General features: G+C 34.7%; 5 protein-coding genes across 7 annotated transcripts; 3 read left to right on the top strand and 2 right to left on the bottom strand.

The window, feature by feature from the left end:
- Positions 1 to 1,887: 1,887 nt before the first annotated feature.
- LOC147292241 (uncharacterized) lies at positions 1,888 to 3,672 on the top strand. The gene is made up of 2 exons (XM_086238389.1): positions 1,888 to 2,255; positions 3,334 to 3,672. Exons 1-2 carry the CDS (start codon positions 2,116 to 2,118, stop codon positions 3,557 to 3,559), a joined length of 366 nt encoding a protein of 121 aa, XP_086094515.1. The 5' UTR covers positions 1,888 to 2,115; the 3' UTR covers positions 3,560 to 3,672.
- Positions 3,673 to 4,267: 595 nt separating this feature from the next.
- LOC147292240 (ecotropic viral integration site protein) lies at positions 4,268 to 7,558 on the bottom strand. Of its 2 annotated transcripts, XM_086237247.1 has the most exons (4): positions 7,359 to 7,558; positions 6,635 to 6,739; positions 4,727 to 4,834; positions 4,268 to 4,575 (listed from the first exon to the last, which is right to left on the bottom strand). In XM_086237247.1, exons 1-4 carry the CDS (start codon positions 7,419 to 7,421, stop codon positions 4,351 to 4,353), a joined length of 501 nt encoding a protein of 166 aa, XP_086093373.1. In that variant the 5' UTR covers positions 7,422 to 7,558; the 3' UTR covers positions 4,268 to 4,350. The 2 variants fall into 2 exon arrangements, with proteins under 2 accessions (XP_086093373.1, XP_086093374.1); XM_086237248.1 differs by lacking the exon at positions 6,635 to 6,739.
- A 14,890-nt stretch (positions 7,559 to 22,448) lies between these two features.
- Positions 22,449 to 27,143, top strand: LOC147292239 (transcription initiation factor IIE subunit beta-like). Its single transcript, XM_086237004.1, has 5 exons — positions 22,449 to 22,967; positions 23,646 to 23,906; positions 25,309 to 25,440; positions 25,581 to 25,697; positions 26,424 to 27,143. Exons 1-5 carry the CDS (start codon positions 22,914 to 22,916, stop codon positions 26,766 to 26,768), a joined length of 909 nt encoding a protein of 302 aa, XP_086093130.1. The 5' UTR covers positions 22,449 to 22,913; the 3' UTR covers positions 26,769 to 27,143.
- A 2,890-nt stretch (positions 27,144 to 30,033) lies between these two features.
- LOC147292238 (callose synthase 1-like) lies at positions 30,034 to 54,435 on the top strand. 2 transcript variants are annotated; one of them, XM_086234868.1, is made up of 43 exons: positions 30,034 to 30,265; positions 30,966 to 31,165; positions 32,255 to 32,355; positions 32,730 to 32,851; positions 32,949 to 33,042; positions 33,163 to 33,273; positions 33,366 to 33,482; positions 33,565 to 33,657; positions 33,761 to 33,852; positions 34,077 to 34,203; positions 34,975 to 35,112; positions 35,205 to 35,281; positions 35,363 to 35,456; positions 37,861 to 37,983; positions 38,081 to 38,198; positions 38,948 to 39,282; positions 39,469 to 39,521; positions 39,622 to 39,682; positions 40,247 to 40,328; positions 40,403 to 40,452; positions 40,551 to 40,637; positions 43,674 to 43,808; positions 43,938 to 44,032; positions 44,153 to 44,237; positions 44,318 to 44,478; positions 44,577 to 44,700; positions 44,791 to 44,888; positions 44,977 to 45,103; positions 45,397 to 45,548; positions 45,975 to 46,084; positions 46,185 to 46,310; positions 46,417 to 46,485; positions 46,576 to 46,765; positions 47,272 to 47,431; positions 47,754 to 47,873; positions 48,741 to 48,859; positions 48,953 to 49,036; positions 51,226 to 51,338; positions 51,421 to 51,650; positions 51,735 to 52,532; positions 52,639 to 52,689; positions 53,521 to 53,706; positions 53,907 to 54,435. In XM_086234868.1, exons 2-43 carry the CDS (start codon positions 30,982 to 30,984, stop codon positions 54,165 to 54,167), a joined length of 5,853 nt encoding a protein of 1,950 aa, XP_086090994.1. In that variant the 5' UTR covers positions 30,034 to 30,265; positions 30,966 to 30,981; the 3' UTR covers positions 54,168 to 54,435. The 2 variants fall into 2 exon arrangements, with proteins under 2 accessions (XP_086090994.1, XP_086090993.1); XM_086234867.1 differs by having other exon boundaries at positions 30,947 to 31,165.
- Positions 54,436 to 54,873: 438 nt separating this feature from the next.
- Positions 54,874 to 55,533, bottom strand: LOC147292237 (protein VACUOLELESS GAMETOPHYTES-like). Its single transcript, XM_086238554.1, has one exon. The coding sequence runs from the start codon at positions 55,479 to 55,481 to the stop codon at positions 54,927 to 54,929; it is 555 nt and encodes a 184-aa protein (XP_086094680.1). The 5' UTR covers positions 55,482 to 55,533; the 3' UTR covers positions 54,874 to 54,926.
- Positions 55,534 to 65,044: the final 9,511 nt, after the last annotated feature.

The raw sequence follows: 65,044 nt of genomic DNA, 5'->3' as shown, positions 1-65,044 counted from the left end.
ATTTTGGGTTTCGAAGAAATTTTTAAATTTTTAAATTTCGATAAAAATTAGACGGAAACGACGGAAATTATTATTAACATACGAAAATTTTGAATAAAATATGACTATATGTTTATTTAATATATAATTTACTAAATTGATAAAAAATATTAAAAAAATTAAATTATATAGTAGGTTTCATGTGATATTATTTAGGATATGGTATATGATATTAGAGTTTAGGCCCTTTAAGGTATTTTTAATTATTTTTTATATAGAAATATATTAGATTTTATTGGTTTAGGGTTTAAAAACAACTAAACGAAACTCCAAAACGGCCAAACGAAACCCCAAACTATTTTTTTTCTTTACAATTGCCCAAAGATACCAAACTTCAATCAACCCTAAACCTTTTAATTTTTTTTATTTCTTTTTTATTTTTTTTCTTCTTTTTTTTTTCCTCCTTTTTCCCCGTGCGTCTCCACTCTCCAATTCTTTTTTTTTCTTCTTCTTCATCTTTGTGCTTTTCTCTCTCTCTCTCTCTCTCTCTCTCTCTCTCTCTCTCTCTCATTCATCTATCTCTCTCTCTTTCTGCATCTCCATCACCAACACACCCTCACCCTTACCTTCACCTCTTTCTCCCTCCTCTCTTTCTCTCACATCTCCCCCCTGTCGCCGGCCTCTTTCTCTCTCGATCTCCCCCCTGCCGCTGCCCCCTCTTTCACTTGCCGAAAATTTTGATAATTTCGACGAAATTATCACGAAAAATTAACAAATATGGGTTTCAATTTCGATACTCCAAAAAATTAAAATTTTCACCGAAACATTCGAAATTTAACACCTTGATACACACCTCTTGTCTTCTCTTTACACACCCATTTTGCTTATTTTGTAAAATGACAAAACTGACCCAAAGTTAAAGTACCATAAAGGACAAAAAAATTTAAAAAAAAATGGCAAAACAACCAAAAATAATGGACCACTCTAGCCGGCCTCCTCCCACCCCCCACCGTGGCTGGCGGTCGGATCCTTCTCCGCCGGCGCATCACCTCCTTCCTCTCTTTCTCTTTCTCCTCTTCAATCTCCTTTTCTTTCTCACTTTCACAGCCCCCTTGCCTGATAGAAAGCGAGGCTGGTGAGGTCATCAGCCTCTAGATCGGAGGTCAAAAGCTTCTGATATAGAGCTGGCCTCCCTTGTCGTCCAACCAGGGGGGCTGTGAGAGTGAGAGAGAAAGTGAGAAGGAAGAGAAAGGGAGAAGGAGAGGGAGGATGAGATTTGTTGGTGACAAATTCGACGACGTCCGACAGCTGTGTGTAGGGTGGGTCGGGTACCGGGTGTTTTTAATTTTTTTTTTTTTCTGTGTGAGGGAGGTTATTTGGGAATTTTGGGGTGTGTAATGAAAAATTTAAAAAATAAAAAAGTAAATTAAGGTGTGTATGAGTAAATGGTGTGTATTAAAAGGAAAAAAAGTGTATAAATAATAGTTCTCTAAAAAAAATACACCAGACATCCACTCACCACTTGTCGGTTGTCACCCCCAGAAACCATAATTTTGAATTTATTTATTGTATTGGCATGGCCATGAGGGAGCATCCCTTACAAGCGGCGCTGCCCCATGGTGGGGCCGATGGGGAAAGGGAAATGCAATGTGTGAGAAGGGATAATAAGTTAATAATTTTAACAAAGTTACCGTGCGGGGAGAACCGGGAGTAGCAAGAACTTGGCTCTCAACTTTAGATTATGATTTGTAGATGTTTCAAATTTGAATATCTTATTTCAAATAGAAAAAATAAAACTTAGAAAACTTATTTGAAAAGAAAAAAAAAATAAAAGGATGATTTCTGCAGAACAAATATTACCAGTTTGTTATGAGTTTGGTGGTATCTTTCCATATTATTAGATAAATTTTCAAGTTCGAATACTCCTTTTCAAATTTTCTTTTTTTAAAAAAGAGTAGATTACATTTACATTGCATATGGTTGCCCACACGCGTAGGGCGTGTGGGTATGGAATCTAGATAATTAAAAGCTTTCCAAAGTCGTGTGAAGTGGTGAAAATTGGAGAAGAGGAGAATCCGAAATGTTATAGAGGCTTTTGGGATTGTGTTGCTGGTTCCGCATTTTGGTTGAAACTCAATGAAAATGGCATCTTTGTTTTCTCCGCAAGCACCACCCTCCCAATCCCAACTGCTTCGTCCAAGCGCCACGCCTCGAGTTCCCATCACTCACAATCACACCCTCAAACATAGCGCTTACAAATCGCCTGTCAATTTCAGGTACTTCAATTTCTTTTCACCTCTAAATGCCCATTGAGTCTAATGATTTGATATTAGTTTCTTAATGGGTTTCTGAGCTCATTCTGTTTTTGGTTATGGATGAGAATCGCTAGTTCCTTCAGGGCATTAAGGCTTGAGTTATCTTGTATATTTGGTGCATAATCTTTTGTGAGTAATTGGGTGTTTCTTCTCTGCAAATGGGCATTTAGTTTAACAGCAGTCATTACTCATTACTGTTATGCTAGAGAAATTTGCTATGATGGAGTTGGGTGATATGGGTTGGTGGGTGCTTTTTTCCCTAAGAACTAAGAAGAAAATGCCGTTCCATTGCCTCAAAATCCCCAACTTCAAATGCTAGTCAGTGGTGCACTGCCGAATTAATATACTCTCAAGTTCCTCATATATAGTTATCAAAACTAGATTGATAAGCCGGTGAAATGAGACATTCAAAAAAAGGACTTGATTACTGGTATAAACTAAGGTATTGCAGTTTGAAGTTTTGAACAAAATAAACATCTTCCATATTTTGTTAATTAATTATGAATTTATAAATATAGCATCACCTAGATATATATGTATATATTAAAAAAGCCAGAAGAAATGGATGGATTAAGATCAAAGCCACAGCGTTAGATCCAATTTGTTCTTAGGTTGTGGTGGTAGGATTTCATCCAAGTCAATAGTTTTTAAGTTGTGTCCGGACTCTGCTCGGATGGTTTTTGATTTAGATAAAAATTTTCTTCTGTAGTGATTGCTGATATAAATAAAGTCTGCTACTTTGGAATAGGAAATGCTTCCTTACCATGGGAATCGTCCTAGCAAGTTGTAAGCCTGTATTCCTATTACCTTGCCAACCTAGCATTGTTTGTCATTGTTCCTATCGGAACAATAGATATGTGGATCATGTTGGGCAGTTCATGCAGTCTACTCCCATTTCTTGTTTTCTTGATTAGTTGACTGAACGAATATACATACATTTTAATTTGATTGTAAATTATAATACTTGCTGTACTGCAAGTTCTACTAGTTAATGTCCAGATGTTGTGAAATGTCCTAAATTTTAGTTTCTTGTTATCAGATTCAAGAAGAATGTTTTGAGTTTGCAAATAAGGGAAAGATGGCATGCTGTGTCTGCATCCAAATCCAACCCTTCAGATGGAGATTCCGTTAAAACGAATGATGCTGCCCAAGGCCCTCCTCTCCTTACCATTTTGGCTGGATTTGTAGTCTTTTTTCTCGTATTTTGGGTCATTGGATCAATTCTAGTGTGGTTGATTAGTCTAGTTGTTAAATTTCCTCCATAAAAATAGGAAAATATTTACACAACTTTGTTTCTATTGTTGGGAAGCATGTACTCATCTCGTATTTTATCATCAATGAACATATTCTATAGTAATGCGGTTCTTTCTTCACTTTTTCCCTTCCTTGTGATGTAATGTAAAACCTGAAATCACATTACCTGCCTACCAGAATATAACGGAACACCTGATAAAAACTGAAGGGGAAAACAAAGGATAAAGATTTCAGAGCCTTCTGGTAACTTGTAAGGGGGCTCATTTATTTATTTATTTTATAATTAAAAATATAATGATCCCCCTTGCAATTTACCAGAAGGCTCTGATTTAATGCAATGTGACTATATCAGATATATAGTCTTGCGTGAAGGATCCAAGTCGGCTTAAAACAAAGAGAGCTCTACTTTATAGCTAGGGTGGTGGCAGATTTTATTGATTGCTGGATTAATACATTCGCCTTGTATTAGGTGTCATCTTTTCCAACACTTTATGAAAGGTAGGCAACCACTGATGAAAGGGTTTATTTTGGTTGGCAAAATAAACATAGCAGTATCTTCCTTTACACGGGAATAGCTGATTGATTGTGCTTATGAAATTCCAAACTCCTCAGCTTTCCCAAGCTAGTTTCATAAACAGAATCAATCAGCTACGTTTACAGTCTCTAATGATGAGCAGTCAAATTAGATTACATCCATTAATGGCTAGACAAGCAAGAGAAAAGAGGAAGAATATACTTTTTTATTGAGAAGAATAGGAAAACATGAAAAGTAATATCCTGAATTCTTATATTAGAATAAAATTCAACTATTCAAACTTTTCCCTTTAGCTTCTGGGACATCATCTGTAATTGATGCTGTAAAATTACGTCGTTCATCAGTGGTAGCAGTAATAACTGGCATCCATATATCAGCGGTATCACTCAACAGTGACTTGACCTGGGGATCTTCAGCCATTGCTGAAGATATCATCTCATCTACATCATCCAACTTTGCTGATAATTTATCCAACTCCTTGGCTATTTCCAGCTGTACAAATATACCAACAGAGTAAAAAGACCTTCAAATGTTTATTTCATATATGCAATACATGACTATTGTTTCTGAAATGTAAAGCTTGGAGAGGAAATTAGGAAAACTTGGTAAATATAAGAATGACCGTCATGGGACTTCAAACTACCTCATCCAGATGCTGAGTTGACTTTGACGGAAGTTTTGTAACCTCTAATCCAAGGGCTTCAATTTTGGTACGCAATTCAACTTCTTCTTGATTTGTCAATGCTTCCACCTGCACCATACAAGTTATTGATAGAACTCTTTTGGGGGAAAGGTCCTTTTGGGGGAAAAACAAAAGGACAACATTCAGACAAGCATCAAACAGTAATACCAAAACTAAGACAATATACATGAGACCCTGTGAACAGGACCTAAGACAAAAGGATAGTTGCCTTCTCATTAAACCCCACAGTGAATCCTCTTCTCCCAATATCAAGTGCACATATCTCTTTCAATTAGGTGGGATGTGATTTAATAATGCTTTTAATACTTGAGAACCAAGATAAAATGGATAAAGGAACCATACAGCAGATGATACATATATATATATATATAAATTTGTGTGTGTGTGTGTATTTAAACCAATTCAAGGCTTTGGTGTAATTGCAATGCTGCACTCACGTATACAAACACAATCTCCAAACAAGTGTCTAAAAGGGTTTGTATGACTGACATTTCCAAATACCACCCCAAAATTTGCCTGCATAGGTCTTGGTTTGTAATTTCTATTATAATTTGACTGTAGAACTTTATTAGCCGTCTTTCATATAATATTATTAACAAGGAATTCCTAAAAGCAAGGGTGTCTTCAGTCCACAAATATAAATATTCCTTTTTCTTGGCTACGCAAAGTTTACAATTTGAAATCTTCCTTGCAGAATACCTAGATTAACATAATAATCCTTCTTCCCTTCATCTTCTCATCGATATCACTGCACTTCATGACCCGCGATTTTCATTGCTAACTGCATGAATTACAAATTATGGATACAATGCAGTGCAAGTGAAGAGGGACTAAGTGAGAAAGTCAATGTTACCATATTATTCAATTTCAAAGCCAATATTTAGGTGACTAAACGAATTACATTTTGAATTCTTTCGACTACAAAATTAATTGGAAAGAGTGAAAGGTAAGAAGGATTTTTACAAGAAAATAAGATTAAAAAATGAAGCATATCTATTAAATAGAGAAAGGATGATTTTTAACAATAAAAGAAAGAGATACACCCTCTATATTAACCCTTAAAACAAGGGATTCTTTGTGGCAATTTTTGCAATTTACTGGAATATTGGAGGAATCCCGCAATTTTCATGACACTTACACTGCTTATGGCTTGCTCTGTTGCCACTTATACCTTTTATGGTTTGCTCACAACACAAAACCATTAATTTTGATTGAAAATGAATCATGTGCATGGCACAAAACACTTTTCTCTCTTTTTTCACGATTTTTGTGGAAAACACATGGTGAAAATACCATTGTGACCCACCCCTTCACATCATCTTCTTCACCTCCAAAAAAGTAAAGGAGAGAGAGTGACAGACAACTAAAGAGAATATAAGTTAGTCATTCTTGCTCTGTCAGATACACCCAATAGCAAAAACATGGGTGTGAAGCGCCACAAAATAAATCACAAGAATATCCAGTATTTTAATGGTTAACCAAGGGGGTGTATAAATAATTTGCACTAAAAGAAAAGGTAAGAGAGTTTTATTGTAGCATTCAGTGATATTACGTACTAGTAAGCCACTCTTAGTAAACATATAATCATAATGCATCTTCTCCACCAGTAGGACTTTTGCAACAGATGACATCATCATATTCACTCTTAGAAGATAAAGCTAGATCAGTCTCTCCTACTTGCTTATTAAAATCCTAAAGAAAAGAAGAAGGCTATTGCATCATTACCAGATAAACAACCAGCAAGAAACCTCAGTTTCAATTTCAAATGCATGACTTTAAAAAGTTTCTTTCAATTTTCTCTATAGAACTTCAAAAAGCCACATATTTTGCAATGAGTTATCACAATACCTTATGTTTGACAAACATAGCACACTCGACATGGTAGAGAACATACTTTCTCTTCCACCACTCACCTCTTAATTGGACATGTTGTAGATGATTTCCCACATATATCTGTGAAAGGAGTCCCTTTAGAAAAATGTCTACCGCATCCCTTATAAGAGATAAGGATCAATTTTAATTACATACATTACACCATCAGATTGTATGGCAGTGTAGACGGGCATGGCTGTCTTAAAAATCATCTTATTTTCCTAAGCATAACAGAAAAGGTTTTAAACAGACATTAGAATCATATTACCTAAGTATTACACAACAAATGGCTAACAAATGACAACTATTACAATATCAAGTGTTTCTCAATAATACCTAAATCAAGCCAAAAAGAAAAGCCCCAATTCACCTCGTAAAACACATACCAAAAGGCAATTTTTATTAAAAAGATCTAAGATGGGAGGATATTCAAACTCAAGGAAGATATTTTATCATCCCAAGCACCTTAGAACACCAAAATCTCAGACACCCAGATCATAAATTTCACCAAAAGAAAATAAAACGGTTTTCTGCCACACGCAGATGATTAATAATCATGCTCCTATTCATAATTATGACAAGTGAGTAACACAAATAGAAATTACAGAACACAGAAAAACAAAGAAAGAAATCAGACCATGTCCAATGGCGAAATTGGATTAAATAATTGGTGGATTTGGAAAGGATAGGACAACAGAACCTGTTGGAGAAGACCGGAGAGAAGCTGAAACAGTTGGGCATCTGGCTTCCCTTCCTCTGCCATGGCTGCATATGTGTTTGTCGGAGGCCTTCTGTGTTCAGTTTGTAAATATCATTGTTCTTTTCTGTCCGTACTGCTATTTAGCCCCCACATTTTACTTAGAGCACTACCGTCTCATACCCCCTAAATTTTTCACCTCACTTCACCGGCTCACCTCACATCCCTGAAACTTTTACGTTTGGCACGTTGGATTGCACTTTCTTATGAGTTTTTTTTTTTTTTTTTTCTTTCATATTTAAGTATCTAAATTTTGACTCTTGTCTTAATGTGGTATTTAAACTTTTATTTGTCCAAATTGAATACCTAAACTATTATTTTGTGTCTAATAGGTACCAAAATGAATTTTTGTTAAAATTGTCAACAAAAGTTAGGGGCAATATAGTCAAAGTATATTTTAATTATTTTCTTTATATGTTTAAAATTATAAAAAAAAAACACACAACAAACAAAAAATTATAATTAAAATATAATTTTTTTGAAGTGACCATATTGTCCCTAACTTCTATTAATAATTTTAACAGAAATTTACATGAGTATCTATTAGACACAAAATAAAAGTTTAGGTATTCATTGGGACAAATAAAAGTTAAGGTACCACATTAAGACAATGGTAAAAGTTTAGGTACTAAATATGAAAAAAAAAAACTCTTCTTATGAATTATGCTAGATAGTGTTGGATTAGAGTAAGTTGAACTAAGTGTTATCCTGTTCTTGGTGCTGTGTTGGACTATGAAGCTGAATAGATTAAATAACATTATTCTGTGTTTGATGCATCATGCATGGTCAGACTGAGATATAATTATATTAATTTATTAAAAAATAAAATTATTAATTATCAAAATAAATTTTATTAATTTAAATGCCTACAAATATTAATTTATTTATGTATTTTATTCAAAAAATATGATTTTGGGATAAAAGTACTTTTTTTTTTAAAGTAAATGATTATAAAATTTAATTTTGGGCTTTCACTACTTTTAACTTTTAAGACCCATGTCTTTTTTTGGTATTTGAAGGAGGCCAGTTTATACTAAACCGGTCCTTTCTTCCGTCTCCCTCTCATTTTCCGTCTTTCACTCCGTCTCTTGCCCTCTCTCTCTCTCTCTCTCTCTTTCTTTGTCTCACAGATCTGAGGGATCGCACCTCTCTCTCCTTTGTCTCCATCTTCGTCTCTCTCCTTCTTCATCAATTCGGCTCATGGCCACACTGCCGCACTTAGGCAGCGCCACCACCTTGGAACCCAACGACGTCATGGTGGCCGACTGCCTCATCATCTACTCCTGTAGAATTGCGTCGACGTTGATTCTGGTGCCGTAGCTTCTGGCAGAGGCGCCTCTGATCAGCTCAAAGAAATCGTTGGTACCGTCGCTAGACCGAGACGACGACCTGACGCTAAAACTTTTGGGCAAGCTTGACGAGAATTGGCCACCTGGTGCCGTAGCTTCTGGCAGAGGCGACTCTGATCGACAAGAATTGGCAAGCTTTTGGACCGAGACGACGACCGTAGAAGTCCTTGGCTTTGCCCAGAGCTCTGATGGGTACAATGAGAATTCTCATTAACTTATTTTGGTTATTTATTCTTGCAGGGTCATATTTAATGTTAGGGTGGCTTAGAGTACTATTGGAATGTTGTTGTTTTGAAATTGGTGGTAATTGTGATGAGTAGTAGGCAATATGGGGTTTGTTTTCGAATTGATTTGCTTGGAATTCATCATATGGGAGCAAGTAATCAGAAATTTTGAAATTGTCGGTGTTTTTGGGATATGAATTGGGTTGGGTCTGTTGTTGTTGGGGGATGTGAAAGGTGCAAAGGTTGAGAGTGGTGATGAAGGTTTCCATGGAGGTGAATTCATTGGCGAGGAGGTGTTGCCTAATCAGATTTAAAGTTGAAGCTTCTTCAGAAACTGTGGCCATTTTCCAGAGAGGAGTGGATATTCAAATTCAATTCAAAGTGAAGAATAGTAGTACAGGTAGTTTTAAGTGGAAAAGAGGAGTGTGAGAATGACTATATATAAAGTTTGGGAAAGGAAGATTAGAAGGAATTTGCAATTGGGTAAGGTGTGCTTCACACTGAGCTCCTGGATAGAGATAGGAAGCAAGCATCATTTTTCATTTGGTGTTGTATAAATCAATGGTGGACTGTGGACTAATCTGGATTCATGTGGAGTGCATATATTACTTTATTGTTTTTCAGGGTCATGTATGTTTCCAATTAACTATTTCCAGGGTACTTCCAGCTGAAGCCTTAGTGGGAGTTCAAAATGGATTAACAAGTGAAACTCCCTTGGACCTTAGTTAAATAAAAAATTTAACTGTAGTGGGAGTTCAAAATAAACCCATAAGTTCGTTTAACTGTTTAAGGCGCAACTCATGGTTTTTCTGGTTTTTTTGGTTTTTCCTCTTGTTGGCTTAGATAAGGAGAAATTATATTTTCCTCTTGTTGGCTTAGATAAACCCATAATTTCTGTTTTAGTTTGTTCTTTGGTTGTTTATGCTTTCACAAGGATTGTACTAGGTTTAAATTATATTTTCTAATTTATTGTTACTATCAAACAATAACAATACTTGATTATCACTGCCGGGCAGTAGCAATAGATGATTTTTACTGCCGGATAGTAACAATAAGTGATTTTTGGATTTGGTTTTGATGTGTTTCTTGCATTTTTGAACTAATTTTTATGTGATTACCATTGCCTGCCTGATAGTGGCAATTGTTAAATAATATTTTTTTGACGGTACGTGGCTATTTTTTTGGCAGTGGCTATTGTTAAAAAAAAAAAAAAAAAACATAAGACACGGCAACTTCAACAAAAAATAAAAAAAGAAGAAGACACATGACAACTTCATAAAAAAAAAAAAAAAAGAAGTACATGCCTGCTTCAACAAAAAGAAAAAAAGAAGAAGACAAAGATTTTTGTTTAAGTTTTTTTTGTTTTTTATGTGTTTATGTTAGAAAAATACATAAGATTTGTATCTGTATGTTGTTTCTGGGTTTTTTTTGGCACAGTGAGAATAGTCATTGTTCGATAGTGGCAATAAATAATAATTGTCACTGTAACAGTAGTAATTAGGTGATTGTTACTATGTGATAGTAGCAAATTAGCAATCACCTTATTTGTTATTGTGTGACAGTAGCAATCAGGTGATTGTTACTCTCTGAATTTTGTGATTTTATATGGTTTGAATTTTGGTGATTATTCTTGTATGGCAGTAACAAGATATATTAGTTATCTCCAATAGGTGATTGTTACTGTCAGACAGTAGCAATAGGTGATTGTTACTATCAAATAATAACAATACCTGATTGTCACTGCCAGGAAGTATCAATAAGTGATTGTTACTATCAAATAATGATAATACTTGATTGTCACTGCCCGGCAGTAGCAATAGTTGATTGTTCCTGTCAGACAGTAGCAATAGTTGATTGTTACTATCAGACAGTAACAATATGTGATTGTTGCTATCAAATAATAACAATACCTGATTGTCACTGCCAGGAAGTATCAATAAGTGATTGTTACTATCAAATAATGATAATACTTGATTGTCACTGCCCGGCAGTAGCAATAGTTGATTGTTACTATCGAATAGTAACAATTATATTTACTATTAAAACGTAAAAGATTATGGATGCCTCATCTTGATTTTTTTAATTTTATATTAGTTATTATTTAACATGTTTATGAAATGAGAAATGTCTAAATTATGATTTTTTTTTTTTTTTTGTAATTTATGTACCAATTGGCACTGAAATGAAAATAAATAAATAAATAAATAAAGGAAAAAATGGCATTTTTAAAAACACTATAGCGCTGATACTATAGCACCGGGTTTTTAAAAGTGGGCTGCTATAGTATTTCATTGTAGCGTGTGGACTGGATGAATAGTAGATTTTAAAAAATGGACTTTCAAAAAAAAAACCTTTTTTATTTTTGGGATAAAGCACCAAATTAATAAAATTAAAATTAAAAAAACAAAAAATCAAATAAAATAGATAAACATCATAAACTCACTCCCAGCCTCCCAGCCCGTCACTCTCATTCCCTCCCTCATTTCTCTCTATTTCTCTATCCCCGATGATGGTGTCATACTACTATACTGCCATCCTTCATTTCCTTCTTCTCTCTCTCAAAAACAAAAACCAAAACCTTCATCTTCTTCTTCTTCTTCTTCTTCTTCTCTCTCTCTCTCTCTCTCTATGCGCCATCTTCTCCCCCTTTGTCCGCCGATGAAGGTGTTTCAAAATCGGAGAAGTCGACGGCCTTTGCTGTTAACCCTTCTTTTCCGACGACGTCGTGAGTCCTCGTTGGTACTAGCTTCTACCTCTTATCGAGCTGGACCCAAAGATGGCTTTTGATCATTTATTGGACCACCATAATCGTTGAATCGAAGCTCCAAAACCGCAACCTCCCTCCGCAGATCTCCGGTGACTCCGACGGCGGATGGTGAAAATCTTCACTGGGCTTTGCTCCTTTCTTTCTACTCTTTTCATTGGTGTAGATGTATGTGGTCAATTGTGCTTGAATAAAAAAGCCCCAAATTGCATGAACCAGTTTTCGTCTTCTGAGTTGCAACCTTGCAGGAACTAGTTAATCAACAAATCAATTGCGTCTGTTTCAATCTTTCTGAGTTGAGGAGCCAGTTCTTAGATAGTGAGGTGTAATCCGGTTCTTAGATAGCGAGGTGTTTTCAACCCTCGCTATTTACCAATCCACAATCTGGTGTTTTAGAAAGAGCAGTGCTAAATAGTCTCATTTAAAATAATACCGGGCCTTAACAAACGTGGGTCTACTGTGTTATTTAACACAATCCTAGCCAGCACTGGCTAGCACGGTGAAACAAACGTAGCCTTTATTTTATAAAAATTTCACTACACACCCACGCACATTTCAAAATTCTTCTTATTACCCTCTAACTTTTTATTTTATAAAATTTCTCACTACACACTCATACACATTTCAAAATTATTCTTATTACACAATTAGGAAAAAAACAGAACATTCAGACCCCAAGGACCCCACCCTTCACCTGCCTCTACAACCAGCATCCACTTGTTGTTATCTTCGTCAACGGTCATACCCCAGACAACTGATGCTCTCATTCCCTATCTCTTTCTCTTTCCCTTTAGGGTTAAAAACAAAAATTGTCCATTAATTTTACATTGATTCTCAATTTGGTCCACTAATTATAAAAAGTATCAATTTGGTCTACGAATTTTTCAAGTTGTACTAAAACAGTACAAACGTTAACTTTCATCTGAAAATTAATAAAATTTGTCACATAAAAATCTAATGAACTTACTGAAATTCCCCTGAAAATGTGGTCACATGACCAGTTTCCATTAAATTTTTCGATAGAAGTTAACATTTGTACTGATTTGATACAACAATTGAAAAGTTTGTGTACCAAATTGACACTTTTTATAATTAGTGGATCAAATTGAGAATCAACGTAAAGTTTATAGACCATTTTTGTATTTAACCCTTCCCTTTATCTTTCCTTCCCCATTTTCTCTCTTTGCAACTCGTTTATGCTGGACAAGAAGGGAGGCCAACGACCTTGCCTGCCTCCAAATTGGAAGTGAGTGACCACTGACAACAATGGTGGCGAGCGGCGACTGTAGAACCCAGGGAGTGGGGTTGGGTCCTTAGGTGGGTGACTATTCTATTTTTTTTTTTGGCTTATTCCCACTAATGCCCCCTAAAAGATACATTTTTTCACTTTGTCTCCTCAAACTTAAAACGTATCACTTTGCCACCCGAACTTCCATTTTTGTTACAGATTTTCCGATATCGTCTAGTCTGTTAACTTTTCGTGAAAAATGTTGATGTGTTGCTCATGATAAGTTAGACACGTAGGCACCACATCAACTTTTTTAACATAAAAGTAAACGGATTAGATGTAATCGAGCAATCTGTAACAAAAATGGCAGTTTAGGTGGCAAAGTGATACAATTTAAGTTTGAGGAGGCAAAGTGAAAAAAAATATATCTTTCATAGAACATTAGTGTGAATAAGCCTTTTTTAAAATGTTGTATTCTTTTTAGTTTTTTGGTGTTGGGATAAAGTTGTAATTTCACAAATTTAGAGAAATAGGTGAGGTGAGAAGGAATGGTGTTTGTATATAGCAACAGTCTTTTACTCTCTAGCCCCGACATGCTTTCTATACCCAACTCTCATATAAAAAGATAAAAATTAGACTTATTTAGTTATTTATACCAATATCACTTGAAAGATAGACTTTCTTACTTTGCCCCTGAAACTTGTAATGTATCACTTTACCACCTGAACTTCACACGTTGTTGCAAAATACCCTATTTCGTCAAGTCCATAATTGGCCATTCCGTTAGAATGGTTGATGTGGAATCTACGTGTCATTAACTGGAACCCATAATCTGCCATGTGGACGAAAAATTAATAAAAACTAGAGAGCAAATTTGCTCACTACCTTATTGTAAGTTTGCCATGTGTCTATGTATTAACCATGATTAACTATAATTAATATATTCAAATGTGATTAAAAAAATAGCCTATCTGCCCGAATTTGATTTGTAGAACTCCATACCCTCCCTCTCCTATATTTCGAGCGTCGTCTTTCCATCAGCATCCGACTTCCCAATGTCGGTGACTCCAAACCCATGACATTTTCATTTTTCCTATTAGATCCTTTAGTCAGCTAGTCCAACAGTCAACAATTTCTATACATGGGCCATCGAGATGACATCAACGTCGCACCACAGCCTCAATTAACAACACCACTCTGGTAGCGAAGTTCATGCCCTATGAGACTCTGGGCAAACATCTTTTTTCACTAGGAGAGTCAGCCCATGAGATTAGCAATGAGGTTGAAAGTTGTTTTTTTAATAGTTTTTTTGAATCAATCCATTTTAGAGCATCTACGGTCATTCCCTAAACATCTCCCAAAATTTAAATTTAGGTAAAATAAAATAAAACTCAACTCCAACATTTTCCTAAAATCTTCCCAAATTTGAGATTTTCCTAAAAATTTTCTCAAATTAAGTTGAATAGATGGGGCTTCAAAAACTCTTTCCAAACCTCCAAAAGTCAAATATTATATGATTTTAGTAAATTTCAACTTTAGCATTAAAGAGTCATTCCCCAAATTTAACTTTTTTCTCAAACTTATCCTCATATTTGAAGGAATTATATGGAAAGGGCTGGAGATGCTTTTACCATATGGTGCAGTACAGTACCTCGGGACAAATACAGTCATCAGAGAAGATATGAGGATTTAGGATTGCTGGCGTTGGAAAACGGTTATCAGAAAGATGGGGAGGGGCCGCTAGAAATATGAGAAAGAAGGGTGTGAGATTCTACCGATCGGATTGTGGCAAATAGGGTCTTTTATTATTTTTAATTTCATTTATATTAATTCTATTTAACTAATTGTAGTTAATCATGGTTAATACATCAACACATGCCAAACTTACAATGAGGTGGTGAGCAAATTTGCTATTTAAAAATATTCTAAATATTTAAACTTTTTTTTTTAAGTTAAAACAAAATTGGAAATTCAAATAAGGAAAAAAAAAAAAAATCAAACCCAGTACCCACCCTCCCATCCTTCACCCCAACCGCACCCCACCCCACCCCACCCCACCCCACCCCACCCTACCCCATCTCATCCCATCCCATCACCTTGTCCTCCTTCGCCGCTGATGACTTCCCCTCTCTCTCTCTCTCTCTCTCTCTTTCCTTTTCTTTCTCTCTCCCTTTCCTCCTTCTTTCTTTCTCCGTTTGATTCAAACTCATATATGAAATTTTAAGTCCTTAAACTCCAATGACACCCTCCCAGTATCAATCACCTCGGATTTGAAGAAACCTAAGAATAAAAAGAACAAGAATATAAATGAATCTCTAATTTATTTGGTTTACTCTTTAAGTTTTAAAGTTTTTAAATTTCTTGTTGGATGCCTTGGCGTTGATTTAGTTGCCATAAGGTTTATGTTTTTTTACCATGAGTTTTTGGATCTCTTCGATCAATTTCTTGTTTGCTATTAGTTACCATGGGTTTAAGTTAATGTGCAACTAGCTAGTTGGTGTTCATGTGCAGTATAGAGAAGGAGAGGTTGCAAGCTTCTAGTTGAAAAATTATTATATGTGACCATAACATTGTCACGTGGTGTTGCTAATCTATGTGTTATAATATGAGTGGACAACAATTTATAAATTTAGGATTTAACGTTTAGATATTAATAATTATACACATGTTATAATTTTAATGGATTAGTCACACCACCACATGTTGTTAGAGTTGCACATAGTAATTTATCCTTGCAGTAGGTGGGGAGGGGTTTGGGTTTTTCTTGTTTTTTATATTTACTTGAATTTTAAATTTGTTTTAAGTTTTTCATATTATCAAAGTTCTAAAATAACTTTTTATTATTCGTCCACATGGCATTGATATGCCAACATAAAATGAGTACACCAATGCCATATAAGTGCCGCATTCCCGATTCTAAAAGAAAACTTGAAGGACTTGACAGCAATTGGGCATTTTGATACATGAGATGAACTTTCAGGGGACATAGTGAGTCATATAAATTTTTAGAGGGCATTGTTGTAAATAAGCCTAAAAAATATTTACGAAAAATTCTATTTATACCCTACAATTTGTCAAAGACCTAGGTTTAGGGTAAAAATTCAAGCACTTTATTCTTCCCAATATGGGGTATATATAGTACATAATGATGCAACCTTATGAGATAAGGAATACAATAAAGAAACATAATACAATGAGGAAAGCTAATACAATAAGTATAAGTAATTGTAATCCGAGAAAAACTAGGACTCACTTAACACTCTCCTTCAAGTTGGAGCATAGACATCACACATGCCTAACTTGAAAAGTGAGTTAAGAAATATCCTGCTTGAGACTGCCTTAGTAAGATTATTTTCCAACTGATCTTGACTTCACAAAGGAAAATTAATTATTCTAGATTCTAAGTTTTCTTTGACAAAATGACGATCCACTTCCACATGTTTAGTACGATCATGTTGAACTGGCTTATGAGCAATCTCAATATCATCAGACTTGTTTTCACAATGTAAATTCATAGCTTTCCCAAGTTTAAAACTCAAATTCTTTAACAAGTTCCTCAACCATAACAACTCACAAACACCTTGAGTCATTCCTTTAATTTAGCGTCGACACTTAACCTAGCAACAACGCCCAATATAAAAGGAACGAGGGGAAGAATTGACAAGGTTGTTGTTTCTTACTTCACCAAGTAACTAGGCATATCAAAAGAAGGAAGAATTGGTGGTGGAGATGCCACAAATTCCCTTTCTTTCTTCATAGTAGAGGAAGAAGATGAATCACGTACACATATTGTAGGATTAAAAACAAGCAGAAGATTAAGAACAAAAAAACCCGAAAACTGGTACATTGCAGCGTCGAGCAATCGGTGATAAATGTTGAGTGCTCGGTGATGAATGCCGAGCAATAAGTGATGAATGTCGAGTTCTCGGTGATCGAAGATCGGAAACTTGCAGCAGAAAGATTGAGTTCTTGTGAAAAACACAAAAAACCCAAAAATCTCTAAATACAGTAAAAAAAAATTTAGGTAAAATTTTGAAAAACCAAGTAGAAATCAAAGGTATATAAGGTAGAGATAAAGTGTTTAAGGTAAACCTAAACCAAGATCAAGCCCCAAGAAGAAACATCAAGGGCTTTGATACCATGTCAAAGACCTAGGTTTAGGGTAAAACTTCATTCACTTTATTCTTCCCAATGGAGTATATATAGAGTCAACAATGATACAACCTTATGAGATAAATAATACAAAAAGGAATTATAATACAATGAGGAATGCTAATACAACAAGTACAAGTAATTGTAGTTCTAGAAAAACTACACTTAACACAATCTGCTATCATTACTCTATATGCTCACTACACTCTACACTTTTATTTTTTTTCATTTCCTCACTGTACCCAATGACACCCTCCCAATTATACCCTCAATGTTTATAAAACTCTGCACCAATATGAATTTTGCTTACAATATCCAACACATTTCATCATCCCCAAACCCAATATGTCTCTTTCTCCCCAAACCCAACATCCAATTATTAATTTGTTGTCGTATACTCACTATCCGTAGAACATTCCAATTATACCCTCAATGTTTGTAAGACTCCACACCAATATGAAATTTACTCACAATGCACAACATATGTCATCATTCCCAAACCCAACATTTCTTTTTCTCCCAAACCCAACATCCATATTGAAGAAAAATAAATATAAGGTCAATGGCTTCAAGATTTTACAAAGCAATACTAGACATGCAAGACCCTAATTATGAAGTAATAAAAACCTAAACATGAAGTATTAAAACCTAAACTCTAAAGGCTAAAATCTTAAAATAATGCTACATTATTAAACAAAGTGTAACTCTATTATATTATAAAATGTATTTCTACAAGAGTTACATACTGCATCATAACAAAATAAAATGCAACTCTATAAGAATTACATATGACGTCAGAAAAAAAAGTTTAGTTTTAGGACCACTTCGTGTGTCTTAAAAATAAATTCATCTTTTATATGAGTTTATGAGTGAATCTTGCAATTTTTTGTGGTCTTTTGCTAAATTACTTAAAAAAATTATGAGACCGTCGTATACTCCCAATATGTTTATCTTTTATCACACTACTTAATTATCACATGATGAGAGAGATACATACATAAACATATAAGACAGTTCCATGAAATTTTTTCTTCCATATGTGACGCATGAGGCATAATTGGGTGTAAAAATGATCAAGTTATTCCGGTGTACGTAGTTTCCTTAAGAATCAAAACACTCCGGCCTATGATTCATTTGGGATTATATGAAGCACTTCAAATTCATTAAGCATAGTTTCAGGCTTACTCCTAGGTAAGGCTATCATCTCTCCACTGTCCAGCCAAGTGAGAGTGACACAATTAATACCAAGTTTGAGATATGTATGCTATAAAGTCATGTTCGATCTTCTTAGTTGCATGTCCTTATCGGTAATAAGATAAGTGATTAGTCATGCATCAAGTCCATATTCATCATAAATGTATGTTAGGCCATTAAGGACCCACAATGACTAAATGCTATGTATTCCAATAGTGTGTGTGTATATATATATATATATATATATATCATGCCATCACTCATGTTGGTCTCATATTTGTCCTTTTCCTAAATTTATTCAATAATTTTCATGCTTTTCTTCTCAAACAAAAAAGAATACATAATAATTTTGATGCTTTTACTATTCATGAGCAGATAGAGTTTATCTTGTTAATGCAACACTTCCCAACTTTTGACAATTTTATCCATTCTTTATATACTTTTTTTAAGCTACCACATCTGCATGAATGAATATTTAAACTAATAAATTAATATGATTACTTTTTGTTATGTAAAGTTTTAGATATCAAGATTCTATTACAAAGATTTATTCTTTTCACATCAATCTCGATGATTTGTTGATTATCAATAAGTAGTAACTTTTTAATGGTGGCATAGTTTTGAGAAGATATGTTTACACATAGTATAAATATATAGATATTGACAAAATATTTAAATAATTAGATAAAAAGTCCTTTTGGTTAATTTTTGTTTTTTTAAGAAGACTGCTCTTTGTTGTATTTCCTTTTTTCTTCCTTTTACAGTCACCATTTTCTCTTAAAAGGCACAAAGTATAGTGGAGGCTTCTATATATGATAAATTGTTATATGTATGTCATCCTCAAGGGATGGGGTCATGGCAGTCTAGCTCTTAGCAATCTTATATTCTTATGTCCGGAGATATAGCTTTATTATTTCTTCATGCCCAAGTAAGCGGTTGCAATACAATATATATATCTTGCGCAAATGACATACTTGTAAAAGAAGTGATTAAAATTCAAGTCAGTAGAAACTATCAAAATTATAAGTTTTGTTAAAAAATAACTCATTTACGTAGGCTTATTAAAACACTAATTATATTTTCTTAAAATAATTTGAAAATAACATGTTTGGGACTAGAAATGAATGGAGATATGGGTCGAAATTTTGTATTTTCCTCTTATAATTCACATATCAATCAAAATAAAATTGTTTTCACACACATTCATGTGATCGATTTTATATCTACCAGTCTAAAAGCAACAAGAATATTATTGTTGTTACTAAAATTATAGGGATGAAAGTGAATAAAGGGTCAAACTACGCAAGACCAAATAAGTAAAATTTGGGGGAAAATAAAAGAAAATATAGAAGAAAATGATAAAAATATAGTTGAAGGGGGGGGACCCCAAGTTGGTTATGCATTATATTATACAAGCTTTCTTTCTCTCATTTTCATGGAAGGTAGCTCATCTGTGATCCAATATTTAAAAGTGGGACTGTGGGAGTTTGGATCCTCTCTCATTTTCTCTCATTATCTTCCCCAAATTTCATCCAATATCCATTAAACTCATTTAAACATAATTTCAAGAAAAAGCTTCTTCAAGTTAAGACTTAAGAGTCCATTTACAAAAAGGATTTGCTCCATCTCATCAAGAAATGTTGCAAATGAATATCAATATCGATATGATTGGATATGTGTCCAAGCCTTTAAGACTTCAAGTCTTCCTTCAATAATAGTAAATTAGTAATAGCGATTAGTGACTGTCTTGCTGGCTTCTATTCAGCTTCCTTTTTTTACTTTTTTTGGCCATCATCTTTGCAGCTCTCTTTTGGGCGGTTTTGCCTTTGGTGTCATGTACTCATGTGCGTAGGAGATGATAGGAAGACCTAGGGCTGCCCATTGGTTTGGTATTTACCGAACCGACCGACTACCGATCGAAATTTTTTGGTTTGGTAAATCGATTTTAACATACCGAAAATCGAATATCCGAAACCAAAAAATTACCGAAAAAATTGGTTTGGTTTTTGTAAAAATCGAAAAATATTGGTAAACCGACCGATTACCGAAAATTATGACCGAAAGCAACCAAATCGATTATTACCGAAAAAACCGAAATATATACCGAAAAATCCGAAACAATTACCGAAATTTAGTTATATATATTTATATGTAATATTATTACATTAATAATTTAATATGGTTAGTATATGATTATATATATTTATATGTATTATTATTACATTAATATGCTTAGTATATAGTTTATATAGTTTATAGTTTATATAGTATATAGTTTATAATGTCATATAGTTTATATAAATATATAGTTTATAACTTTACTAACTTTATATATTATATAATTTATAACTCTATATAGTATATAGTACAAAGTATAAACTACTTATATAATAATGTTTTAATATATAATTTTAGTTATACTTATACCCTATATAATAAAATTACTAATTAGTATATAGTTTTAGACTTTTAGTTATAACTTATAGTTTTAGACACTTTACCTTATATATTATATATTCTCTATAGTCTATACACTTTATCTTATATCATAAACTTAAAAGTTAAAAGTTAAATACACTAAACTCTATTAATATCCCATACACTATAATTAAAAGTTAAAACTTAAAACTTAAAACTTAAAACCCAATTAAGCATACAATTTTAATTTCTAAACACTAAACTCTATACACTAAGTCTATTATTATTTATTAATTACTCTATAATGTTTATATACCTAACATTGTTTATGTATATAATATATAGTTATATATAAAGTTATAAACTAATTAGTTCTTAGTAGTTACTATAATTTGATAGTATATAGTTTATAATACTATAAGACTATAGTTTATATAATTAATAGTATATAATATAGTATATAGTTTATAATACTATAAGACTATAATTTATATATTTGATAGTATATATTTTATAAAGTTTATAATACTATAGGACTATAGTTTATATATTGATAGTATATACTACATAGTTTATAATACTATAATTTATATATGTAACATATATAAGTATATAACATATAACATATAGTATTATAGTCTTATATTAGGGTTTAGTATTATGGTATTATAGTCTTATACTATAGTTTATATTAGGGTTTAAGATATTTTTAATTATTTATTTATATAGAAATGTATTACATGAATTAAAACAACTAAAAAACCCCAAACAAAATCTCAATTGAAACCCCAAACAAAACCGCAATCGAAACCCCAATTGCCCAAACTCCAATTTTTTTTCTTTCCTTTCTTTTTTTTCATTTTTTTCTTTCCTTTCTTTTTTTTTTTTGCGCCCACCCACCCCTATTCCCCCCCCCCCCCGGTGACTCTCTCTTCCTCACTTTCTCAGTTTTTCTTAAGAATACTTAAGAGATTCTTTGTGGAATCCATTCTCCATTGTATTTTAATGATCGAAACCATTCATTTTTTAGGTCTCTCCTTAAAGATTATCATCGCAAAAAATTAGTCAAATCAGTCATTATTGTTCATCTAAACTATGTAGACATGCAAACACAATTCATCAATTAGATTTCAATATTGTTAATACTAATCAAATGGCTAAACAATTTTCGATTTGAATGATTTTTTGCATAGATGATATTTGAATGATTTCCTAAAACATAGACGGTTTCGATCAGAGATGTTCTCATATATATATATGTATATTTATAAACCCCCAATTGGCCAAACCTTAATCTGACTAAACCCCAAAACTAATCAAATTATTATTGGTTGTTCCTACACCATTACTAGCTAGGATATGGTATAGGGTATATATAGAGATACTAGTATAGGGTATATGTATAGGATCTAGGATAGGGTATTGATTATGTTTAGGGTATATGGTATTTAATAGGGTTTATTTTGAATTTTACTGATTTAAGTGAATTATTGAGGAACAATAAATTTTATTAGGATTTATAATTTAATTATAGTCTAGATAGGTAGAGTTCGAGCCTACGATCGTGTAGACGTCAACGGAACCCGAATCAGACTTACGATGGTGAAATTAGGGACGCTCGAAGTTATAAGGGGCAATTTGGTCTTTTCATACAGTAGGGTTTTAGTATAAAAACCTAAACTTAGAATTTTTTTCCTTCTCTCCTTAACCAGCCGCATCCCCCAACTCTCTCTTCTCTCTCCTCTCTCCTCTCTCATCTCTCCTCCCTTCCTGATTTCCCTTTCTCTATGATCGGCCGCCGTCCGACGGTGGCTGGCGACGTGGCCGGGCATTTCATGCTCGTCTTCTCCTCCCTTCTCTCCCTCTAGATTCTGATCATCCAAAATCCCAGCCAAAAACCCAATCGAACACACCAGACCCGAAACCCCCCTTAGCCGGATTTTTTCACTCCGGCGACTTCTCGTCGTCGGGATAGTCCCACAACGTTCCTCTGGGCATGCTTTTTCCTTCGGTGATCACCAACAGCCCCAACGACCGCCGTACATGGTGCTTTGAAGCCGGGAAGTCTGCGGCTTCCCCAGCTCGATTCCGGCGACTCCGACGGCTGATTGCGGCGATTCCGGTCCCATTCTTCTCCTCACTCCGAGCTCTGTCAATTGGTGTAAACGCATGGGTCCAATTTTGATCGAGCTGAAAACTCCCAAATCAAACCCTAGAAACTCTGTGAGTCTGTGAATCGAAGCTGATGTGAATGTTTGATGCTTTATGTTTTGTCTGTTCTCCCTCCCCATGGTTTCTGTGTGTTGTTTCGATCCTGGGTTTTGGTGTGAATCTGTGTGTAGGTATTTGGGAAAATGCATAATAAGGGGAGAGAAATGAGAAGGCCTGCAAATATCTAAGGATCGAAAATACCGAAATATACCGAAATCCGAAGGATCCGAAAAATGCCGAAATCCGAAAAAATCGATTCGGAAATCGGCATCAAAACTGGATTACCGAAATTTTCGGAAATCGAATCGGCAAGGGCATTTACCGATTCGATCCGACCGATGGACAGCCCTATTCTTTTCCTATTAACAGTTTTCTTTGATAATTGTTTGGGGACGTTCTTGATTATGCGTGAATTGATAAATTTTTGTTTTTTTGTTTTTTTTTTTTGTTTTCTTCTTTCCCAGTATTATATAGTTTTTATGTTGCTTGAATGTGGTGAATTTAAGGTTTTATAAAAGTGGTTTGCGGATTGGAGATTTTTCTGACAAATTCACAAAAAAAAAAAAAAAAAAAAAACTTAAAGTCAGAATATTACATTCCCCGAACCCAATTCGAATTTGCACCAATTTTCTTCTTGCTACATATAGTTTGATACATACAGTTGAATTCTCATGGTCAATTGCTTTGCAGATGGCATTGCAAGAAAGATTAGATAGATTCAAGAAGCAGCAAGAGAAGTGCCAGTCAACCCTTTCCAGCATTGCCTCTAGCAGGGCCGTGGCGACTCCGAAAGCCAATCATGCTGCGCCTTCTGCTCCTGCTGCTCCTGCCAGGCCTCCTGCACCAGCTGTCAAATTTTCGAATGATACTGAGAGACTCCAACATATTAATAGCATTCGTAAAGCCCCTGTTGGAGCTCAGATCAAGCGTGTTATAGACCTGCTGCTGGAGGTTCAAATTTCCCTTTCTTTGCTTGATTCAATTGTTTTGTTTACAACCCTCCTAATCAGTTGCAATAATTCATATCCGTGTGCACTTTAAAGCCTAAGGGCGATGACTTTGTGCTTTCCATGTTAGATTATCCTGTTAGCTCATCTGAAATCTAGAACAATTTTTTGTTTTCTTGTTGATATTGTAATGGTATGGAGCAGGATACGTTTAAACTCTTTAAGTGGAAATTTTTTTGTCATGACTTGTGACTTTTGATGGCCATTGGCTAAAGTTCTCTTCTACCTTGTTTTTTCTCTGTCAAACAAATAAAACTTAATCAATTTGGAAATAATATCAACGTTGCTTGCTCTAAAAATGGAAGTAGACTATGATGTGGACTGGATTTGTGGAATAGCCAATGGAAAGTTTACTAAATTTTTAATGGACAAAATTGATACAACAATGCTTAGTTTTGTTTCTCTTAACCAGTACAAGTTGCTTATCAGCCTTATTCCAAGAATTAGAGTCAAAGTAGTTGGTGCTGGATCTTGGCATTTTAGCTTAATGGTGTGCCACTTCTGACTATGGGTTTTGCCATTGGTGACTTGCTGTGTCCTGCACTTTTTATCCTTAGCACCAAAAGAAAAACCAAAGTGGTGGAAATTGTGATATGTAGGCCAAAGTTAGTTTGGTTCATTGTTTTGTTGGAGGTAACAAAGCAAGGAATCCTGTAGATGTAGATATGTTGACAGATTAGTATCAAGAATACGCAGAGTTCAAATAAACAAATTGGTTGGTACATGTATTTCTATGTCTTTTGTAGTCTAATAAACGGACGCAAGTTCATATGTATTTTTTTATAATGATGTTGAACTCTTTGGTTTGGTAGAATATTTGTTGACCCATCTTTTTTTCCTTTTTGATAATGAAGTATTTAGCAGGGGTCTGATATATATCAGCATTTTGTAATCTATATGTGGGCTATGCTCAATACTTAAGATGGGGGATTTGTTTATTTCTTATCCCATGGATGTCAATGATACAGTAATTATTTGTGTGGTAAAATGGGGAAATGCACATTTTTTATGATGTTTAGGTGGAAGCAGTTTTTTGGTTAAGATTTTAGTTTCGTTATAAAGCAAGACAGATTCAGTTACATTAATCAGAAAGCCAATAACATAGATTTGGTAGCAAATATGGGTCATGGAATGATAGCTAGCTGGTTGCCTTTTTTTTTTCCTGAACTGCTAACAACTTTTATGCTCGGTTCCCCTGCTCTTTTTTCCTTTCCATGTTTTATTTCCTGCTTTTGAGCCTTTTCCAGGGCCAGATGTTTAGTGTAGCAAGAGATATGCTAACTTTTCCACGACCAGTTGAGACATATTAATCATCTGATGACTATGGATCTCTATGTTTATTGCAGACAAGACAGGCCTTTACACCTGAGCAAATTAATGAAGCATGTTATGTTGATGCAAAAGCCAATAAAGCTGTCTTTGACAGTCTGAGGAATAACCCAAAAGTTTACTATGATGGGAAGCGCTTCTCTTACAAGGTAACTTTGAGTTGTATCTACCTGCATGCCTCAGTAGACTGGCATATTTATGGTTTTAGTATTTGAAGTATGGATAGCCTTTCCGTTTATCACTTCCAAGAAGGATGACATTTTGACTTGTATTTTTTTTTTATCTGTAGTCCAAGCATGCTCTGAAGGACAAAAGTCAACTTCGTGCCTTAGTTCGGAAATTTGCAGAGGGCATACCTGTCATTGATCTCAAGGATTCATACCCAAATGTGACGGAGGACTTGCAGGTACATACCATCATTTGAATACCATATTACTGTTTAGAGATCTCAGAGATAGAGATAGATATGGATAGATAGATAGATAGATAGATAGATAGATAGACAGACGATCGAGATCCCTGAAAATGATTTTATATGGCACTGAAGCTCACTGTACAAGACCTTTTTTCCCCCCGAAATTATAATGGCTAATGTTGTAACTTGCAAACAACGTGAGTGGAACTGTCAATATTCAGGGGATCCAAGGAGCTATGGCCATGGGGTTTCCATTTCTCCAAGGAACTTCATAGGAATAGTTTCAAGTGCCTTTAGCTTGGTCTTACTGATCCCAAAATAAAATTTTAGCAATTGAAATTTCACAAGGTGCTTTTTGGATGCTTAGGATGCTCATCTCAAAAGCCAATCTCTTAGCAGAAGATGTTTTTATTTTTTTATTTTTTGGGTACATGAAGAGATATATTCATTTAGAGATCTTTTTATTTATGAAGGATAAATTTGGCCTTCAACCAAAAAAAGAGAGGATAAATTTGGCCAAAAAGATTTATTAAGGATAAATTTGGCCATAAAGATTTATGAAGGATGAAGGTTATGCATCTTCATATTTCATCCAAGCATTCTGTTTTTAGTTGAGGTTTCAAACAAGCTACTGTGTGTCTTCGGTGGTATGAATTATTGATATTTTCTTGATCACTTCTCTTGCAATAGAATCTTGAAAAGGTGATTATTTTCTAGGCTTTGAAAGCTGCGGGTGACATCTGGCTGCTTTCAAACTTTGATTCACAAGAGGACATAGCATATCCAAATGACCCCAGGTTGCCGGGCATGAAGGTGGATGATGACCTTAAACTACTCTTTAGGGGGATTGAATTGCCCCGTGATATGATCGACATTGAGAAGGATCTCCAGAAGAATGGGATCAAGCCGGCCACAGACACCGCGAAGAGGAGGGCCATAGAGCAGGGTCTAGGCATTTCTTCCAAGCCCAAGCCCAAGAAGAAGAAGCATGAGATCAGCAAGAGGACCAAGCTAACCAACGCCCATCTTCCAGAGCTTTTCCAGAAGCTAAATGGTTCCTGATTTCTAAGTAATTGAAGCGGTCGTTGGAATGACAATGCATTGATGGTCATTTTGCTAGTTGCATGGATTATTATGTTTATAGGAAGTGTAAATTTTTTATCATCACAATACAATACAGTCATTGCTGTTTCATTTGTCTGTTTTAATATAATTTTCTCAAAACAAAGTCATTTTCATAGGACGGGACCAAAATAGAAGATTGCCTTCACAATCCTGAAGTTCCTTGTGAAAGGTCTCGGAGATGTTATGGCTGTATGCAGTTCTGCACTATGCAGAGGACATATTGGATGATAGCCTAAAAGAATGAATCTAACTTGTGCACTAAGTTTATAATAGTTTTTTATGGTCTGTTTATGGTTGGGGTTACCAACCAGAGCTAGTTTGCCCCTTCTTTTTTTTTTTTTATTTAACTTCTAATTGCACTCAAAGATTTGATCAATATATGTAGATGGCATATAATAATAGGCGATGAACACCTTTGTCGTCAATTTTTATGTGATATGATCCAGCAGTTCCTCTATCTCTCTATATTTAGGGCATCAGAAAGCAATAGAAGAGACAGCACATGATGGCTGCTATTTATTATTACCACAGTTTCCTTCAAAAGAGGTATATAGAAATATAGAATGCCTAGTTCAACTGAACAAGCAACAAAGCAACAAACATTACACAGACATTGTGATGAAAAACCAACACACAAGAGGAAGCAATAGCACTAAGACTAGGGGATCCTCTGCTTTATTTATGATTCACTTATTCATAGAGGCACATTACTATAAATTAAGGTGGTGGTATGATGATGGGAGGTGAAATGTGCGATTCAAGGTCCCAAAGCTCGAAAACTCCATGGACAAAGTCATAGTAACCACCCTTGAGTGCTAGGTTTCTGTTGGAGATCTCCCTTTGAACATAAGGATAAGTTTGTAGGTTTACCAATGACAAATTCACTGCTTCCTGCATAAAATTATATATTATTAATTCAAGATAAAAAAAAAAAGATGTAATTGAGTGATCAGATTTATTTCAAACATGAAAGGTGAACAAAGTGCACAATGCCTTGAAAATAATATTCCATTAACCCAATATGAAAATGTATAACCAAATGAGTTGGGAGTTAATTAATTGAGCTTACCCTTGCACAAGCCTCAGATTGTTCATTGATATCATTACCACCTTGTCCCTCTCCTATAACCTTAGCCTTGGCAGGTAAACCAATTTTAACCCATTCATCTATGAAGTCACTGCAAATTTCATTCAATGAAGTCACTGCCATAAAGTCATGTGCGATCTTCTTAGTTGCATGTCCTTATCGGTAATAAGATAAGTGATTAGTCATGCATCCAGTCCATATTCATCATAAATGTATGTTAGGCCATTAAGGACCCACAATGACTAAATGCTATGTATTCCAATAGTGTGTGTATATATATATATATCATGCCATCACTCATGTTGGTCTCATATTTGTCCTTTTCCTAAATTTATTCAATAATTTTCATGCTTTTCTTCTCAAACAAAAAAGAATACATAATAATTTTGATGCTTTTACTATTCATGAGCAGATAGAGTTTATCTTGTTAATGCAACACTTCCCAACTTTTGACAATTTTATCCATTCTTTATATACTTTTTTTAAGCTACCACATCTGCATGAATGAATATTTAAACTAATAAATTAATATGATTACTTTTTGTTATGTAAAGTTTTAGATATCAAGATTCTATTACAAAGATTTATTCTTTTCACATCAATCTCGATGATTTGTTGATTATCAATAAGTAGTACTTTTTAATGGTGGCATAGTTTTGAGAAGATATGTTTACACATAGTATAAATATATAGATATTGACAAAATATTTAAACAATTAGATAAAAAGTCCTTTTGGTTAATTTTTGTTTTTTTAAGAAGACTGCTCTTTGTTGTATTTCCTTTTTTCTTCCTTTTACAGTCACCATTTTCTCTTAAAAGGCACAAAGTATAGTGGAGGCTTCTATATATGATAAATTGTTATATGTATGTCATCCTCAAGGGATGGGGTCATGGCAGTCTAGCTCTTAGCAATCTTATATTCTTATGTCCGGAGATATAGCTTTATTATTTCTTCATGCCCAAGTAAGCGGTTGCAATACAATATATATATCTTGCGCAAATGACATACTTGTAAAAGAAGTGATTAAAATTCAAGTCAGTAGAAACTATCAAAATTATAAGTTTTGTTAAAAAATAACTTATTTACGTAGGCTTATTAAAACACTAATTATATTTTCTTAAAATAATTTGAAAATAACATGTTTGGGACTAGAAATGATTAAGATTCAAGTCCATATGTGAATGGAGATATGGGTCGAAATTTTGTATTTTTCTCTTATAATTCACATTTCAATCAATATAAAATTGTTTTCACACACATTCATGTGATTTTATATCTACCAGTCTAAAAGCAACAAGAATATTATTGTTGTTACTAAAATTATAGGGATGAAAGTGAATAAAGGGTCAAACTACGCAAGACCAAAGAAGTAAAATTTGGGGGAAAATAAAAGAAAATATAGAAGAAAATGATAAAAATATAGTTGAAGGGGGGGACCCCAAGTTGGTTATGCATTATATTATACAAGCTTTCTTTCTCTCATTTTCATGGAAGGTAGCTCATCTGTGATCCAATATTTAAAAGTGGGACTGTGGGAGTTTGGATCCTCTCTCATTTTCTCTCATTATCTTCCCCAAATTTCATCCAATATCCATTAAACTCATTTAAACATAATTTCAAGAAAAAGCTTCTTCAAGTTAAGACTTAAAGAGTCCATTTACAAAAAGGATCTGCTCCATCTCATCAAGAAATGTTGCAAAATGAATATCAATATCGATATGATTGGATATGTGTCCAAGCCTTTAAGACTTCAAGTCTTCCTTCAATAATAGTAAATTAGTAAATAGCGATTAGTGACTGTCTTGCTGGCTTCTATTCAGCTTCCTTTTTTTACTTTTTTTGGCCATCATCTTTGCGGCTCTCTTTTGGGCGGTTTTGCCTTTGGTGTCGTGTACTCATGTGCGTAGGAGATGATAGGAAGACCCACCAACCTTTATTTTTTTTGTAAAAAAAATTATATTTTCAATGTGAGATTGTCAGTGTCAGAGGAGTGAGGAAGACACTTAAGCGATGACGTGGCGCAGTTTGATTGGGTTATGGTAACCCACAGAAAAGCCTTGACTTTAAGAGAATGAATAGTTGGGCTTTCTTGTGTGTGCATGCTGCCGTTGCTTTCCCCCTTTGGCCCTTCCCTCTCCTTTGTTGGTAGGCTCCTTTAGAGTTGGAGAGGCTTAGAGCAGACGATGCACAAGCACTGAAGCACAAGCACACACATCCTCTCTCTTTCTCACTGTGAAGTTTCACAGACAGTGTGCATGTGTATCATTGCCCATATGTTTAAGTTTCAGTTCTATTGTTTCCTTGTTTTATTGGGTCTTTGATGCTCAACGCATCTCTACCAACTGGTAAGCGTTTACTTGCTTCCTTTTTTTTTCTCTTACTATGTTTCTCTCTTTCTAGTAAACTTCCCTGAACCCAGTTCATATGCGTCTCTCTTTTGCTTCTTTGGTTGCTGAAACAAGGTGGGTTTCTAAGTAATTGAAGCAAACACTAAATGTTAAAAAGCTTAGATTTCAGATCATACTGTTTCTTGGGTTGGCTTTCTGTTTGATCGGGAACAATATGGTGGGTTTGGGCTAAGTCGGAATGAGTTTCTTCCCATTGTGAATTCGATTTCTTTTTTGCCTTCCTTCCACTTTTATTTCTGTACCCTGCTTTGCTTTTCTCTGTTAACGCAAAGTTGTTAATTTTTATCTTTTATATTTCCATTTCATTCTGTTTTGTTGTTAAGAGAGGACTTGGGGAAAAGTAGATAGAATCTGTATCTTTCATATTCTGTTGTTTAAATTTCTTAATGGAAATGTTACACAAACAAAGTCAAATAGTTGAATTAGACCCATTTGAGTGAAGTTCATAGTTTCCATGGATCACAAGTTATGAAATTGTTAAGACCCAATTTCTCTGCTGATCCCATATTACTTGGCATCCAAATTAGGTTCTTTATTCACTTAAGTTAATCATTATGTGAATGAGAATTTGCAAGACTTTCCCCTTTCTCCTTATTCTTGTGTCATTGGGTTCAACAGGTTTATTGGTATTCTTTAGGGCTTAAATAATAGAGATGGCATATAGAAGGAGGTTTGATCAGCAACCGCGGAGGCAGATTCTGCGGACTCAGACTGCCGGAAGTTTTGGAGAGCCATTGTTGGATAGCGAGGTAGTGCCTTCTTCGCTGCAGGATATTGCTCCTATTCTTCGTGTTGCAAATGAAGTCGAGTCTAGGAATCCAAGAGTTGCTTATCTCTGTGAGTTGCATTTTCTTATGTTATATGCTGGTATTATGTTATCTGTTTGTATGTAAATGCCATGCGTGTTTGTTATTAAGTGTTGTTTTGATTAATCAGAGCTCATCAAACCAATTGGATTTATCGTAGTGTAGCTTATATTCCCATAGCTTCTGACTCTCTTATGCGAAAGGTAAATGTGATGGATGCAAATTTTCTCTCTCTCCTTTGATCATTCAACATGATTCAAACATCAGGTCTTGTCCAGTGTGAAAGGAATACATGATGGATTTTGTTTTTCAATGATGATTAATCCCTAACCCCATCAGCTTTGGTGAGGGAAAACCCCAGGTACGCCACCCATTTGGGTGGGGGAATCTTTAGGTACACGCAGATTCCCTTGGAACATGTAAAACATGTGAATCATGGTTATGAGAACCATAACTACTGAGGAGCTGGCCCCAAGGGGTTGAAAAGATTTGAACTCGAAGAATTATGCTTTCTAAGGCATGTTGCCTTGCCAACTAATCCACCCCTTGGGGTTTAATTTACCATTTGTTTCTTTAAGATGCAATTATAAATACAGCTTTTTGTTTTAATTTTGTTTTAATTTTTAAATCTATTTATTTACATTTTTTGAGGCTATGGTATATTATTCCTAGTCAATGGAATGTATGGTTAGTTGATACTGCATCTAACATGCAAGGAGATGATAGTGCTCATTCAATTTGGTTGTATCTTTGCCATTGCACTTTCTTCCATGAAGGTGTTATGTATTTGTTCTAGGCACATTTTTATTTCAATAATTAATTTATTTCTTTCTAAATTGATGTTGTTGAGTTCAAAAGCAGGCTACGTGCAAGACATTTTTTGTCCTTCCTTAAATATATCTTTTGTTTTTCTTAATGGTGAAGTGCTATTTTGTTATTTTTTCTCCTGTTGTAATACAACAGGTTATCTTTCAAAATTTATCATGACATGACGATCTCTGTATAAAATCAATGGCATTTTTGTGAACTCTGTTGTATGTTTTTTTCTTTTTTGGGAGAACTCTGTTGTCTGTTCAGGAGTCCATTTCATACTAATGTCTATGTTGGAACTTGGAATTAGGTCGGTTCTATGCCTTTGAGAAAGCTCACAAACTAGATCCCACATCTAGTGGACGTGGTGTTCGCCAGTTTAAAACTGCACTTCTTCAACGTCTGGAAAGGGTAAGCTTTGATTTCCCTAAGTAATTGCAACAACTTTTTTTTTCTTATATGTGATGTGATCTTTAAGGACATTATTAATTTATTACCAAACAAAGAAAGAAAGAAATAGATAAATAGATAATAAATAAATCAAGTTAAAAAATGAATAAATAAATGAATAAGTGCATAAATAAATAAGAACTGAAAAAAAAAAAAAAAGATATGAGGAATGGAATTCAAAATTCACATTGGACATAGTAAGGAATAAGTGATTTTCTTCTCAAAAAAGTTAGTATTTTGTTGGACAATATCTATCATTTTAGCTTGCAATTTTTATCATGGATATCTATCTGGAATTGAGCTGAGATATTACTTTTCATTTGGATTCATTTCAGGAAAATGAAACAACATTGGCAGGAAAGGCAAAGAGTGATGCTCGGGAAATGCAGAGTTTTTATCGAGATTACTACAAAAAATACATTCAAGCTTTGCAGAATGCTGCTGATAAAGCAGATCGGTTTGTCTCTAATAGTATTGATGTGTGCTTTGTTTGATTGAGAAATTGCTCTGTTGCATTGTATTTTAGTATTTTGAAGTTCTTGTTCCTAACACAGTGCGCAACTGACAAAAGCATACCAAACTGCTGCTGTTTTATTTGAGGTTTTGAAGGCTGTCAATCAGACAGAGGCTGTTGAAGTATCTGAGGAGGTGAAATAGAAGTTTTTGACCTGTAACTTTTTTCGTAATACTAATCTTCATTTTACTCTAGTTTCCTGCTAACTAAATATTCATATATATATATATTTATATTTATATTTTGTACTGTAGATTTTGGAAGCTCACACTAAGGTTGAAGAAAAACAGCAGATATATGCACCTTACAATATTCTTCCTCTTGATCCTGATAGTCAAAATCAGGCAATCATGAGATATCCCGAGGTTTCAACATTTCATTTTAAACAGAATAAGTATTATGTCTTTAGACATTAGACTGCAGGTGAAACATATTGCCTCTTTTTTTTGCTTTACAGATTCATGCTACTGTTTCTGCACTCCGTAACACCAGGGGCCTACCATGGTCGAATGGCCACAAGAAAAAAGTAGATGAAGACATTCTAGACTGGCTTCAGGCTATGTTTGGTTTTCAGGTGAGGTGACTAACCAAATCAATTATCATACACTTTAGTTTTTCATATTTCATCAGCAGGCTATGCCCCACTCAATGTGCAGAAGGATAATGTGGCAAATCAAAGGGAACACTTGATTCTGTTGGTTGCTAATGTTCACATACGGCAATTACCAAAGCCTGATCAACAACCCAAGGTTTTAATTCTTCTCAGTTTTAGCTTATATGTTCACTTTCTGATCTAGTTTTTTTTTTTTGGCTGCCAACTTACTCTACATACCAAATCATTTTCTTTTATAGTTGGATGATCGCGCTTTAACGGAAGTGATGAAGAAACTGTTCAAAAATTACAAAAAATGGTGTAGATTCTTGGATCGAAAAAGTAACCTTTGGTGAGGAATCCTATTTGAAAACAGCAAGTGATTGATATACTTTTTTAGATATAATATTAGATATATTTCTTGCAAATGTTAAGTGGGTTAGCTGGAGTCTTCTTTGAAGCAGCAGTGATGCTTTGTTTATCTGTGGCTTGTAGTTGTCCAATGCGATATTGTGATTTACTTGTTTGGTTTTGTTTTCATACTATTAACATACAAAAGCTGTTTCTAACTGGCAGGTTGCCAACTATTCAGCAGGAAGTGCAGCAGCGAAAATTACTATATATGGGCTTATATCTTCTTATATGGGGAGAAGCTGCAAACTTGAGATTCATGCCAGAATGCCTTTGCTATATTTATCATCATGTATGTGTTAAGATGCTGTTTTTGACCTTGCTTTATGACATTTATATTCCTGTAATGTAATTTAAAAAACACACACTTACTCATAGCATATGGTTACAAACACTTTTAATTTTGCAACACCTTGTCAACCCTAAACCACAGACACCCCGAGGCTTAAACACACATAGAAGTTGATAATTAATTCTTTTTTTCTATTTGGGACTCAATTCTTGTGAAGGAGGGGTGGTGTACTAGATGCTTAAAATTTCTTCATGCTCTGTTGTACTTCTTGAGAAGTAATAACTTTTTTTTTTCAGTAGGAAGGGTGAAAACCTCTTAAAACTCTAATCCTTTTGTAAGTCATTGAATCATAATACTTTTGAGAATCATTGAATCATCATATTTTCAGGAATTTATATATAATTAAAGAGGCAAACTAGTAAATTATGTCAAGTTTTTATACATTTCTGCTATTACCTCTTCTGTTAAACATTTTCATAAGAATTTCCTGGAGTGGTATTATAGATATCTCAAAACCAAATGACACACATATGTTCTATAGAATAGTCAATTTTGAAAGGATAAATTATCAGGTCCTAAAAATATTGTACTGGAGACGTTCGATGGTTCCACTTTCTTGTGGACATTTGTTCCTGTTTTATATTTGTTTTATAAATTTTAGTATTCTTATCAATTTGATCATAATTATTTTTGATCCAAGCCAAAGTAATTGAGATAAAGTCTATGTTTATTTAATGGTATCATTCAGTAGTTATGCTTTACATTTTGTAGATGGCATTTGAATTGTATGGAATGCTAGCTGGGAGTGTTAGTCCAACGACGGGCGAGCACATAAAGCCAGCCTATGGTGGTGAAGATGAGGCCTTTTTGGCTAAAGTAGTAACTCCAATATATGATACAATAGCAAAGGTGTTGCTTTTGCTACTTTTCTTTGGTTAATAAAATCTCTTTGACATTTTATTACTTCATATCTTGGTAAATATACTTTTTGTTTTTTGCAGGAGGCTTTAAGGAGCAAAGGAGGAAAATCAAAGCATTCTCAGTGGAGAAATTATGATGACTTGAATGAATATTTTTGGTACATGCTTTTCTTTGTCTATGTATCCTTTTCCTATGCAAAGGCTGTAGATTACAAGATTTTGTTGGTGTAAAATTGTAGGTCAGTTGATTGTTTCAAGCTAGGCTGGCCTATGCGTGCTGATGCTGATTTCTTTTGCCAGCCTATCGAAGAGAATCAAATTGACAAAGATGAGGTATGTTGTAATTTTGGATATAAGAAATATTTATTTCCTTCTTTTCTTGTTGATCATCCCTGGTTTTCATTATATAACCTTTGACTTCTTTCACTGACAAAAATCATGGACTGCTGTCCATTTTCTCTGTACAGTCAAGTTAACTGCTACCTGCTTTGTACCAAATGTTTTTTACTTATATATATATATATATACACAAATTCTTTCTGCAGGACGTCAGTTCTTTAGAGTTCTTTAACTAAAAAACGGACGTGGGTCTTTTTTTGTTTTGTTTGGAGATGGTTCAAACATCTGTTTTCTAACTGGGACTGGACTCTCTGCTTTTCAGAGGTTTAAGGAAATACTTCAAAGCTCATATTTAGCTTGCAGGCTTATATTGTGAGATGTCGTGTGTTATACTTTAAAGTTTGTTTGAAATACTTGCCTCTTTCTTGTTGTTTGTTGTCTCGCGTCCATCACCAAGAAAAACAGATGTACTGCTCTTTAGATTATTGCCAGCATGATCCAATCTGAGGTTAGATAAACACATCTAAGTAAGAGAAAAATTTTAGGCAAGACTTCTCACTTCTGTGTTATTCTTGTACTGAAAAAACTCTCACTGATAATGGACCATGATGCACCTGCACTGTAGCTATTTTTCTTTTTCTTCTTTGAACTAATTTATTGACCTAGTTTTTGCATGATTCTCATCACCCTAATATCTGCCAAAGTAATTCAAGCTCAGGATTTTTTTCCTGAAATATCTTATTATGTGACTATACAGATGAAACTGTAGTTTGACATAGTACTTCAAACCTAAATTGGCTTTGGACTTGTTAGGTAAGTTAGCTAAGTTTCACATATGACTAGAAATTAAAGCATATTATCTGAGGCTCTGTAAAATACACACATTAACACAGAGTGACTCTCTTATAAGGATGTCCTCATGTTAAGAAACATAAGTACAACAGTGTTGAGGCCCACCCCGCAAGGTGACATCATGATGCAAACTATCCATATGTTAAGTTCTCATTTAAGGATTATCCCTACAAAAAAATCAACCAAATCGGAAATCATTTAGCCATTGATTGTCATCATGATCATTTGTGTGTTTATTGGAAACACTGTGTTCATTTATTTATTTGGCTACGATTAGATGATTAAAACGGTTTCAGATTTTGTTGTTTTTTTGCAAGTATGATCCTTGAAGGGAAACCTAAGGCATGAATGGTTTGAATTATTGGACCGCATTGCAGGATTATCCCACAACAATGTGATCCTTACTTTTCTTAAAATGAGGACATTTTTATAAGAGACTCATTGATATATATATATATATATTATTTATATATATACATACACAGGCGATCTAGAGAGGATCATTTATATATAGACCACTCAGCAATGTGGTCTAATGATCTAAACTGTCCATTTTTTAGGTCATCGTTGAAGCCTGAAGGATCATCATAACAACAAATTAGGAAAATTGGGAATCTTATCCTATCAAAATAAAATAAGAATGTTATAAAATAAATAACAAATACAAGTGTATCAGATACATACTGAAACAATCGTTGTGTTAAATAAATTGACCAGATGATTTTTGATTGGATTGATTTTTGTAGGGAAGATATTCGTAGAGGGACCTAAAATTTGCATGGGACAACATTGTGAGATTAAAGTACTTTAGTTGTACTTGAGACATTTACCACAAGAAGGGTAAAGTAATCCTTAAAATTCTTATAACTTCTGAAAAAGAAGGCTAAATTGAATGCGATAAGGCCCAAATGATGACCACAAACCCTTAGTGCTGAACGAATAAATTCCCTTAATTGGCATGGTCTTGTGGGCATAAAACTTAAATCATAGGTTTCAATTAGAGTGTCTCTTCTCTTGTTGATTGAGCAATGCATTATCACCATCAAGAACTCTTTGTGCATGAATATTTCTTTACAAATTACTTAGTCAATGACATGGATCATTATCACTTGTTGTTTAGTAGTACAACGTTTTTTATGTTATTGATAGCGTTTTTCCCCAACAATTATATTGAAGAATGTATATATACTGCTTGAGTTTGTACTCTCCGCATACTCTCACAATTTCAGATGTTACTGATAGTGTCATGTCATAAATCAGATTTGGGATTAACATAGCTAAATGCACAAAATTTAAGTTGTGATATTTCTATTTTTGCAGTTTATCATTAATTTATCTGTTATTGTATACTTTGAAATCTAGTCGGTCTCTGTAGAAAATCTCAAAGGCTGCCACTGTTGTAGATGTTTAGGAATTATGAATCAGATTAACCAAGTCAAAACAACTTTCTTTTTTAGACTCTAGAATTTCAAAAGCTATTATCTTTCTTGGCCTGCCCTTTGGTTTAAATGTTTGCATTTTTATTGTGGAAATCTATGATTTTCAGAAAAAGAGACCATACACTGGGGACCGATGGATTGGCAAAGTCAACTTTGTAGAAATACGTTCATTTTGGCACATTTTCAGAAGTTTTGATCGAATGTGGAGCTTTTATATATTGAGTTTACAGGTAATTTTTATTTTGCTATCACCTTATTCTCCATTTATCTCCTATATTTATCTCTAATTAATCTTAGGACTTATGTAAAGAATATGATTTCCTTTAGGCAATGATCATTCTTGCTTGGAATGGGTCGGGAAAACTAAGTTCCGTGTCTGAGGGTGATGTCTTTAAGAAAGTGCTGAGCATCTTCATAACTGCTGCGATATTGAAGCTTGCACAAGGTAAATAAAACCATTTGACCTTACTAGTGCTATTGATGATTTATTATTTATTTTAGTGTTTCTCCTGTTGTCAAATCTTTTCTATGTGCCCAGCCTTCAAATTAAACTGATTTTCCAGAACAAATATGTCAAATTAAACTGATATATTTTCTGCCACTACTTACATGTTCATATAGGAAATATATCAGTTTAAATTTGACATATTTGTGCTGAAAAATCGCTACAGTGACAATTTTCTATGAAAAATTAGCCACATTTACCTCAAATTGAAGTAGCTGACTGTTAGAGTTTTGACAAAATTGCTTCTGGAAAACAAGGATGATAGACCATGGACTGATCCCGTTCTAAATTCCTGCACAATCTCATAGTAAGGGAAAGAATTATGTAAATTTCCTTAGTTTATCTTTAAAAGATATAAATTGAATGAAAAATTTAAAATGAAATTAACAACTTAGTAGAGCTTGTGAAATTTCCCTATTTGGTAGATCACTATGTCTAAACTAGCCTTGGAGGAGGGTGAACAGGCAATTAAAAATTATATTTAAACTTGTGAAAGGTTCATTTGGTGTTTGTTCTTAAAACTTAACTCAGTAATATGTAATACCGTTGACGAAAAGTAGATTCTGACTGGTTTTTCTGTAGAATTGCGTAAGCCTGCTCGAATAATATAATGTTTAATCACTAATATGATAGTCTTCTTCCTTCTATATTTTGTAATTTGATTAATCTTTATTTTTTTTTCTTTTCAGCTGTTCTTGATCTAATTCTGAGCTGGAAAGCTAGGCAAAGCATGTCAGTTTTTGTCAGAATAAGATATCTCTTGAAGGCTGTTTCAGCTGCAGCATGGGTCATTGTTTTACCAGTGACTTACGCATATAGTTGGAAAAATCCTCCTGGATTTGCACGGACCATCAGGAGCTGGTTTGGCAATGGACCAGATTCATCGTCTTTGTTCATTTTGGCTGTTGTTATGTACTTATCTCCAAATATGCTCTGTGTATTGCTGTTTATGTTCCCATCTATTCGCCGGTTTCTTGAAAGGTCACACAATAAGATTTTGATGCTCATGATGTGGTGGTCTCAGGTATGTAGATGGACCTTGTACAACATGATCTAGTAAAGTGTTTTATGGTGACTGAAGCAATAAGCACTTGCCTCCTTTGGATATGATACCTGAAATCATTAATTTTCTAGCCATTTAAATTTTATTTTCCTATTATATTTTTCAAATGTCCAGCTCAGTCTAATACATTTGTTTGATGTCCTGCAGCCTCGGCTTTATGTTGGAAGGGGAATGCATGAAAGCTCAATCTCTCTTTTCAAGTAAGCATGCTGATTTTTATATATTTATTTTCTTTCTAAGGGAATGGCTTGGGATAGATACTCACTGCTCCCATTGTCACTCACTGCTTTTCCTTTTTAGGTATACCATGTTTTGGGTTCTCCTGCTTGTATCAAAATTAGCCTTCAGTTACTACGTAGAGGTATTTCTTCAAAGTTTTCAAGCATCAGCACTTCTGCTTTAATTATGAATTTTTTTTACCACATCCATGTTTAAATGATTAGTCTGGTGAGATAGCAATGATTCTTGACCTACTTGTAACTTTTGGATTTTAGAGGGGTGAATTCTTGTGATGGGCAAGAATCATTTATCACCATGACATTATGTAAAATCATGACTTATACCATTGATAACTCAAACTTGTTTATTTAGGTAATGGATGGCACATGAGTATAAATTTCTCTGCATGCTCCCTAACCCAAATTGATTGCCTTTCCTTCATCCCTTTTTTTTTTTCCTCCTCATAATTGCTTTTAGGGAGAATTTTAAGCCTATTTGTATATCAGAATACCAATTAACTAGAAGAAAACAATAAGAAGTGACATTAGCATGTCGTCGCAGATTTCATTATTTACCTGTTGGCCAATTGGGTTTTGCCCATGATTTATTAATAATAGCAGCCTGTTTGGCAATGGTTCAATAATCTTATCTTAGAGTCGGGTGAAGAGTTAGTTGAATCAGTTTTATTTGTTCTTCTTTGTTGCAGATTAGGCCTCTTGTAAAACCAACTAAAGAAATCATGAAAGTTCATATATCGACCTATCAATGGCACGAGTTCTTCCCTCAAGGTAACTACATGAGTGAAAAAAAACTTCCTTTTATTCTTCAAATGGTTTATGATGTCATCATTTGACCTTTTCAGCCAAGAATAACATTGGTGTGGTGATTGCACTCTGGGCTCCAGTTGTTCTTGTATGTTAATGTTTATCTCATTGTCACATCAGTGTCTTTCATCCACTTAGTTGTGTTAATTTTACTTGAAAATATTTTATTCTGATTTTTCTCTGCAGGTCTACTTTATGGATACTCAAATTTGGTATGCTATCTTCTCCACAATATTTGGAGGTATATATGGTGCATTTCGCCGTCTTGGAGAGGTTGGTGGAGTGTTATTTTCTCTACAAATCCTGATATGTATATTACTTTCCATATTGATGAAGTTATTTCAATCTTCCAAAGCCCATCATTTTTATCCTTCCTTGTTGGGGAATTTATTTGAAAAGGAAAAACAACCCAGATAGTTTTAATGTGTTGCTTTTGAGTGATGTGTAAATCTACAATGGGCTCTTACTGCCTCCCTCGGGGTTTGTATTCAACGGATATGTAAGTTTTTATTTTCCCGATATAAATTTTAACTAATAAATTGGAGAAGTATTAAAAGAAACAATGTGAGGTTCTTGCAGTTTGAAAGGAAAATAGAATTTTTTTTCTTTCTGCAGAACAGGGAGTAGGATGCTGAGTTGGTTTCAATACCAACAATTTTGTCAATAGAATATTTTATGCATGTTGGTTCTATTTTAAATCTTCGCATTTTAAAATTTGTTTCATGAAATACATTTGACAGTCCTAAGCTATTTCATTTATGTATTTATTTATTTTTTAATATCGTAGTCAATATTCCTCTTATACCTTATCAATTTTCATTTCTGAGGACAGTTTGAAAAAAAAAGAAGTTACCCAATATCCACTTAAAACAACCCATTACCTTATGTATAGAGAGCTGCTATTTACACACCCTTAACAACTTAATTTGTGAATTTACCTATTTACCCTAATGTGAAAATACACTACACACCCCTCCCTTTCCCATCCACCTCCCCCTGCCGCACCACCTCCCTTTGCACCCCTCCTTTCCCCCTGCTGCACCACCTCCCCCCTGCAACACTCCCCCTGCCGCACCACCTCCCTCTGCAACACTCCCCTTCTGCCTCTGCACCCCTCCCCTTGCCGCACCACCTCCCTCTGCACCCCTCCTCTTCTGCCATCCCCCTCCCCTCCCCTCCCCCTGCCGCACCACCTCCCCCCTGCAACACTCCCCCTGCCGCACACTCCGGCGACAGTAACCCAGCACCCTTGAACATAAAAAAAAAAAATAAAAAAAAAACAAATATGCAAGTGGTTCTGCGTACCAGCGCCGAAACCGGTGGTTTCATTCGGTAGGTAACCGCCGAATAGAATAGGATTGTTCGGCGGGTACCTACCGAACGAAACCATCGGTTTCGGCACTGGTCCGCCGAACCACTTGCAAATTTTTTTTTTTTTGGTTTTCTTCTCCAGCGAGCTGGGTAGGTTGGGTGGTCGGCGTGGTCTTGGCGGCTCTGCATGCATGTGTGCAAGTTGGGTGGGGGGAGGAGCGAGGGAGGGGGTGGGCTATGTATGGAAGTTTGTGGTCTGTGGGGGTGCGGCAGGGGGAGGGGAGGGGGATGGCAGAGGGAAGAAGAGAAATGGAAGGAGAAAAAGGAAAGGAGAGGGGGAGAGAGAGAAGGGAAGGGTTGAGCCGTCGGCGACCCCGCCGGCTACCTTGCCGACGGTGGGGGTGGCTGAGGGAGGTGTTGGGGTGGGGTGTGTGTTGTCTGGGTTTTGGGAGGGGTGTGTATAAGTTGGGATATTTTGGTAATTGGGAGGGGTGTGTATATGAGAAATGTTAATTGTGGGAGGAGTGTGGGGGTGTGAAGTGAGAAAAAGTGAGGAAAGGGTGTGCAAAAAAAATTTAGGGGTGTGCAAATAGCAGCTGTCTATTTATATTAGGGCATTGCTTGGGTACTCAACTTTGAGTACCACCTTGTACTCATCACCAATCATATGAGCTCATGATGGGGTCCACCATGAGAGAGAAGATGGTGGACTCCATCATGGTCTCATGTGATTGGTGATGAGTACAAGGTTGATACTCAAAGTTGAGTACCCAAGCATTTTCCTTTATATTATTCCACAAAGTAATCAACATAATTCTATTCTTTAAATTCTTTGTTCTTTTATGATGCCACTTATGTATTTATGTTACATGTGTAAGGGAGAGTTGGTATGCGTGCGTGTTGAGATGGTATCCTAAGATGTGAATGTCAACGACATGTAAATTATGTTAGACATGTTTTGCATGCTCTTTTTTTGAATTGTGCCTGCAAGATGCGTGCAGGAGGACTAGTATGTATGTGTACAATATAATTATATATGTATTCCAAACACATGTTTTCTTGTATAAACTCTCTTCTCTTTTCAATCATTAAATAACTTTGGTATTAATTCACCAATTAGCAACATTAAACAGTTGAATTGCCCCTTTTTGCATGGATGCTGGTTTTAATATTCTCTTTAAGGGTTGAGACCTCACAGTTTGCCCACCCTTGTCTTGCATCACATATATAAGGTTTGGGTAATTGTATTTGCACCCAATTTGTTTCTGAACACACTTATCCAATGTCATAATACTCATTTTACCCTTATTTAATTTTTTAGATAAAAATTGGAAAAAATCAACTATTTCCTCTCTTCTCCCTTCCCTCTCCCTGCCCTTTTCCCCACCCCACATAGCCAAAGGCATGCAATAATAGATGAGTGCAATGTTTTTTTTTTTTTTCAAAGTTTAGAAGTAATTAAATAAATCGAAAATTAATGAGGCAAAAAGGGAAATTAAGGAATGTTTTAGGTGTGTTGAGGGGGAATTGGGTACAAACAGAAGCTCCAAGGTTTTACATTCTGTGATGGAGATTTATAGATTTATTGTTCATGACAATGGCTCCTTTTGCGATTGGATTGGTAATGTTATTCAAATCGGTAGAGTAATCATTCCAAAGTATCTAGACATTTCTGTTTATTCACCATGGAACTGAAATGCCACCTTGTAAATGGATAGAGCAGTGTTCATTACATTCCACATGTTCACACATACAACTTGCTGTTTCAACTTTCCTACTTATTGTGGTTCATGCACAACTTCAATCCAATATGTTAAGAGGGCAGAAGAGTTTTTTTCCCTTTCATTATAAATTATTTTCATTGAATTTGATTATTTGACATGAAGTTGTTGTCTGGACCAGAAAATATAATATGGTCTGCTTTCATGTATTTTGCCTTGCAGTAATTGTAGGTTGTTTGAACTTAAACACCTAACCAGATGATTCTCTTTCTTTCAGATTCGAACACTGCGTATGTTGAGATATAGATTTGAATCACTTCCAGGTGCTTTTAATGATTGCTTGATTCCTGTGGAAAAGAATGAAAAAATTAAGAAGGGACTAAAAGCAACTTTCTCTCGCAAATTCGATAAGGTTTGATCACTGTTCTGCATTAAGAACCACCAAATTTGATAAGGATTGTCAATGGACAATTTGGTACCTCCCTCTGTTAATCACTGAAAGGCCATCATATGAGTCATCAAAGTTGGCTGTTTATTTCAGATATCATCTAATAAAGAAAAGGAGGCTGCAAAGTTTGCACAGATGTGGAATGAAATAATCAGTAGTTTCAGAGATGAGGATCTGATAAGTAATAGGTAAAATAATGATGTCACAAAAGGACATGTTTTTGTTAATGTGAATGAATGTTGAGCTCCAATCTTTTACTTTTTGGACTAAACATTCTGTGACGTAGGATGCCTGTATTTGTTTTTCAGGGAAATGAACTTGTTGCTTGTCCCATATTGGGCTGACCCAGAATTAAACCTCATCCAATGGCCTCCTTTTTTACTTGCTAGCAAGGTCTATCTTCTCATGAGTAAATTTCTTCCATTAGTCTAACCAAGACAATTAAATGTATTCACTCTGTGCTAACTCTGTAGATCCCTATAGCACTGGACATGGCAAAAGACAGCAAAGATAAAGACCATGAGCTGAAAAAGAGAATGAGTACAGACGATTATATGCGCTATGCTATTCGCGAGTGCTATCTTTCATTTAAAAGTGTTATTAATTTTTTAGTCCTTGGAGAACGTGAAAAGCAGTGAGTACAATACTACCTGAATTAACTCAGAAGAAAAGGAAAACATAGTTTTATCTGTTCTGACTTTTGTTAACTTCCTGTTTTTTTTCTCTGTCCAGGGTTATAAGTGAAATCTTCTCCGTAGTTGATGATCATATTGGAAAGGAAAATCTGACAACGGAACTTAATATGAGTGCTCTCCCAAGCCTCCACAAACAATTTGTTATGCTAATTGATCATCTGGTATTCTACTTTGACAGTAAACTAGCCCATATTTCTGTTGATTAATCGAGGTAGTAGCTAGTCCCAACCATATCTTTCTGATGACTACAGTTAAAGAACAAAAAGGAGGACAAGGACCAGGTCGTAATTGTCTTGCTTAACATGTTAGAGGTCGTGACAAGAGATATAATGGAGGATGAAATTACCACGTAAGTGATTTGGATGTTGCTATCTCAAGTATGTTAATATTTTGAATTTTTTCCTCTTAATCTTGCATTATTTTTCTATTTCATGCAGCTTGCTAGATTCAAGCCATAGTGGATCACATGGGAAAGAGGAGGGGATGACACCCCTTGATCAACGAGATACATATTTTGGTCAACTGAGGTTCCCAGCCCCAGAAACAGAAGCTTGGAAAGAAAAGGTATGTTTCATTTACAATTTTATGATTATAGTGCTGTTTGTAAGATTGTCTGCTGTCATCACGACCAGAATATTAATGTTGTTTTATGTGTAGAGGGCCAGCCCTTCTAGTGCATTTATCTTTCAAAGTGAATATTAATGTTATTTAATTATCTGCTTTGCCTTCTCAGTGTGAAAATTTCTTGTTCTTCTCTTTCTCTATTCATCTCCTCTCTGTTTCTAAATGAGTTTAATAAAAAAATTACTAGTACTTGTATAACTTTCTCCCATATATGAGTCCATTATCTTCTATAGATCAGAAGGCTTCAGCTATTGCTTACGGAGAAGGAGTCTGCTATGGATGTCCCATCCAACTTGGAAGCAAGAAGGCGCATTTCTTTCTTTTCTAATTCATTGTTTATGGAGATGCCTCCTGCACCCAAAGTTCGAAATATGCTATCCTTCTCGTAAGTTCTCTTGGAATTGGACATTCTTCATTGTATTGTTATTGTAAACCTTTCATGGATGGCTGGTGAAGATATTTCAGCATTGGTTAATCAAGTTATACATTCTTGGGTTTCACGTTTCAGAGACAGGATCAGTCTATCTTTAAATTGTTGGTCTGACTTATTGTCTCTCTCTCTCTCTCTCTCTCTCTCTCTCTCTCTCTCTCTCTCTCTCTCTCTCTCTCTCTCTCTCTCTCTCTCTCTCTCTCTCTAAATGAAAAGAATTATTTGATGTATTTTTGTTGCAACCTCTTCATAATTTCAATACGTTGTGGAAAACAATATGGAATATATCTTTTGCATGATAGATATTCCTTTTTGCCTTTTGGGCAATCAAAAAATTTCATATTCAGTATATATTGCCTGACATGGTTATTATTACTGTAGGGTTTTAACACCATACTATTCAGAAGAAGTTCTTTTCTCCATGGATCATCTGGAAAGGCCGAATGAAGATGGCATTTCTATCCTTTTCTACTTGCAAAAGATATTTCCAGGTTAATTGTTTTCTATTTTGTTATTTGTTGTTTTTCCTCTCGTGATATAATATGTATTGTGAACTGAACTTCTGTTTTATGAATTCATGATTTATTACAGATGAATGGACTAACTTTCTTGAACGAGTCAATTGTACAAGCGAAGAAGAACTCAAAGAAAGTGAAGAAAAGAAAGAGAAACTCCGTCTTTGGGCATCTTATCGAGGCCAAACATTGACCAAAACTGGTATAAGCTGATCTCCCTCCCTCCCTCCCTCTGAGACTTGATTCGATGTGTTATATTGCCTTTGTATGATTATGAGTATTGTCTTGCCCTATTCTTTATAATTAAGTACGAGGTATGATGTATTATCGGAAAGCTTTGGAACTTCAGGCCTTCCTCGATATGGCAAAAGATGAAGGTACAGAAGCTTAGTTGTAAAGTAATTTCCACATCTCTTATGCAGTATTAATTTTGTAATATTGATTTCATTTTTTTCCTCATTATTAAGATCTAATGGAAGGCTACAAGGCTGCTGAATCAACTAACGAGGAACATTCAAAAGCTGAAAGATCATTATTGGCCCAATGTCAAGCAGTAGTTGACATGAAATTCTCATATGTCGTGTCATGCCAGCAGTATGGAATTCACAAGCGATCTCGTGATGCTCGTGCCACAGACATTTTGCAACTGATGACAACGTATGTTCTCCAATATCAATTTTCTTTTATGTGAAATGTATACTAATAGATTAAGAAAACATCAAGTTTTCACATGAGGTATTATGAAATATTTTGTCCTAAAAAACCAAGGCTTTAATTGTTTCGCAAAAAAGTTATAACTATTTTACAAAAAAAATATTTGGGTTAATAGAGCAAAAATTATGGTAAGTGTAAATGATATAACTAAAAGAGCAAAAGAAAAAAAATCTTATTTCTATCCCCCTATTCTGATGAATTCTGTTGGTTTGCCATTGTCCCCATAATTTAAGCTATTAGGATAATGGGCAACCTCTTCAACTCCTACTTTCTCTCCCCCAAGCTATAAAAAAAAAAAAAAAATTTTCTCCTTTATTTTTGTAATTTAATGATATTTTAAAAATATAGTTTCTTGTCACACAAGCATACCGATATAGAGGGTGCGTGTAGAGAGTCTCTTTGCTTCTATAAGCAAGTCATTGTTATCTCTCTTTATTTCCTTGTTGCAGATACCCATCTCTTCGGGTAGCTTACATTGATGAGGTTGAAAAAACTAGCGAAGATAAATCCAAAAAGATGGTTCGGAAGGTCTACTATTCGGCTCTTGTAAAAGCGGCTCCTCCAACTAAGTCAATTGATTCTTCTGAGCCAGTTCAAAGTTTGGACCAGGTAATGATCTGAATAATATTCAATATGTTACATTGACAGTACTTTTATATAGAACTTGAAATCTTTCTGGAAGAGCCTCTTACACCAGTAAGAGATTCATAGGGGTGGTCCTTGTGGGCCAGTTCTTGAGAGAAGGATTAATATTGGCAGATATCATCAGTTTAGATAATCTTCTTCTCCCTTGCTCCTCCCCTTGACGACCCCTCCGCCCTCCTAAAAAACTTCCCAAGTTTGTGTTTGCTTCATTTTGCACATTACAGTAATATTAGTTCTATTTCAATTCAATTGTAGGCTATTCTAACATTGCCACATATCTGTACAGGAAATTTACCGGATAAAACTTCCTGGACCTGCAATGTTGGGAGAGGGAAAGCCAGAAAATCAAAATCATGCCATTATTTTCACACGTGGGGAAGGCTTGCAAACAATAGATATGAACCAGGTAAACACGCGTGCAAACGCACACACACATGTTAGCTCTTATCGAATTGATCTGTATTGCTTTAATAAAACTCCATCTGTCCATGACCTAAACTAAAGATGGAAAGAGTCGCTCACTGAATACCTATTTATTAAAGAAGACTGAGCTAGTCCTAAAGCCGAAAGACGAAGGCAGCAAGGCGAAAGGAACAAGGATTGTTTGCTACACGACTTATCCATTTGACTGGCTAGCTGAGGCTAGCCCGTACTAACGGAAGGTCAGGAATGAAAGTCAAAAGCAGTGCCCCCCAAAAACACGGAGCAAGCAATTTCATTGCCTGTTCAAATAAAGCAAGCGGCTAATCGATTTAATTCGAATCATGGAAAATAGTAGTACACACACAAAACCCTATGCAGATGCTTTGTGTGTGCGTGAGAAAAAGTACTTTATAAATTATTATAAAAGTAAAAATAATTCATGAACATAAAGAGGAGTGGAAATAGGAATTTTTGAAAAAAAAAAAAAAAAGTTGTGAGAGAGAGAGAGAGAGTTGGTGTGGTGGCCTAGTGGGGTCATAGAGAGGAACAAGGAGAGAGTGTGGATGAAATGTGATACTGTGCGACTTGGACGTTGCAAGTGGTTTCAAGATTCTTTTTACCTCTTTACAGTCCTCAATTCTTTATAGTTGCTAAAATTTAGTGTGTGAAATGGCTTGAGTTTCTGTAAAGAAAAAGTTTAACATGATATAGAGGGTCAAACTGAAATACGGTATCGGCTGAAGTGATAGTATAGGATTTTTTCTTTTATTTTTTTTTGAGAAGAATTTATAGTATAGGTATAAATTCTATAAAGTTATATGTAATGGAAACTCCACAATGGTATTAACAGGATAACTATTTGGAAGAAGCATTCAAAATGAGGAACTTGCTGCAAGAATTTCTTGAAAAGCATGATGGTGTTAGATATCCGACAATACTTGGACTTAGGGAACATATATTCACCGGCAGGTATTTACTCTGTTGTTGCTCGGAAGCAGGTTTACAGTGCTGCTAGTAAATTAAGACTCCATAGCTTATCATGTCTTCTGTTAATTTGTGCAGTGTTTCATCTCTTGCGTGGTTTATGTCAAATCAGGAAACTAGTTTTGTAACTATTGGGCAGAGATTGTTGGCTAACCCTCTGAGGTAAGAATTCTTAATTTTTTTTTTTTCCTTTTTTTAAAGAATGACTTTGAAATTCCTAAAACCACTATTAATCCTAGAGGGGTGGAATAGGCCAAATCAACACTTACAAAAGCCAATGTTTTAACCAACTAAGTTACCAAACCACCAAGTAAGATGAATAACCCAAAGTTATATGTATATTAGAGCATATACATATATCATTGAGTTATTTAATCCAACCAACACAATCAAGTCAATTTCACAGTGCACGCCAGAATTTTATATGGAAAAGACCCCCAAAGGAAAAACCACGAGACATAGTCTAGTCATATTAATCTACTATGTAGAGAAATTACTACATAAGATACTCATGCCCGCTGTTAGTACTACCTTAACTACGTCCCAGGATGAATCCACACTCATCTTCTCGAATTAGCGGCACAAATACTTTTAATCATCAATCACCTTCGAGGCACAAATACTCCAAAACTTTGATGCAGTAGCTACAACTCTGGTTAGAAAAGAAATATCCTCTTTGGAAACTCAAGACTAAGCTCATTGGCCCAACTTAAAACTAAGGCCTTTTTAGTCCAAAGTGAGGTGTCCATCGTAATTTAAGAGTCCTTCAATAAATAATATAAATAAATAAGGGCTTTTTTCATTTTTGTTACCCAAATTTTGACCCTTGTCCTAATTTGGTGCCCAAACATTAATTTGATCAGTTGAGTGCAAACTATTATTTAGTATCTCATGAGTGCCCAATAACATTTATGTTAAAAATGTTAGCAAATGTTAGGGGAAATGTGGTCACTTTATATATTCAATTCTTTTATATGTTTAAAACCTGACATAATGACTTCTTAAAAAAAAAATCTGATGTTGTGTGGTTCACTCGAGAGAAAAACAGAATGGAAACAAGCTCTCTGGGAATTTTCGCTTGAGTGAATTTCTTTAGCCATGAATTGAAATTCCCAAGTTGATCACTAACAAGCCTTGAGGGGGGTGAATAGACTTAATCACTCAAATCCAATTTTTAAAATTATCAAGTTGATTAATTAAGTAGCGTTTTAAAATCAATTAAACTTGAGCAAGCAAACAACAATCAATCACACAAAGAACAGGAGAGATTTGTTGACGCAAAAAACCCTTAACTTGGAGAAACCACGAGACCTAGTCCAGGGAAAATAATCCACTATGATATCTGACAAGTTACAACTAGGACTTGATCCAAATCTAACTACACTCATTCTAGAAAGATAAACTGACCTCACGCCACTTGCAGCTCTTCAATCACGAGAATTGTAAGGAGACTTTCTTGCCAATGCCCTAAAGACAAGAGCTCACAAACCCAACTTCAATCTTGATGCTCGAGTATAAACATTGTATCTGCATTGTATAAACATTGTATAACTTGATACACAATTGATACGGTAGTTTTCCAAACATTCTTAAACATGAATGCAACAATGCAACTAAGATCATGTAAGCATGCAAACTGTCTAACCACCTATATGCATGATATGTCTAACATCCTATGTGCATGATACACAATTGAAACAGTAGTTTTCCAAACATTTTTAAAACATGAATGCAACTATGAATAATCATATAAGCATGAAAACATGTCTAACCACCTATATGCATGATATGCCTCTAAGTCTTACTTACCTTCCTAATTGTGAGATGTGACTTAGATACCTCGAAATACACTTGAATCACCACTTAATCTTCAATCTTCAAATCTTGGACTCTTGAAACTTACTCAACCCACTCAAACTTAGCTCAACCTATCCTAATGCTTACAAACACATAGGTTTTGGGCTAGGAAATTGACAACTCAAAATTTTACATTTACAGTCTTCACATATACGGTTTCAAAATATAAAGGTCATGTTTTTTCCCTTCCAAATGAGATTCAAGCTGTCATAATCTGTGTGATTTGTTTGTTTCGCATAATTTCGTACCAACTATGATTTATGCATACAGTGAGCATGTTTTTCATATCCCTCAAAACAGATTACAAAATCGCTCTTTTTTTAAGCAGTACATATGATTTTTCTTCTTTAAAATAAAAAACCTATTTTGCTTGATAACAATAAAGCTTAAAGTAAAATATAACTTCCATTCTACATGTTCCTTTGTGTTGAATCCATAATTTTTTCATATCTAATTAAACTCTGCTGAATCCATAATTTTTGTTGCTTATTCAGAGTTAGATTCCACTATGGTCATCCAGATGTATTTGATAGGCTATTTCATCTGACTAGAGGAGGCATCAGCAAAGCTTCTAAAGTCATCAATTTAAGCGAAGACATATTTGCAGGCATTCTCGTCGCTGTAAAATTTTTTATAGACATTTTGTTTTAGATTGATAATGTACCAATTTGACGTATTTTTTTCTGCAGGTTTCAATTCTACATTACGTGAAGGCAATGTCACTCATCATGAATATATACAAGTTGGTAAAGGACGGGACGTCGGCCTCAACCAGATCTCAATTTTTGAGGCAAAAATAGCTAATGGAAACGGCGAACAGACACTGAGTCGTGACATATATAGGCTGGGGCATCGATTTGATTTCTTCCGGATGTTATCCTGCTATTTCACCACAATTGGTTTCTATTTCAGCACCTTAGTATGTATAAAATATACCTCTTTTTCTTTATTAATAAAATAATCCTTCACAGTTATCTCAAATGTTTTGTTTCTGGTTTGGCAGTTGACTGTGCTTACAGTCTATGTGTTTCTCTATGGTCGCCTATATCTTGTTCTCAGCGGACTTGAAGAAGGGTTGAGTACTCATCGAGCTATTAGAGACAATAAGCCTCTTCAAGTAGCTCTTGCTTCTCAGTCTGTTGTGCAAATTGGATTTTTGATGGCCTTGCCTATGATGATGGAAATTGGTTTGGAAAAGGGGTTCCGTACTGCACTAAGTGATTTCATATTAATGCAGTTACAATTGGCCCCGTTATTTTTCACATTTTCTCTTGGTACAAAGACCCACTATTATGGAAAGACTTTGCTTCATGGAGGTGCAGAGTACAGAGGAACAGGTCGTAGCTTTGTGGTATTTCATGCCAAATTTGCTGAAAACTACAGGCTCTACTCTCGAAGTCATTTTGTCAAGGGCATCGAGCTTATGATTCTGCTTGTTGTGTACCACATATTGGGTCATTCATATAAAAGTTCAGTTGAATATGTCCTCATTACAATATCTATATGGTTCATGGTTGGGACATGGCTTTTTGCTCCTTTCCTCTTCAATCCATCAGGGTTTGAGTGGCAAAAGATTGTCGATGACTGGACTGATTGGAAGAAGTGGATAAACAACCATGGAGGGATCGGTGTATCTCCTGAGAAAAGTTGGGAATCCTGGTGGGAAAAGCAACAAGACCATCTCCGTTACTCTGGGATGCGCGGTATCATTACTGAGATAATATTAGCATTGCGCTTTTTCATCTACCAGTATGGGCTTGTATATCACCTGAACATTATAAAGAACTCCAAAAGTATTCTGGTATATATCTTTTATGCATTTCCAACCTTTATAAATTCATTTCAAATATCTGTTATATCTATAATGCAGGTGGAACTTTAATTTTCTTTTTTCTCTGGGCATACAGGTATATGGTATTTCATGGTTCGTGATCATTCTAATTTTGGTGCTGATGAAGGTGGGTAGTGAAAATTTCTGGACTCCTAATATATACCTTGAAAGAAACTGGTTCTTTGTTGTTTCAAGATTTATATTTATTGAAACTTCATAAGATGTAAAGAGTTATTAGTGACAAAAATTACCATGTGGAGGCTTTCACCTTTATTGCACTGTGAAGAAACTGAGGCATTTTGCATTTGCATTAGCTAGAAATGTGAAAATCTGTCTTTTGAGAACTGAATTACCAAATATTTGTTTTTTATACTATTACAAAAATTGTGCATACATTTGCTTTCATTTCATTTCAGAGAAAAGCATCGAAAGCAATTTGCATACCTTTTGTTTTTTATTTCATTTTTAAAATACACCCAAACACCAGAACTTTGCTAAGAGAACAAGGAAATACAGTTCTTAAGCTATCATTATACAGGGTCCAAATATTGATTAAAAGAGTTGGTAGAATGGAGTATGAAGTCTTGCTTAATAAGTGATTTCTTCTACCAACCAGTGGAGCCTTACCTTAAAATTTTTGCTCTATGTAGTATAACCATATTTTAAATATATATATATATATATATATATATAGTTATTAATCATACTGTACATTGTTAACTCTGTTAACTCAGAAGCCAGATGTTTGTATAGGCATAATGAGTCAATATGGTTGTGTGTTGATATGTTAAATTCTGCCTAGTTTGCATGTCAGAAATATTTACTTGGTTTTTACAAGCTTTTTTGGTTTTAAATGCTACTAATATACGAATTTGCTTTTCTTTTTATTTTTTTTCCAATAGAAAATAAATTTAATGACTGTTGGATTTTTTTTGACAAATTTGCACGACATTTACAGGTTGTGTCTGTTGGAAGGCGACGACTAAGTGCAGACTTTCAGCTATTGTTTCGACTGTTTAAGGGACTCATATTTATTACATTTGTATCTATCTTCATTACCTTAGTAGCGCTTCCTCATATGACGCTACGGGATGTCATAATGTGCCTCCTTGCCTTCATGCCAACTGGTTGGGGAATGCTTTTGGTAAGTAAATCATTTTAGTCCTTTTGTTGGTTTCTCTCCTTATTTTTCTCAAACTTATTCTTTCCCATCACTTGTGCTCACTTTGTTGCTTGTTGATAACTTTACATGCAATGTCAGAGACTCAGAGCCTAAGCTCTGACCCTGTTCTAACTATCTCTTTTCTTTTTTGCTGAGTCTTTTGAACTTTTTTTCTTCTATAGATTGCACAAGCTTGCAAGCCACTAATTCGACAAGCAGGTTTTTGGGGGTCAGTTCAGACACTAGCTCGTGGTTATGAGATACTGATGGGTTTGCTACTTTTTACCCCGGTTGCATTCTTGGCTTGGTTTCCTTTTGTTTCAGAATTCCAAACACGAATGCTGTTCAACCAAGCATTCAGTAGAGGTTTACAGATCTCTCGTATTCTTGGAGGAGATAGGAAGGGACCCAAGGGCCACAAGTCCTCCACTAATAATGAGTAGTTGTATTGCATCCAACCAAAACAATGCTCTCAGTATCTCAGAGTACATATGTAGCTCCAGTGCTTACTGAAATTATTCATTAAAACAATTCATAGATGTCTTTCTATATGTTCCTTTTTTTTTTTCTTCAGAAATTAGAATATATATGTAGTTAAGATGAAAGGTATATGCATATTATATGATGGTTTGGAGCTTGAAAATTTCATGGATTGATTGATGTATATTTATACACGAATTAATTTATATTTGTACTAGAGAATTAAAGATACATCATTGCTTTCAATATTTGAGGATCAAAATGTTGAACTGAGCTTAAGAGGATGAGACAGCTGGTTTAACACTCCCACACATTTGCTGATCATGGACAGATAAATTTGGATTGAAAATCTTTTGAAGACGACGCCGCCAATTGTTTGATTGTAGTTGGAGATCTTAAACACATTCAATTAATTCGTTTCTTTTGTTTTACTTGTTTATTCTAAGCCGAGTATGGTAATTAAGTGAAGTACTGAAGAAAATCACAAGCCAAATTAACTAGTCCACAAGTATAAGCAGCATCAAGTAACAAAATTATTAATAGATAATTAACTCCTAATGTATGCTCTAGGTTTACCAGTACCTCTATGAAAAACTTATTGTATGTGATGATCAAATGTAACATCCCTCACAATATGTTATTAGGGAAATCACATATGACTGTCATGTACAAAAATTTCTAGAGATATCAGATTCTTTCTTCTGGGTTCTTCTTGATCTTCTTCAGCAGTTGAAGGCACAGTCAAGATGGGTACCATAATCACAATCTTTGCAGTAATAGGCCCAGCACCCCTCAGAGAAAGTGGCTTGGCAAACATCACAAACGAGCTGTTGTTTCTCGTCTTGTTCATCATTTTCATTTGGCAATGGCAAGGAATAGACAAGAGTAAGCAGGTGTTGATGATGTTGAAGGCTCACAGTTTCAGGCAAAGTAGCACACTGAACATGGAGGTCATACTTGCAATTGGGGCAGTGGAAGGCAAAACAGGTGCCGGATTCACCACAAGCATCGCATCTGAACTCCCCATAATTATATTCATGTGGAAAGGTGGAGATGAGGGTAAGAGGGTGTTTGGGGTGAGAGTTGTGTTGAATTTGTGGGGGGAGTTGAAAGCACAAGTCGTGGAGGTAAAACTCACAGTTGGACTTGATGCATTTGTAAGCAGCTGAGTCTGAGAGGAGGTGTAGCTCACAGCCGGAGCAAATGACCATTTCATCCTCCTCTTGCACTTGAGATATTCGGCACAACTCATGCCGGTGGCTGAAATGCTTCACCATCTCAAATTCTCTTTGGATATTATATCATCATCTTCTATAATGAATCATAGCATTAATTCATATATATATATATGCATGATATGATATTTAAAGAGAGTCAAGCAGCGCGCTAGCAATAAATTAAGTTCAAGTGGTAGCTACTTTTAATTGTATTTCATGATGATCAATAAAGTCAACTTTTACTGAATTCCTTGTGCCTGCCTTCAGTGTATATATGTCACTGAAACTTTGATTGGGTAATTGTATAAGCATATAAGCCTATAAGCCTATAAGCCTCTAGCAATGCTTGAAAATTTATGAAATACTATATTTGATTTGATTTCTTTGACTTTTCTTTCCGGTCCTTAATTAGTTTCCTACTATTCTTCCCCTAGCTAGCTTGCATTAATTATTAACAAGGTATTAATTAATAGTGCATATCACATCATGGAGAAGATGAGGTTCCACGTACAAAGGGTATGAACTAACAATATAACAATAACACAATCCTTATTCGTATCTTTGCCTCTTTGGTGTGGTTGAGGATAGGATGTATGACAATGTCAACTGCTGTACCGAAAAACCAAAACAAGAAAAAGAGCTGAAGCTGAAGGAAGCATACAAACATTGCATGTTCGGCTGCTGGAGTCTGTTGGGGATGGGTTCAATTATTATGGAGATGCTTTTGTTTACTTTAGAATATATATTCTTTAAGCGTTCATCTTAGCAGGCTCCTACTAAAGAGTAAAGACTAATTCAAGTCAAGGTCAAGGTGCAATTATTTATTTTAATTAGATACACTGTACACAAATTAATTAGTCTGTTTTTGAACTGCTTGTTGTTGTAGCCTTGTAGGTGTTCATTATAATATTTTCTCTATTGCAATTTGCAAACAAAGGCAAAGAAAAAGGTTGATGTCAAATTGTCAACTGTATTTTGGAATTTTATTAAGAGATAATTAGATTTAGATTTTTAAAAAAAACAGTTTTTAGATGAAGACCAGATGTATTTTAAAATTTATAAGAAAATTATTTTAATTCATAATAATTTATAATATAGAAAATTAGGATTAAATACCAAATATTAATAGTTTTTCAATAAAGCAGCAAGTCACTAATTTTTTTTAGTTTAGGTACTAACCTAGAGTAAGACATTTTGGATTAGGTCACAAATCAGTTTGTTATATATTTGTGACTGTCAAACAGTCACAATTGTGATTAAACTGTGACTGTTTAAAATTTATAAAAATTTAAAATTTTTAAGAGTTTAATACTTTTGATTTAGGCTTGGGGGATGAAGTCATATAACTCAAAGACTAAACATTAAAGTTTAAGCCTTGCAAATATTGAAAAAACAACAAATCAATAAAAAAGTTATGACTGTTAGACAGTCACAGTTTGATATAACCATATTTTTTAAAATTGGTACCAAAACTGAAATTTAGTACCTAAAGTAAAATGACATAAATGTTTTGGTAGTTAAAATGAAAAAACATTATAATTTGGTACCTAAAATCAACAGACCTTTTATAATAAAGTATTTTTCCCTTTATTTGAAGGGTATTTCCCCTCCTAGGGTATAGAATGGGTTCTCCATCCAAAATTTTAGAATTAAAACTTAATATAAAGTCGTCAAAGAAGAAAAATAAAAGAATTTAATTACAAATTATAAATCACTACCGGTCTTAATCTAAGAAAGACTTATAAAATGTAATGTACTCTAAGTCTCCCTTTGATTAATTGGTACCATTGGAATTAATGACGTGCGTTGATCCCTTCTATCCAGATATGCGCCGAGATCAAACATTTCACAATGATTTGTTTGACGCTATGTGATGAGACTGCGTAAGCACACTGATAGATCAGCATCAACATGCCAATTTTTTATATAGTGCTGGAGCCTGAGCCTGGAACTAATTTTATGTTAATTCCAGTGCACTTGCTAATGTACCTGTAAATATTCCATGAGAATACAAATTTTCTACCGATAATTTCGCCTATGGATCTGCGAGGAGTATAATATTACTTTGGTCAACCACCTTTTTTTTTTTTCTTTTTTTTTTTTTTAATATTTTAATTTCATCCTTATAAATTTCTTTTCATAACTAAAAATTATATAAACATACATAAGTATTAGCCTCTTAGCACTCCGCACGTTTCAATTGATATTTTTACTTTATTTTTTATTTTTATTTTGTTCTTATTATTATTCACATAACTCTCTCCACGTTTTAAGGTAGTAAGGTATGTTTTTTATTTTTTAAATTTTATTAAATTGTTGTATTTTATAACTATACTCTCATTTATTAGCTCATTTTAAAATAACTATTTTGTTGAATAAAGAATATTTTAAGCAATACTATTTTTGATGAAACTTTTAACACCAAACTCTTGGCATGCCATTATAATAGTAAAGATGTAAAGTTGGAGTCATTAGATTGCAAAACAACTATTTTATTTAGTTTAAAATTTTATATTCCAATAGCTCAAACCTTACATGCTTATGTATGCTTATATGACTTATGTTTATAAGAGAAAAACTCCACGGTTACTTCAACTTACTTACTTTAGGTATAGAATCATCATTTAGACTTTGAATTTTAGGCAGTAACTCAATGCTCGATAATTAAAGCCTAAAATCTAAATGATAAATAGGTGTTGATCAATTTGTGCCTAAAAAATTAAATTACACAAAAGTTGCGTTGGGCGTTGATCAATCAATGAGACTAGTGGATTCATATCGTGTAAATTATCCATAGTGCAATTAATCGTTCTATAGGCGTATTGTTTATATATATATATATATATATATATATATATAGAGGAGTGCTCTAGAGCTAACCAGTTAGTAAGATAATATAACGCTAACTATCATTTTGAGCTCACTAGACAATATAATTTCATGATCTGAACCGTTTATTTTGTAGGCTCTCATTTAAAGATCATCCTTAAAAAAAAGTAACAAAATCGGAAATCATTTAGCCAACTATTAGTAAGCTAATTGTGCTCATGTAAATGGACGAACACAAGTTTTTCAATAAAACATGAAATGATTGTAATAATAATCGAATGGCTAAATGATTTCTGATTTGGTTGATTTTTTGCAAGGTTAATCTTTGAATAGAGACCTAAAATATGAACGGTTTGGATTATAAGATTACATTGTGTAGTGGGCCCAAAATGATAGTTAGTATTGTATTATCTTACTAACTAGTTAGCTTTAGATCATTTTTGTATATATATATATATATATATATATATATTTGGCAATGCCTTCTTGTTAGATTGTAAATTTGGGTCATGTATAATTGTTTGGGAGTGATTTTGTAGAAAGCGCTTTTGCTCAATAGCGTTTTCATTAGAAGCACTTTTGCTAAAAATTTATAGATTTTTTTGAAAAAAATTTCAAATACTTCGTGTTAATATACTTGGAAGCGCTTCCTAAGAAAGCATTTAGTAGGTGCTTCACCTGAAAGCGCTTCTAAGTACTTTTAGAACCTAAAAGCACTTCTTATTTTTTTTTTGTCAAACATAAGAAAAAGGGCTTTTGACTATTTGAAAGCGCTTTTAAGCCTTCTAAAAGCACCGCCAAACAAGTAGAAAGCGGTGAGATAGCGTAAAAATATTATTATAATTCCAAACTAAATTTGAACTATTGATTAGGTTTTATAGCTCTTAATATTTGAATGTGTAGTCTAAATTCACAATCTCACAACATAAATATTATACTTTTTTATTTTTTTGGTTTATTACACTTTATTCATTTGAACTTTGAGCTCGATCTCACTTAAAAAAAAAAAAAAACCAAGGTGCTTTAATTAGAAACCCAAAATGAGAAAGAAATTTAATCTAAACCCCAACCGACAAAAAATTAAGTAGAAACTCAAACTGTCCACCGAGTGTTTGACAATTCCCACCGAGTGCTTGGTAAAACACCATTGAGCGCTTGGTGGGAATTCTCAAGCGCTCGACAGATGCATCTGCATCTGCGCAACCTAACCTACATCTGAAAGCTACATATGCAACCTAAAACCTGCATCTACAACCTAAAAAATGTACATATTTACAATCTAAAAAGATGCTTCTGCAACCTAAAAAAGACATTTGCAGCCTAAAAAAATGCATCTGCATCCACCGAGCATTTAGGCCCTCGGTACCTTGCAGAGCGCTTGGTAGTGTATTTTTTCGTATTTGTGCGTGGTTACACGGACAAATTGGGCTGAAACTTACTTTTTTAATTGGCTGGGTTTGTAGTTAAAGATCTTTCAAAAACAGGACTTGAGAATAATTTATTAAAAAACAATTGTGTCAATTTACCACATAAATTAAAAATTTGTTGTAATGTACCACCTTGGGCTCATTCCGTCTAAACTATTATTAAAAATAAGAGTGTTTTGGTATTTTAAAGTCACTTTTCTATTATTAGAAAGCGGGCAAAATGTAAAAATACATTGTTTTCTTCTAACAATAAAAACTTGAAAAGACCAAAACACCCTTATTTTTAACCGAAGTTTAGACGGAAAAAGCCAGAGGTAGCACATTGCAACAAATTTTTAGTTCATGTGATAAATTGGCACAATTTATTTTTTAGGTGGTGAAGTGAGATCGGACCCAAAGTTTAGATAGATAAAATGTAAAAAAGTCTTTTTATTATTATTATTTTTTTTATCGCTGCATCCTAACATTAAAAATAATGGGGTATACTTCTTGATAAGGTTATATAGCTCTTGAAAGATAATATTATCTATGCATAGTCCTTAATTTAAAGTATATCTCATTTTAGGCATAATAGGCTATGACTTGTGAGACTCATTCCGAGATCCGCATTGTAGTTCGATGCTGGAAACTGTCTGTTTTCAATCTAAATCTCAATTCAAAGATCATCCTTGTAAAAAATTAAACAAAATAAAAATCATATATTTAATCATTTGATTAAATGGTCATCATTAATTTCAAGTGTTTATCAATTACTATGTTTGTCTATTTATTTGATTATAGTTAGATGTATTAATAGTTTCTTATTTGAATAATTTTTTACAAAAGTGATACTCGTATAGAAACTTAGAAAATAGCTAGACAACTTCGATCATCAAACTATAATGATGAGTTGGTCTCACAAACTATACCTCTAAATACTTAAAATGAAGTATAAATGAACATAAGAGTCTTCGTTACCTATATATATATATATATATAAGAGTGCTTTAGAGCTAACCAGTTAGTAAGATAATATAACTCTAACTATTATTTTAAGCCCACTACACAATGTAATTTCATGATCTGAACCGTTTATTTTTTAGGCTCTCATTCAAAGATTATCCTTAAAATAAAAAAAGTAACAAAATCGGAAATCGTTTATCCAACTATTAGTAAGCTAATTGGGCTCATGTAAATGGATGAACACAAGTTTTCAATAAACATGAAATGATTGTAATGATAATCGAATGACTAAATAATTTCTGATTTGGTTGATTTTTTGCAAAGTTAATCTTTGAATGAAGACCTAAAATATGAACGGTTTGAATTATGAGATTATATTTTGTAGTGGGCCCAAAATGGTGGTTAATATTGTATTATCTTATTAACTAATTAGCTCGGAATAGTACTCAAAGTCACCGTCAACAGGCACTCCAACTCGTTCATACCGTTCGTAGAGCATTTTTGATTTATATATAAGTTATATTGACTCGGTAATAGTCATATTATAATAGGTTGAGTAGGCTATAGCTATAGAGTTGAATATGATATACCGGATATCACAATTAATATGACTATAAAAGCACATACCAATAGAGAGATCGAGATGAGAAAGATAAATTGGTGAGAGAAAAAGAGAGATGGAGAAGCTGAATAATCCTGATATCATTCAGCATTTCAGCCACCCACATCCCTTAAAACTTTGCAATCACCCATCCCACCAAACGTCAAACATCCTAATAACCTCATGTGTAAAAGCTTGAAAGAGATTGAGATATTGAGAGAAAAGATCTATGAATGTATTGTATTATCTTTGTGTATAAAGCTGAAGAGTATTTCAACAGTAACCGTACAAGAAATGCAGTACAGGGAATGGTTATATATCACAAGCAAACAAACTAACTCTAACAGCCTACACCAATCAAAACATAACACCTGGCAATCTAAAACTAATACAACTAACTCATAAACCAGCTGTTATTAACACCCTCCCTCAGCTTGATGGTTGAGGTCCAAGCATCAAGCTGGAACACAGATAGGAATGTTGCGGGGAGCACAATCCCTTAGTGAACACATCTGCCAGCTGCTCAACAGAGGAAATAAACTGTAAAACAAGTGAACCAGCTTTCACTTTTTCCCTGGTGAAGTGAATGTCGACTTCAATATGCTTAAGCTTGGAATTGTGAATAGGATTGGATGCAAGTGCCAAGGCAGAGATATTGTCACAATGTAAGACTGGTGTAGATGATAGAGGAAGATGTAAATCTGTAAGAAGGTTCTTGAGCCATAATATTTCTGAAGTAGTGTCTGCCATGCTCCTATATTCTGCTTCAGTGGAGGAACGAGATACTGCATTTTGTTTCTTACTACACCAGGAAATAGGAGAATCATTAAGTAAAATGACAAATCCTGTAGTTGATCTTCTGTCATTGGGATCACCTGCCCAATCTGCATCACAGTAGGCTTGCAAAGTATCAGATAAGCCTGGAGATGAACTTAAAACATGTTTGGAAGGACCTGTATCATAATAGGCCTGCAAAGTGGCATTCTGCAAGGTAGCAGACCCTGAGTTCCCTCTCTTGTATGTAATCCCATGAGTCAAAGTACCCTGTATGTATCGCAAAATTCTTTTTACTGCTAGAAGATGTTGATCTGTAGGATTCTGCATAAACTGACAGACAGTATTGACACTATAGGCAATATCAAGCCTAGTGAATGTCAAATACTGCAAGCACCCTACCAAGCTCCTGTATAGAGCTATGTCAGCATCAGAGAGACAAATACCTTCATCCTTTAACAATTTTACACCAGATTGACAGGGTGTAACATGTGTATGGCAATTGTCCATGCCTGCTTTATGTATAATTTCCTTGGCATATTTCTGTTGAGACACAAACAATCCATCTGACATATAATGAATTTGTAACCCCAAAAAATAATGTAAATCTCCAAGATCCTTCATATCAAATTCCCTTTGTAGCTCATCTTTAACCAATTGAATATCACTCTCAGAATTCCCAGTGATGATGATATCATCAACATAAAGAAGTAGGTAAACTCTAGATGATCCTGTAATCTTAACAAATAAAGAAGGGTCTGCATATGACGACCGAAACCCCAGAGAAGGTAAATGAGCTGTGAATCTATCATTCCAAGCTCTAGGAGCCTGCTTGAGTCCATACAATGATTTGTTCAACTTACAAACATGAGTAGGGTAAGTAGAATCCTCAAAGCCACCTGGTTGAGACATGTAAACTTCCTCTTTTAACAGACCATGTAAAAATGCATTTTTAACATCTAATTGATGCAATTTCCAACCAAAGTGAGCTGCCAAGCCGAGAATAGTCCTAACAGTGGTATGTCTAACCACGGGACTGAAAGTTTCATCATAATCAACACCATGCTCTTGACTAAAACCTCTAGCAACTAGCCTAGCCTTGTGTCTAGCAATGGACCCATCAGAATTTTTCTTAAGCTTGAAAATCCACTTGCAGCTAACTAGATTTTTGTTAGAAGGTAGGGGAACAAGAGTCCAGGTCTTTTGATGCATTAAGGCATTAAATTCATCTTGCATAGCTAATTTCCATTATGGAATTTTCATGGCAGTCTTATAGTTGAAAGGCTCAATGAGAGAAGGATCAGAGGAGTCTGGAGATATGATGGATAAAAACCCTCTCTTCTTAAAAATACCTCGCTTCCCCCTTGTAATCATACTATGATCATTGACAATGGCAGGAGTAGGACCATGCACAGGATGGAGAATAGTGGCATCTGAGTGAGGGGTAGAGGGATGTGTATGACTTAAACCAACTGTGACTCCACTACCAGGCATAGTATGGACTGAATCATCACCATTACTACCCTCAAACTGAATAACTGTTTGAGTATTAGACACAAGTGATGCATGATCATTGTGCTGCAGAGCAGATGACTCACCTGTGATATGAAGATCGGCAGAGTGACCTTGAGTTGTAGATGACGAAACTAAGGCACCAACTTGTTCACTAGCAGTTGAAGAAATGCCAAGAGATGATGAATTATCAAGAACAGGTGCAAGCAAATCCTTATCAGAAACCTGAGCAAAGGTAGGTATAGACTGAACAGAAATAGGAAATGAGACATTAGGTGGCTGATTAGCTTTCAGAATAGGAGAAGAAGGACACACAGATGATGTGGTAGCATAGGGAAACAAATGTTCATCAAAAAGAACATGTCTTGACACAATAAACTTTTGGGCAATAGTATTGTAACAAATAAAACCCTTGTATCCTAAGGCAAAACCAAGAAAGACACATCTTATGGTTTTTGGTTGAAGTTTGTTGGAATTGTAAGGTTTCATTAGAGGGTAACAAGCACAACCAAACACTCTCAAATGCTCTAGGGATGGAATTTGATGAAATAGCTTCTCAAAAGGAGAAGACATATGTAAAATAGATGTTGGCATCCTATTAATGAGATACACGGCCATAGCACAAGCATGATACCAATACTGATTTGGCAAGGAGGCTGTTTGCATAAGAGTAACAGCCGTTTCTCTCACATGTCTATTTTTCCTTTCCGAGACACCATTCTGTTCAGGTGTATAAGGACAAGACACCTGATGAACAATGCCTTTTAAGGATAAGAATTCCTGAAATTGAAAACTCATGTACTCACCCCCACCATCAGTTCTTAGATTTTTAATGGAAGTAGAAAAATGATTAGAAATATAGGCACAGAAGGACTGGAAGAAAGAGAAGACTCCACTTTTATTACGCAATGGAAAAAGCCATGTGTATTTAGTACAATCATCAACGAATAGTACAAAATATCTAAAACCATCTAAAGATGAGAAAGGGGCAGGTCCCCAGACATCTGAATGTACGAGTTCAAAAGGAGTTGTGCTTTTGGTTTTTGACACTGGAAATGGCAGTTTACTAAACTTGCCAGCTAAACAAGGTTCACACATGGAAGAGACAGTATCAGAAGAACTAGACAAACTACATTTATTCAGCATGACAGTAGCAATCTCATTAGTAGGATGGCCAAGCCTTTGATGCCACAAGGAATGTTTGATGCGTTGTCCAAGAAAGGCAGAAAATGAAGGTGAAGAGGAAGAAGCAGATGGAAGATGAAAAGGGAGAGGATAAAGTCCATCCCTACTCAGCCCTTTGTAAAGGATTTTGCCCTGCACCTTGTCCTGAATGCAACACATAAATTCATCAAACCACATTAGGCAGTTATTATCTTTACATAACTGATAAACAGAAAGTAAATGAGCAGCAAGAGTTGGAATGTGCAGAACATCTTTCAAAGTTAGAGTACCAGTAGAAGTAACCAATTTACCATGACCAGTGCTAGAAATTGGCAAACCTGCACCATTTCCAACAGTGACTGAGTCAGAAGCAG

This window comes from Dryas octopetala, chromosome 3 (assembly GCF_963921425.1).
Source record: "Dryas octopetala chromosome 3, drDryOcto1.1, whole genome shotgun sequence".
Classification (NCBI taxonomy): domain Eukaryota; kingdom Viridiplantae; phylum Streptophyta; class Magnoliopsida; order Rosales; family Rosaceae; genus Dryas; species Dryas octopetala.
This window is presented reverse-complemented; position numbering and strand designations above follow the sequence as displayed.

What these genes read in the sequence shown, in the direction of transcription:
- LOC147292238 (XM_086234868.1), top strand. Translation starts at nt 30,982, where the DNA reads ATGGCATATAGAAGGAGGTTTGATCAGCAACCGCGGAGGCAGATTCTG. An exon ending in GCACGAGTTCTTCCCTCAAG is followed by an intron (nt 40,329 to 40,402) that starts GTAACTACATGA and finishes TGACCTTTTCAG; the next exon opens with CCAAGAATAACATTGGTGTG. An exon ending in CATTTCGCCGTCTTGGAGAG is followed by an intron (nt 40,638 to 43,673) that starts GTTGGTGGAGTG and finishes TCTTTCTTTCAG; the next exon opens with ATTCGAACACTGCGTATGTT.
- LOC147292241 (XM_086238389.1), top strand. Translation starts at nt 2,116, where the DNA reads ATGAAAATGGCATCTTTGTTTTCTCCGCAAGCACCACCCTCCCAATCC. An exon ending in AAATCGCCTGTCAATTTCAG is followed by an intron (nt 2,256 to 3,333) that starts GTACTTCAATTT and finishes TCTTGTTATCAG; the next exon opens with ATTCAAGAAGAATGTTTTGA.
- LOC147292239 (XM_086237004.1), top strand. Translation starts at nt 22,914, where the DNA reads ATGGGTCCAATTTTGATCGAGCTGAAAACTCCCAAATCAAACCCTAGA. An exon ending in AATCAAACCCTAGAAACTCT is followed by an intron (nt 22,968 to 23,645) that starts GTGAGTCTGTGA and finishes ATTGCTTTGCAG; the next exon opens with ATGGCATTGCAAGAAAGATT. An exon ending in TTATAGACCTGCTGCTGGAG is followed by an intron (nt 23,907 to 25,308) that starts GTTCAAATTTCC and finishes TGTTTATTGCAG; the next exon opens with ACAAGACAGGCCTTTACACC.
- LOC147292240 (XM_086237247.1), bottom strand. Translation starts at nt 7,421, where the DNA reads ATGGCAGAGGAAGGGAAGCCAGATGCCCAACTGTTTCAGCTTCTCTCC. An exon ending in TCTCCGGTCTTCTCCAACAG is followed by an intron (nt 6,740 to 7,358) that starts GTTCTGTTGTCC and finishes CTCCTTTCACAG; the next exon opens with ATATATGTGGGAAATCATCT. An exon ending in CTATGTTTGTCAAACATAAG is followed by an intron (nt 4,835 to 6,634) that starts GTATTGTGATAA and finishes TGTATGGTGCAG; the next exon opens with GTGGAAGCATTGACAAATCA.
- LOC147292237 (XM_086238554.1), bottom strand. Translation starts at nt 55,481, where the DNA reads ATGGTGAAGCATTTCAGCCACCGGCATGAGTTGTGCCGAATATCTCAA.